The sequence below is a fragment of the Molothrus ater genome (assembly GCF_012460135.2).
Source record: "Molothrus ater isolate BHLD 08-10-18 breed brown headed cowbird chromosome Z unlocalized genomic scaffold, BPBGC_Mater_1.1 matZ_random_MA35, whole genome shotgun sequence".
Lineage (NCBI taxonomy): Eukaryota > Metazoa > Chordata > Aves > Passeriformes > Icteridae > Molothrus > Molothrus ater.
The window spans coordinates 1,425,197-1,497,285 of record NW_023416471.2 but is presented as its reverse complement, the minus strand read 5'-3'; the positions used below and the strand labels follow the sequence as shown (position 1 = coordinate 1,497,285).

Sequence of the window (72,089 nt, the reverse complement as noted above, 5' to 3'; positions counted from 1 at the left end):
TTCTGCTTCTATTGTTTCCATTTACATGACAATAAAATGGCAACAAAACAGAATAATTACTATACATCAACCCTTTGTGTTCTCTGAAAACTTTTTCTCATCACATTTTTCTGTAAGCAAAAAGTGTTGGCATGTTCTCACTTTACCTCTTTCACTGAAGACTAATAGTAATGAGTGTTTCACCTCCCTTTCTTGATGTATTGGGCGATCTCAATAACTTTCAGGTCTAACAGTTTGGTTTTTTTCTTTCTGCACAGAAATTCTTGTCTAGGATTCTTGTCTAAGATGCTTTTCTTAGATCCTATGGATATGGTGATCAGTAATACATAGATAGTCTATTTCAGTTATTCACATCAGGGATTAACAGGAATAATCAATGATTAGTAAAGATAACAGCAAAGAGCCTAAGACTATATGACAGCCAAAACCAATTCTGCCAGCAGCTGGGGAAGTTATTACAGGAAATGCTTTCATCAATACCTCCATGAGCCTGTGTGAATTCTTTTTCTGCATGCCATCCACATTTACAGTTTACAGATTCTTATGCATGCCAGTGATTTTCATACAAATAACTAATCTGTGCAAAGTGCACAGCCAAAAACCGGGACAACAAGCAATATCTTTTGTATTCAAAAAGCTCATCATAGTGACAACTGCTCATGATTCTTCAGGTTCCTATTTCATTCCATTCTCCTCACAACATTAAAACAGAAACAGTTTGTTGCCCTCTATTATCCCCATCTTCCTCTTCTGTCCTACCTTCCACCTCTCACCTAATTGATCCTTCTCATATCCCTGAGTGCACATACAGTTTCTGCATCCTAGTGATTTTTCCCATTTTCTCATGTATCTGCTCTATCACCCTATCTCACGTCCTGATCCATTCATCTCTTTCCCCTTTGTCAAGAAAGTTCTTTTATTTTCATCCAAAACCATATTGGTCAAATTGATTCAGGTCTGAAAAAACTGAAAAAGAACCAGGTAGAACCATAATAATAGTAATGATAAAATTGGTTTTCCTGTGCTTTTATAATCTTGCTCAGCAAGAAAGATAATGTTCAGCTCCAACTTCCAGCTGTAGTTTAAAAACAATAAATTAGTAGAGCACTCCCTTGTTAATACAGTCATATTGTGAACTAAATACACAAAATATCCCTATATAGCTGAAATGTTAATTACATACCTTCTACTAAGGGAAAAGCTGATTTGCATAAGTCATTTGCATTACATCATATGATCTAGCCAGCCAGATCTTAGTAGAACACTTTGGTTTACAGGGTAAAAACATAAGTCAAAAATATTTCTGGGCAGAGGGGGATCCTTAGTCTCAGAAGAAGGAGCATCATAATTTTTATTATTCACCTACATACTGGGCTGTGCTGCTGAAATTAGCACAAAGCCTTATTTACTATACTTCCGTACAATAATAATAGATAAAGTTATATGGCATATGTTTTGAGAATAAATGCTTCAATTATTTTATTCTGAGGAACAATGAGAATCACATTGATGATGCTCAGGCAATAAGAACAACATCATTATTTTACTCTTTAGATAATATTATCTGTGATTCAGAAGTCTTTATACATGTAAAATTTTCCTACTCACTTCAGGCATTTAACATCTGCCCTTAGACAGCAAACTGCTATTCACCTTCATGAAATGCAAAGCCTTAAAAACAAAGACACAACCCATCTAAATGGATAGCTGCATTTATGGGCAATTTCTGTCAATGCTACCTTAAGAAGGACCAGTGAAGATATATTGTACCAAGTCTTTATTACTCACCAAGTGAAATAAGATTTCTATTTTATATAAACATAAAGTGAAAGCTTCTAAAAAAAACAGAACACAAGAGATGTACGAGGCAGAGTTTACACAGATTTTTGTGGGCAGTGTCCCACGAAAATTGAGGACATTTTGAAACAAAAATATTCTATTGAGTACCACTGGAACTCCCCAATACCTGTGAATATCACTGTCGTTTAGCAAGAGCAAACCTACTCCAGTGCCCAGTGGAATACATTCCTACTAGGGAAATATGTGTTCAAAGGGTTAACAAGGCTCTACAATGATTACAACTTTCTCAATAAGGAGGAGGAACATGAAATCTCCATCTGTGGTTGGAAAAAAATATATTGTTATTATGAAAATATAAGTGCACTTACAGTAATGCATATGTGTACAGTCATACTGTGACTAGACCCTTGGATTGCCCTTATAAGATCTAATTTCTAGGCTGAGCTTTATTTTGCCTCAAGATCAAGAGATCTGTATTCCTGAGAATCATAGGCATTGGCCCATAAAATATCCAAGTCAATGGCAGAAGTTGAAACCATTCGATAAAGCTGAATCTTTGAAATGGAGTGCAGGTTTAAAAAGATAGCATGTGTCTAGTTTGATAGAAGGTCAGGGACAGATCCTGATCATTCTTATGAAAAAAAAAATCTCAGAAAGCTATGTTTATTACTTGACAAAGCAATAAAACATGCCAGTTACTTTGCTTATGTGGTGTTTTTTCAATTATCATTACAGGCTGCTCTACCCTTAAAACTCTCAGCTCACAGACATGTTTAATTGTCAATATGTTAGCTTAGCTACAAAAGATATACAGAAATAATAGCTTACTGTGTTTCAGAAAGAAGAATAACATTAAGATAGAAAATAGTTTGACAGATCTAAGATGGCCCTCTAATGAAAACTGTTTAAAAAAATCATTATTTCTTTTTTTTTTAAACCAGAAAAAAAAAGGACCAAATATGGATATCATTACACTAAAAACCAGAGAAATATGTCATGACAAAATTAAGATAGAACTGAGAAATAATGAATATGAGAAATATTTAAACATAGGTGACTGGATTTATTTTTGTTGCCCAAAGGCCTACCTTGAAGGCTGAACTGAGAAGATTAATGTCTGATTATCTGCTCCATCGAGAGCCTTGCAGTGCAGGACTCTGTAGCATTGTGTGTCCTGTATGGGTTTATTGTAAAGTTGCTTATTTTTTATAAGTTAAGAATTTGGTTTGACCCTCAGTTCCCCCCATGTTCTCCCTCATAATGGTTCATTCCTTCCACCAGTTACCTGTCCATCATTGTAACCAACACCCTTTCATTTCTAGAAATTTCTATGTCAATCTTCCCTTACCTGTAAATAAAAATACTTTTCTATTCGTTGTCTTCTTACTCGTACCCTGTCTCAAATTCAGCAATATATTATATTCTGCTTCTATTGTTTCCATTTACATGACAATAAAATAGCAACAAAACAGAATAATTACTATACATCAACCCTTTGTGTCTCTGAAAACTTTTTCTTATCACATTTTTCTGTAAGCAAAAAGTGTTGGCATGTTCTGATCATATGATCATCATATGATTTGTCTCCTGAGCCTTTTCCCTCCCCTAGGCCATTCCTATTGGCTCAGTTGTGTCCCTCGCTCCTCCCCTGGCCTTCGTTCATTGGTCCCTCGTGTCTCTTTCCGTTACACCTTTCCCCTTTATCAGTGCCTAGCTAACAGTTTTTCCCTGACACCGTCACTGGGCCCACCTGGGTCAATAAAGCACCTTGGCATCCAAACGCATGTCCACTCCTTCCTTCCTTCACCTCAGTGCTTCGCAGTCGTGCTCTCACCTGCATCATCACACCGCAGACGGAGCCACTACTCAGGGGTTCTTGCAAAGGACCTGGGAGTGACGGGATTTGTAGTCTCCACCAGTCACTCCAGGAGCGGCTAACCGACACTATCAGCTCCGGTGGCCGCGGGACGAGACTGCAGGACTCTGCATTCATTGCTGCAAAGCTGGCCACTGGAATACCTTATGATTAAATAGCTTTTGCCTGAGTCTGGTGTTATAAAAAGTAAGTAGAAAGAATAGCCTGCCTTTTTTATCTGTTTTTGACTGCTTATTCTGTGATAATGTAGGAACAGAAGATAATCAGTAATAGACAAATTCCTTTTTAAGAGTTTGTCTCTGACAATGCTATCAAGAGAAAGAACCATATTTTCCTGTTGAGTCAATTTCTTTAACAAGATGAATTTGTTTTAGAAGAATGCTATTTAAAGTACAAATGTTCAGTGTTTTCCAGGGTAAGAAGGTTTGTGGGTTTTTTTCCATACCTCCTAGACTAATAATGCTTGTTGTTCTATTGCTAGTTTCAAGTACAAGCAAATTTAAAAAGGTATTAATGACCTCCATTTTAGATCCTGAAAAAAAAAGCCAATATAGTTTCAATGTAGATTATACATTCAGTAAAAATTGCAAGAGATGTACACATCACAAGGATAATTTTACACCTGAAGAATCAGGAGACTGAATACGTGCCTCTGAAGTTACTGTACATCCAGCACTTTGTCTTTTACATGGTGTTTTGCAACTTCACTCATCCATATTCTATGCTTTTTGTCCTACATAGGGATAGCTCACCTCACAGAAAAACATACAAGAAATAATTAGGAAGTAGATAATCTGAAGTATCAGCAATTTTAAGTAGATTTTGTGTCGTGGTTCATGTTTATTTCATTAAATTGCTACTAAATGGTTCATTCTGTTATCCCCCCACTGTTTTTCCTAAATTGGTTTATCCCTAAATTGTACCCTCCCTTTAAGCTGTCCTTCAAGCTATCCCACTCCCTTTGTTCTTGTCCCTCCTCTGATTGTCAACGTGACCCTGCCCCTCTTTCCCTGCCTGTCAAGGCGACTCTGCCCATTTTTTCCTGAATGTTCTTTGCCACTCATTCCCTGGGCCAATACCTGATTGAAACACCAGTTGTAAATCCCCTAATCTATCACACCCCATTGGCCCATGTGACCTTTCCTCTCCTCCCCCTACTGTGATTGGTCTCACATTAATGATGTAATCCCCTTGCTCCACCCTTGAGGTTTTCCTATTGGTTGATTTTCTGTATCCACCCCTTGGGTTGTAACTGTAATTAACCCCATGTGTTGAGTTTCTTGTGGCTCCCTGTGTCTTTGTCCCTTTTGCCCGAAGTATACTTTCCCCATGGATTGTCAAGACACAAGACCCTCCTCCTTCCTCCTCTGCCTGGTCCCTGCTGTGGCTATAGTAGAGTGCACCGTAGAGGTTGCAGCTCCTCAGGTTCAGTGGTGGGCAAACTCCAGTCACCAGCTGTTCCCTACTCCTCTCATGGCTACAGGAGTGTACAGAGCTAGCCCAGATTCCAATGGGCTATGGCAATTTCATATGATTTCTAATTGAGTGTAGAAAAGTAGGTACAAGAAATTTTCAAGTACAAAAACATTCAAAACCTGAATGATATTTATTCGATAAGGTATTTTTAAACAGTCAAAAAATCCCATCTCAGTAATATGGATTTTATATAAAGTATGTGTTTATTAACCAGGCAGCATTTGGTTTTACATTTCAAAATGGCAAAATAGTTAACTTCGGAAAACAGGACACCTGAAGGACAAGGACAGATTGAACTGTTAATTTTATTTTTTTTAACATTGAGAAATACTGATAGTATTTAGTATTTATTGATTCACTCATGTGTGTCCAATAACCAGAAACGTAATGTCCATGTCTAATCATATGATGGGTTATTTCACCCACATAGGGTAAATGGACCATATGTTTGACTTCAAAATTAATTCATTATCTTATGAATTAATGCCAGGTTTAGTTTCTGGACATAATATTCAGCAAGCGAGAAAAACATTCACATTGAACACCTATTTTACTGGAAAGCTAATAGCAGTCTTTGCCCAAATGGTAGGATGTTTAGATTTAATTCCAAAAGAAATTAATGGTTTGAATTTGCTTTACTAAATTCAAGCAACTGTTCTGGAAGATGTATCAGCGTTTACCTTTTACCATGTCTCTTGCATAGCTTAACACATGACCAGTATCAGTTTTTTTAATACTATTTACATAACAAAATAGTTATAATATACTTAAATGTCACTAACAAAAATAACAAAATAGTTTTGAAATTGAGGCAAGCAGGCAAGCATTGGAACAGTTATAGTTGTCCTTATGGGAGATTTTAACAATACATATCAGCATCGAATTTCCATTCTTTTTGAGGCAAAACACTGTGCTACTTGTATACTTACAATCACTTGCATGTGTTAGTAATTAGCATTAAACCTGAAGTTATGATAACTGTCTTAAACTCTAAATTATGGAAAAACCAAATGTACTGTTGGAATACTTGTATTATATCCTGTGAGAATTCAAGTATTTCAAGCCAGCAAAGTTGTGAAAATGTCAACAGGATCACTAGTTAATTTTCCTTGAGATCAGGGCTCAGAGTGGGGTTGCCTCAGATTTTAAGGACTCTTATTTTTTTATGGGTTCGGTCTATGAAGACAGAACAGAATTTACTGGGTTTACAAAGATGACTGGGTCAAAGCTGAGGAAAAGGCTGAATAATGGTGAGTGACTGCAGCAAAAAGGTGATGAAACAGGAATTAATAGGCTTTGAATTTAATCATAATCCTGGTAAAACTCTAGTATTGATCTGGAAAAATGACACCTTTGAGCTTTCATGACACTTTTCTGTTAGTGTAAGTAAGCACACAATGAGTTTTCAGAAAGCACAAACAATCTGGAACAAATCCCCAGACATGTCTCCCTTCTTTGCTGAACCCCTATGTCTTAACACCTCAAATCATGCTCAGATGAGCCACCTCAGTGGAGTAGCTACTGAAGAAATTTAAATGATATTGTGAGATGTAAAGCTGACTTAGGAAGTAGGTACATTTTTTTTATTATTATTAATAAAAGAGAAAGAAAATCCTCAGGAGAAGAAAATAGTGCATTACTAGTAGTGAATATGCCAAGCTTGATCAGTTAGGATCCTCTGAGTCAGAATGCATTCATGTATTGCTCTATATAAATGCACTCTTGATTTGTAAGACTGGACCATATATTTTTACTTTCCCTACATATCTGACTACTGTCATTTGTAGCCTTTAAAGGGATCACACAGAGTACTCATATTCTTAGTGTTTTAAGAAACTACTGCTATTAAGCTGAGTTGCTGCTCTCTCAGCAGAGGTACTGCAATCAACAGTGTGAGCTGGTTACAGTTGGACAAATGCTTACGATTGACTCGGTCCACTGCTGCTTCCTTCTCCTCTGCTCAGAGTGACTGCTCTCTCTCTCTGATTTAAACTGACCTGTGTAATTCTGAAACAGACAGGTTGTGCTCATGTGGTCGATGCTGCGCTCTAAGATAGGTGTGGAAATCAGCCATGGTGGAGCACCTCTGGAGGTTAAACAAATGTAACAAGTGGTGGCTTCCTAAGCATTTTCAAGTATATCTCTGGAAAAACTATCTGACTAGAGGAGGAGCCTCAACTCTTACGAAATCATTGAGTTTTGCAGCTGAGAGTAGCAAAGACTTGTCTAGACGTGCTATTTTGCAGCCACTTCAGTAATTAAAATATGAAGGTCCCTTCAGAGAACTAATCCAACCATGTGTAACTTTTACTTAAAAATACTAATTGAGATGAGACAGCAAAATTATTAAGTTACAATTTAAAGCTGGAATCCAACTTTAATTATACATTAGTACCTGTAGATTAAAAATATGAAAATAATCTGATGTGTTTGGGTGGATTTGAATTTTTTTCTTTTTTTTTCACAAAGTCTGTTGGAATGAAATAAGCCTCACAAAATTAAGCATAGACAAGACTTTTTATTCCTTCTTTGTCTTTTCTTACTTCTTTCAGTCTCTAATATTTCATAGTAGTTTCAGGAGCTATAGGATAATATTACACTTTGTTATTCCTTCACACAGAAAGCACAGTGAAATATGAAGGTAAAAAGAATCATAGTTTTATGTAGAGTTTTCTTCCTTTTTTTAAAAAAATTCACAGAAGTATTTTCAAATATTTCAAATTATTTTAAGATAGCAATTTAAATTCTAAATCTCCATTTTATTCAAGAAAAGCTGTGCAGACCCCTACCTATTCATGTGTGCATGAACTGTAAGGACAATTCTTCCAGAAAGTTTGTTTCACTTGATCACTAACCTGGTGGTACATATTTGCAATGATACTGTATGCAATCTGGTATCATATTTATGAACCAGCAGTAAGCTTGGCATCTGAGCGAAAATAAAAAATTTCTGTTTTAGCTATAACTGAGAGCAGATTGGTGTCCCCAGTAAAAGTTTGTGTATCATTCATCTGAAAAGAAAGCAGCTTTTTTTTTTCTGCTGTTCCAGTAGGATCAGCTAGTCCATTGTTTTGCCTTTGACCCCTTTAACTTTCAGAATTGAAGTTTGCTCAGTCAATGCCTTTGGCATTAGCATTGAATTTTCTTGGAGCTCACACCAACAGCAACTAGGAGGCATGAGACGCCACAGGAGGTGAGGAATTTACTCATAACCCTTGAAGTAAGAAAATGTGATCAAAGTCACTTAATGGAATAGATAATTTGGGATGTTTGCAGTGCAGCTCCAATAGCACAACCAGTACTATTCAGGTGAGAAAATCAGAGAACACCATTGAATGAGCAGCTTTTGAGAAGGAGTAATTAGCAGGGAGAAAGATGAATGAGACATGTTCAGCCTCAGCTGCATTTCCCACATCACTCTACTTTGTGTTCCTCTTTCTGCCACGGTCCAAAACTCATACCAATAGCATGGTCCAAATTTCCCTCTTAGTTACACCAGTGCTCCTGTGTTAGCTCCATCTGGCTTTCCCCATGCTAACTGAAGCTGTGTGACTTAAGGGGAGAAACTGGGCCTGTAGCTGGCTAGATCAGATTCTGACTTCCCACTGCTGCCAGCTGAACAGAGGGGGAAGAATAAAGAGAAAAGGCTAAAGTTTCATTGCTATCAAGGTTGCTTTCCCATTCTAGAATGACATAAATAGAAACTGCCTTCAGTTGTCTTTTTGAAATGAGCAATGCTATTGTGGCTTTTGTGGTATTAGAGAGTGAGGATGTCTTTCTGTATCACTTTTCTTTGTTGCCACCCCTCTTACTTTTTTCCATTGTTTCTGCTTTTGACTCAGTTACTCAGAGACCCCAAAATCTCCTATCTTCTGCAAAACTAAATGTACTGAAAAAATGTTTTCTTCTCTGGTGGACAGGAAAAGCAGACAGCAAAAGAGCAACTTAGGGCCCTGGGTTAAGAGAGGGTATTAAATGCTTCTATGGTGCTGGAGACCGTGAAACAAAACTGAAATGAGCATGTGGAAAAGTGAGTTAACTGAGTGGCAAGAAATAAAAAGATGGTGAGGATCAGAAAGGCAGAAGTAGGTTTACTAAATAGGTCTGTGATTGTATTCACATCTTCACAGATGTGAATACAATCACATCTTATTTGTATACACATGGCATTGAAAACTCATGTTTTGAAAGGTAAATAAATGCTTGAATATAAATAATAATTAAAGAATGAACTAATAAATTGGTGAGAAAGCAAAATAATTTGTAATCCAATCAGTTCTTTTTTAAATAGGTGAAGGAAATTTGCTGCTTACAGCCCACAAGATCTGATTATATACACATATGGTACTGGAAATAGAGAAGAGATATGAAACTTGAAAATCAATTAATCAATTCAGTGAATACAATTAATTAGGACTGAAAGATACAGAAAATGACAGTGTAATTTATTTTCCTTTTTGGGTTTTTTTTGCTATCAACTTACCTGTAGTTTAGCAATAGTTCACTTACCCAGTTCAGATGTCCCAAAATTTTAATTAAATTTCTATTAAAAACAATACTTTAGTATCAAGGAAATGTAATAATTTAATTCCTGACAAATAATAATCCAGCTGCTCTACATAGCATTACTGAGGCTCTGTGTGTCACATTACAGTCACATTACAGTGTGGCTCTGGAGCAGTGAATTCTTTATGTCAGCAAAATATCAATGTGGGGAAAAAATAAGAGAGAGAAAGGGAGAGCACTCAGTGGTTATTTTGTTTATTTAGTTGAGGTGCTGTTTTTGCATGGCCTGGTTTTTGGTGACAGGGGGGTTGTGGGGAGGGGTGGGGGCTGCAGAGGTGGCTTTTGTGAGAAGCTGCTGGAAACTTCCACCATGTCCAGCAGGGCCAGTCCCTCATGGCTCTGAAGATGGACATCTTGCTGGCCCAGAGGTTGATAATGCCTCTGTGATGACACATTTTAGAAGAAAAACAAAACAAAGCTGACACAGTTTTTCATCTAGCCAAAAAAGAGAAGGAGGTGAGAACATGTGAGGGAAAACAGCATGGAGACACCAACGTCAATGGAGAAGGAGGGGGAGGAAGTGCTCCAGGCATTGGAGCCGAGATTCCTCTGCAGGCTGTGGTGAAGACCATGGTGAAGCAGCTGTGCCCCTGACGCCCATGGGTGCACAGGGAATGCAGAGATCCACCCGCAGCCCATGGGGGAGGTGCCCATGCTGGAGCGGATGGATGCCTGGAGGAGGCTGTGATCCAGTGAGAGACCCAGTGGAGAGAGGGCCCTTGCTTCCAGGCTGGAGCAGCCTGTCCTTGGAGGACTGCACCCCATGGAGTGATCCATGCCACAGCAGTTTTGGGAGGAGTAACTGCCCATGGGGATAGTTCATGCTGCAGTATGTGCGGTATGGCTGCTGCTCTTGAGAGTGGACCCACACTGAAGAAGTTCATGGAGAGCTGTCTCCTATGGGAGGAACCCCATGGCCTCACTGGTGAAGAACTCCTCTCCTGGAGTGGAAGAAAATTTTTGGTGATGAACTGACCAAAAACCCCTATGCCCTGTCTCCCTACACTGTCAGTGGGAAGGGAGAGAGGGGTTGGGGGGGAGAAAGGTGTTTTAAGGGTTATGCTCTTTTGTGGCATTCACATTCTGTGAAAAATCCCTTCACCCAGGATTTTTCTCCTGGGAAGCTGAGAAGCCTGAGATAAAAATGAAAACAATGATTATCTCATTTGCGTCTCCTGTGTTTTGCTCCTTTGGAATGAGCAAAATGTGTTTGGAGATGGTTTATCACAGGTGATTGTTTCATTGGATTCTGGTGAGTTGTTTTCACCATTGGCCAATCAGACCCAAACTGTGTTGAGACTCTGGAAAGAGTCACGAGTTTTTACTATTATCTTTTTAGCATTGGGTAAGTATCCTTTCTGTATTCTTTAGTGTAGTTTAGCATAGCATTCTTTAATATAATACAGTATCATAAAATAAATTAGCCTTCTGAGAACATGGAGTCAGATTCATCATTCCTTCCTTCATCTGGGGGCAACCCAAATACAATACTGTTCTGATTTTGTTGGTAATAAATTCACTTTACAACTTTAAGTTGAGCCTGTTTTTTTGCCCTTGAAGTATTTTTGCCCAGTCCTTATCTCAATTCATAAACCCTTTAATTTTTTTTTTTCTCTCTCCTCTGCCCAGCTGTGGCAGGGGAGGGTGAGCAAACAACTCATGGGTGCCTGGCCCTGGGCCAGTGGTTTTTATTTGCTTGGGATTTTTTTCCTCTGCATTCTAGGTTTATGGCTTATATATAAATACAAAGAACAATGTCTTAGTGTTATTTGCTGTGAACTGTCTTCCACTTCTCTCAACTGAGAATTTCTGGTTTTTTGAAGGTTATTGTTAAGGTCTCTGTATACACATTATTTTGTTCCTGCCCAAGTTATTCAGGTATTTCAACATCACATCACTAAATGAAATTCCGATACATTTTTGTCAAATTTCATTTTCTGCTGCCTTGTTGCCCTTGCCCAAGTGGTCTCTTCTATCTACTTCATAGATGCAAGCCATTTTAGAATTATTTTGGAATACATCTGGCAAATTAGCTGCTCCTTAGATAGCTAAGCCTTTATTATCTAACACTAAGTTTGCTTTATGTGATTTTGGGTATCTGTGTGGACTTTTAATTGCTTGTCAGAGACAGCAGTTGACTCCTTGAAACTACACTCAAACTTGATGTATTTGTTTTTAAGCCCTTACCCAATTTTCCTGATAGCTACCATAATCTGAACTGTGATTGAAAGTCATTGTCGCTTATACTTTCTCTGCACACAAATAAGCTTTAAAAAGTGTGGCCAAGGCTTGTTCTGATTTTCAGATCATTTGTTACTGTACTTGAAAATTATGTCTAGAGTATGTTTTGTGGGAAGAATAAGCTTGGAATATGAAGCACTGCCATCTGGAACCTACCATAGGAGAATACATAGTTACAGTTGTTACTTTTTGTTTACTAAGCTAACTAAAACAATCTGTTCCCTCACAAGTGATGTAAAATCCTTGAACCTTCATTTTATAGCAGTGGACTATAGACTTAAAGACTTCCACTTCGTTTATTTTTCTTTTGTGTCCAGATTGTTCTTAGTTTCTTGAGCAAGAATAATGTCATCAAAGATGAAAAGCTATTTATGTGCACAATTTTACAAAAATTGTAAACTAAATGGAGGTAGTAGATGCTGATTTTGTCAGGACTGTAGTTCTCAAAACTCTTTCCAACCTTACAAAATATTAATATTTTTATTCTTATTATTAAACCAAATAAAAACTTTTGGCTCTAAATCTCAAAACCCTGCCTAAACTTAATCTAAACTTAATCATGACCCAAGTGTCTTTCTTGCCTTCTGTTGAGTTGTGAATGTGCTGCTTAATCCTGCAAATTTGGGGGGGGGGGGGGTTTAAGAACAGATGTAAGCTGACATCTGTAAATTGGTTTTCTCAAATAATAACTCAATTACTCAAGGTTAATGCTGTTGATGGACTATGCTTAATAGCAAGTAGTACTAAAGCAATTATAATTGCAACAGGTGATTCCAGGGATAACTATTATAGGTTATACCAAATACCTTTTGGTATTTCGAATGTATGATTTTTTTTTTAATCCAAATAAAGATTCTATCTGCCAATATATTTGTAAATAATGTTTATATTTTTTCCACGTATGTTTCTAAATATACTAAAGTGTTTCAATGAAAATCCCTAGGATTTTGTGGCACATTTCTTTGTTGTGTGAGGCAGCTGACACCACAGAACTCTATGAGAATTATACATTCAAGCACTTACAGAGCGTACAAAGTAGCATAGTTTTTGTCCATAATTTTAATTGGAGGACTGTGATTTACAATTTCCTTTTTCAAGGTCCTTCATAAGTTAATATATTGTGCAGCATTTCTTAGGCAATCAAGGATTTAATGCATGTCCTAGTACCTCAGCAGCTTTATAATGTTTGCTGATACATTGCATCCTCTGTTTAGTAAAATATAAAAAGCTACCCAGTCTAATAAATGGGCCGAAGTTTTTGGTTGGTTGATTAACTTTGATTTGGATGTTTCTTTCGCCGTTAAAGATGAAATTGAGTGAATTGGAACTAATATTTTAATTATATACAGCCTAATAAAATGACAGCTAAAAACCTGAAAAAACCTGTTGATATAGAAAATATCTTCAGGGAACTATTTCCATCTTTGATTTATGTGTCTTGGGAAATTCAAAGGAAAAAAAAGTAAAACTAAAAAGCGTTTATATAATACTTTCATTTTGTGGAAAGAAAGTGTTATGTAAACCCCTTAAAGCATTATTGTGAACTGCATTGGCAATAACAGTCTAAATTAATTTATCTATATGAGTAAGGTATTTGTAATTTTTAGTTTGCTTTCCATCCACATTATATCCAATCCTATTATATGCCTCTTTCTTTCTGGCACACCATTTATAATATTCTTGACCTCCTATAATATGCATATATAAGTGTTGCCATCCATTCTCTAAGCAGTTTATGATATTTTTACCATAAGAATCTATTTGTAACTTTCTTCCCCTAGTAGTCAAAATGTGTAGAAAGGTTAACTTCTTAGAGAGTAAACAGATGCAGTTAAGAGCTTATAAAAATACCTTACATCAGCCAATTAGCTTATTTTGAAGTTTTTTCTTACCAGAAGTTTAAAGAAATTATATCCTGGATATAGCATGACTAGGCTTTAATTCTTTTTGAAGTAAATGTGGAGTTTTACAATCACTTATATCATTATTGTGAATTCTATCTCATGTAAAAGGAGTGCTTATATATATGTTATGCATCTGTGCTGCATTTTATTTATTTTAAAATTACACCAAAGAATTTAATGACAGACTTAAATTTTATAGTTACTGGGAAAATTATTTAAAAAAAATAAACCAAGTAAACTAAAAATATATGTTTTTAAATAATTGCAAAATCAAACATATGTGAGAAATCCAAGCAAAATAGTTGTTCTGGTTTAGGGCAAATTTGGGAGGGAACCTCCAAAGGGGTTCCTCTAGAAAACAAATTCAAGTGGCCCCTCCCTCAGCTGGTTCTAGAAAAGATTTCCTTGGAGAAAAGTGGAAAAAAATGTTTATTTAACAGGCAAAGCATTCACCAGCACAAAAAAAAAAAAAAGAACACTATTAAACAATAAAACCTCTCACCGCTCTGAAGGGATGACAAACTCAGAAAGTTCCCTTGGTGGGCTGTAGCTCAGCTCACTCAGTTTCTTATCAGCCCCTCCAGTGCTGGAAATGCCACGGCCCAGGCCCATCCTGTTGGCCACAGGTGGGAGTTCCTGGTGCTCTTCTGGGTTTTCAGTCCAGAGCAGGTTTAAACAGGTCCAAAAAAGAAAAACCACAGTTCAGGGAACTTTCTCCTAAGCTTCTTTTAGCTAGCTAAAGACTAAAAACAAAGGTCAGCTGTCTCCCACTGTCTGTCTGTCCACAGACAACACAGTCCAGGAGCAGGAATGTGGAGGAGTGAGTGCCTGAAAACAAACTGCACACTTCTACTCTCCCCCACTTCACTCTTAGAACCAATCTTAAAGGTGCAAAAACTATTTCTGGGCTAAGCAGACAAATGGGGATTACGAGCATCATAAAGTCACCCCAGACTTTTTCTTAAGTATGTGCTTGTCAATCTGTTTGCAAATTTAGAGAGGCACTAGACCAATTCAATTAAAATGAGAGATCTTGTCCACAGTATGATGTAAATGTTGAGACTGATAAAGACATATTAGTGAGGAGTGAGTTATTCAACATGAATTTTTTAAAGGAGAAAGTAAAACCGAATCCAGTTACTGATTAATATAACAAAGGTACACTGTCCCTGTAGAGAAAGACATAGAAGACAACTATTTCAAATAAAAGTAATATAGCTTCTCTTCCAATAACTGGCAACTGATACTTTGCAAAGTTTATATAAGATGGGGAAAACAAAGTCAAGGCTGATGGCTCATGCAAAATCCTTCTTTCAAACCTATGTAGAATTGCAAAAGCAATTCATAGCAAATCAAGGTCGGTGCGTCCTATGCTATATATGAAAACAGTTTTTGAAATTGAAAGTAATTGTCACACTGTGAATGTTGTCCTGTTATATAAATATTTAATAAAAACTTTTATGAATGCTAAAATATATAGCTGCATTCATTAAAGTAGCAGTGGAAGAACACATATGTAACACCTAATTCCCTATCATATACAGAAAATTGTTAGGTGAAAAATGTAAGTTTCAGGGTTAATACTTTATGCCTGTATCAACACATATAAGTACCGCGTACACAGAGTTTTGGGCATTTCTTATTCCATTAGAGAAGATAGATATTTCTTTTTATGGCTGCATTTTTCTTCTAATCAAAGTGCATAATCATGATGGTAATTTCATTTTTATCCATATCTTCAGAGCAACATCAACTTTTCTGTTTGTTTGTCTAGAATGCTTTATTATAAAGTAATAATATTACTCTATCAGAACTCAGTAGGCAGACATATTTCTCAACATTCCTGTTTTAATTAACTTGCCTTATAAACAAAGGCTACTATATGAACACAGTTTAACCATAGTATGTATTTTCAGCTAGGAGGGAGATAATTATTGCTCAGTGCAGAAATAATGTTACTCTACTTGCTCATGTAAAACAAACTTTAAATGTAATTTTCCAGAGATAATAATTACACACCAGAGTGCCACAGCAATTAGACAGAGGAACTTTTTATTAACACAAAGGTCAGAGGTGAGACACGATCACAAGTTCTTGCTAGTACAAACTTAAATTGGTTTAAGCTAAATGTAATGATCTATAATCATGAAAATCGGAACTATAAAAGCTATTGTGGTACACTTCCAAACAGAATCACGCAATCCATAAACAAAGAACAGTGTTACTTTCAGCTCCCATTCTCTCTTGCTATTGGGTATTTCATCTTGTATATTGCAGGAAGAAACAGCACGAAGCAGCTTTTATCCCTGTTACAGGATCAAATTACCTTTTTAAATAAACTAGTGGCAGCTTTGGAACATTAAAATTTATTGTTTCAATTAAAAGAAATAACCTCAAAATAATCTTGAAACATTAAGAGAAAATTACATTTTCAGTGCAAGTGTTGTAATAGTTCTAAACATATTTACTTCTGAACATTTAGCAATGTACAGAATGCAGCAGAAAAAGAAGACAACAGTGGGTAATTCTAAATTAGACACTAAAAAAAAAGCTGTTCCTAAAGTTTCAAATATCCTTTTCAGTGCAATTCAATTAAGATCTCTTAAATCACTCACTGAATTCTCTATTTTTCATTCTTTCCCCCCTACTTTTTCTTCCATAAATTTGTAGATTTCATGTATTTTCTGCTTATTCAAATCAAGCAGTTGACTGATGGACCTATGTTCATTGACAAACAGCTTAGATTTGAATGGACATACTGGAAAACAAATATAGACCAAAGGCAAAGGCAAAAATAATTATACTTTCTAGGAGAAAGCTCTGTAGAAGTTTTCTTTCAATATATCAGACATGAAAGAATCAGACAAAATCTTTAGGAACTTTGTATATGCTGTGTTATTACTCAAAAGGCAAATTCAGGGAAGCAAGTTTTTAAGATTAATTTCTTTAAAAAACTTAGCTAAAGAGAAAGTAGTCATGGAAAACAGCATTTATTTTCTCCATAATTTAGGCAGTACTGTAACAGAACTACTACGCTTAAGTTGCACCTTTTCAATAAATAATTTTCTGGCACAATTTATTTCAGCAATAAATTAGGCAATAAATTAAGGAGGCACAATGCACCTAAGAAATACTTCCAACAGATACACATCACTGTTCCTCTCTGCAATTTGCCATCCATGTCACACCAGATTTTACAGGGAGGAAGAAGAGCAAAGGCTATCTTTGAATTTATCTGGCTGTTTTCTAGCTTCATCTGCCATGACAAAATATGTCCTTATTTAATAGAAAACTTTTTCACTATGGGTAGCTGGGATCAACCCCAAGGGACTGTGCCACCGAGCGTGCAATGGCTTGCAGGAATATCAACAAACTGCTTCTGCCACATCAGGTGGCAGCTCACACAGCAGGGCACTGCTGTGTTTTCTGGTGCACAGACTTTATATGTTTTGTCTCACCTGCATACCCAATGAGGATGATAAATTACTTCATTACATGGATCATAATCATAAAAACATAAGCATGTGTTTTCAAAGTTTCCTGTTCTGTATTCTCAGTTAAAATACAATACAATGTAATTTGATTATCTAATTCCAAGTAAGTGAATTACTCTCATTTGAATTCAATCTTAAGATGAAATGATATTTTTGTTGAAGAGAAGTTTTAATTCTGATGCCGTATATGAAGCATTTTAAAACTCATAAAGAAGTTTGAATAGGGGAATCTGACTGTCTGTTTGCTTAGCTTTGGCAAAACATTTTTCTAGGAGCTGAAGTCCACCTTAATCTTCTATCTTTTAATGCCAGCACTTCTGAGGGAGCCTATTTTCTCATAGAACTCACTTATTTATTTGAGAATAACCCCTAAGGTTCAATAAAATAGTTCTCTATAATGAACACAGCAGAAAATATATTCAAACTCTCAGAAGCTATTCTCTTGATATGTGGAGATTATCTGTGGTTTGAAAGTGTTTTTTTGTGGGGGAGGGAGTGGTCTGCCCTTCCTCTGTAGGTGTCAGTTGTTCCAAGCTGCATGTACGAAAAAATTTAATAAGATGAATCAGCAAATCCAGATCCTCAGTATTACATCAAGTTGTCAGGTTTATGAGCTGCAGGGGAAGATGACTAATGTACTGACGAAGACTATATAGATACATACGGCTGATAGTTCTCATAAGATTTTACATCAGGACATAGGCTCTGCACAGACCTTTGTTTCCCATTACCTTCTAGGGAAAGAGTTCCTTTTTGACAACAGTCAGTAAACAATCTCCTTTCCCGTGCTTCTTCTAGTCCTGTGTACTTTGCCATAATTTATGAAAACATGTTATAGACATAACTAATTTTCTTACTCTTATTACAGTTTTCCACTGGACATGTGAAACTCTCTTGCTTTGAAATCAAGTCACTCATGTCACAAATGAGTCATTATTATAGCATGGGATCTCCTATCTCATTTTTAATATGCTTTGAAATGAGCATCCAAAGTATGATTACTTCCTTGAAGATAGAAGAAATGAGTGCAAATACTACAAATTAGGCCATTGGGAATGAGAAGTGTAAGCATTTAGAGAACATCTTAAGACCTGGAAAGGTTTTTTTTTTTTAATGAGTATAATGCAGATACATATCTTCTCAAGGCGGTAGAAAACCATGTTCTACTTAGTAGCTGCTTGCATTCATTGTTCACAGTTTCATTTACCCTGAAGCCGCACACTTTTCTTTTAGTAGTAGGCTTTGATGTCTAAAGCAGCAAGAGAATGTGTAAACATCTGCTATTTCATAAGCCCTGTAATTCAGTGGATGTCCAAAATACTCAGGAAAAAAAAAATGTGCTATGATCAAAGATGTCTGAATTAAACCTCAGAAATTCTAGCAAACATGGAAGTTACTACCCTGAAAGGAGAGGAAGAATAGTATCAAAATAGAACAAAAAACAATGGCTGTGCAGGCACAACTGCAGGAGAATCTTTTATATTGAAAATTTATCACTAGTTTGAAGACCAGAATTTCTTCTCCAAAGCAAGTAAAATGGACAATTTTCCAACCTAAATAGACAGGTGAAACACATTTAGCAATATTGAAACTTCTGAGCAGCTTATATATTTTAATAATTTAAGAAAAAATACAATTTGAGAATATTTATTATAATTAATAAATAATCAGTATGTTAATAAAAATTGTTTGGGAAAAAACCCACAATTATGAACCCTTCAAAATTCAGTGAGGACAATAAAGAAAAAATTTAAGGCTCTTAACCTTGTGACAATTAACAAACTTTTCCCAGAGGTGTGACATCCAGAAGTCCAGAACTTATCTGGGAAAACAACTGAGACTCTGAATCTACTACAGTGAAAAATATTTCTGTTAATTCTGATATGTCAGATTCTAAATATCTGGGTTAAAGGCTTTAATATAACAAACCATGAGTGTCCTCTTGTATTTTTTTTCTTGTGTGCTTCTAGTTTTCTATTTAAAACTAATCATTCAGAAATACAAATCTTATGTTATTTTGTAGCTCAGTTAACTTCCCCTCAAAAATAGTTGGAAATCTTCCTTTAAGATTTTATTTTGGTGTTTTTTGTTTGTTTGAAAAGGAAAAGAAAGAAATCTTTTGTGTTGTAACAAACAGAAGATGATATATATATAACTTAATGTACTGCCCCAGCATCTACCACAAATTAGTATATTTATATGTTAAAAAATAATACTTCCAGAACATGTGGTTTAATTGAATGCAGGATTCTTCCCTAAATTAAGAACTCAATAGGAACTGATCATTTGTTAAAATGTAGCTCTGTGGATTACGAATGGGAACAATTCCTGGATAGCAGTTACTGTTTTACATTAGGTTAATTTGATTTCTTTGCAATGTACAGTGTTTTCTCACTGATGATCTACCTCAATAACATCAACTGATACCAAATGAAATGTTGCATAAATAAAGAAATGCAAATAGGAAATGGATTCAGAATCAAAACTGCAACAAAGCTTTAATAAATTATTAGATGGCACAATTTCTGCCCCTAATTTCATATACCTACCTTTCTCTTAGGTGATTGTAGTGGCTTTGGTTCACCAATTTAAGATTTCCCCAATTTTGAGATTTTCCTGGCCAACGCAACAATAATGTGGCGGGTTTGGTGCTGGCCAACCACCAAGACACTCACTTCCTGCTTTGAGATAGGATCAGGAGAAAGGCAAAGCAAGCTCAAAATTTTAAAAGAGTATAAAGAAGATTTTATTAAAAGTAACTAGAAGGAAACAAAAGTAGTAAGAATCAAAACAAAGCCTCCAGAACACTTTTCTTCCCCCCACAATCCTTTCTTTCCCACTGACAACGTAAAGAAACCACACCCAAGATTATCAGTCAGTTTACCACCTCTAAAATAGGCTTTCTTCAGTTCACTGGGGGAGAGAAGTCCCTCTTGTTAAAGTTATGGAGACTCCTTTCCACCAGAGGAAAAAACAGTTCTCTCATGGTTCTCAATTTCATCATGACTAGCAGCTGCCTGGGTGAACCCTGCTGTGGGATTCACATTCTTTGAACAGAGAGAGACAATTCTCTCCCTCAGTTTTTTTTCCTAAGAAGCACAGAGGGAAAACAATTCTTATCTCATTTGCTGCTCCTGTTGTTTTGTGAACATGTGGAATGTATTGGAAGATTATTTACCTGAAGCAATTTGGTAATTGGATTCTGGTGCGAGTGTTTTGTTTTCTTGACCAACCTCTGCAACCTGTGTCCTGATGGTCAGTCAGGAGACAGTCACGAGATTTTATTCATTTGAGTTCTTGTTCAGTTTCAGTTTAGGTAAGTGTAATATAGTACAGAATTATATAGTATAATAAAGTAATTAATAAGCCTTCTGATATCATGGAGTCCTCCTCATCATTCCTCCCACCAATCAAAACCAAAAGGCAAAATTTCACTGATACCCTGACATTTTGAAATCCTTCCCATTTCCACAAGCCTTCCCACAGCTTGTCAATGGGCCATGTCGACTTACGGGGTATTGTTTTAAAGATGAGCTGTTCAAAGGCAAAAGTTCTCATTGTCTATTTCTAAAATCATCTTTATCCTGGGAAACAGAGATCTTCTTCTCCTGGAAGCCCAGGACTATTCTTCGCTCTTCCTCTGCTCAGACTTCTCATGGGATCACAGCTATTTCAACATCTGCTTATCTTAACATGGAAGCTTTTGCTCGATATCAGTTTGAACACTTCAGCTCCAAAAACAAGGCATCTTCTCCCCCTCCTATCTGGGACTTAACTTCTTCCTCACTAACCTTAATGTCTTCATATTGTTCCTTTACATACTTGCATCTTGTTGCTTTCTCTCACTCGAGGGAGCGTTGAAGCACTGAAAAGGTTGACACCACGCCTGAGGCCTGCCTGGCCTGCCGGTAGCTTGTGGCAGGGAGCTGCAGCTGGGCTGTGTTAGGATCTGCTTCATTGGTGTTTGCTTTTGTGCACGGGCTGCAAGAGTCTCTGGTCTCCCAGCTGCACTGGAGGAAGAGGATTTGATGATAAGGTCTTCACAGCCGAGGCCAGCCGTGCTCTAGCCAGGGCTCGGCAGCCCCTCCCACCTTCCTGCCGGGCAGCTGCTGGAGCCCAGCCCGGCCAGACCAGTGCCGATGGGGGCGAGGGGAGAGTTCCCAGAGTTTTTTGGTCTTTAACATGTGTGTTTCACAGAGGCATGTCCAGCTTCTCAGTGGTTCAACAGACTGTCAGTTACACAAAGCTTTTGTCACTTCCCTGAATTTCCTCCCATTCCAGACAAGGACAGTGATTTATTTTCTAATGGAGAAAAGCAATCATACACTTTCAGTATATATGGGTTTTCTTCCAGATAGAAGAAAACAGCAAATAAAAAGCATCAGGTAGTAGAAAAAATAGAAAGTGTGGTGTTGCTTCCTGTTGGCTCTAAGAAATAACACAAAAGATGGGTAGACAATGTAGCATTAAAATCTTGTAATTCTGCTGTACTTATCATGCGTGGGGGTCAAGTGCCTTATTATCACCACACTTACGTAAATAGTTACCTAGAAGTACAACTGTTATTAATTGGTTTGATGTTCAATACCTGGTGTGTTGTGAACATGGAGCTAAGTCTGTCGCTGGAGAGTTATTGTTGGACAAAGGTTGTTGGACAGAGGATGTCAATTATCCAGCTCACCTACTTCTGCAATGCTATGTACTGCATGTCATCAACAGTCACAAGAGGTTCCTACAAGAATGCTTGGCTTTATCCCATGCGATGAATGACAGGGGGTTGTGTTTGTTCTAAAATGTTGTGTATCTATCTAACTTGCTTAAAGAACTAATAGAATAAGAATGGTGTTTGTCAGAAAATTGGTTTATTCAGTACCTATTCACATTGTTAAACCTAAATAACTTCTACCATTTCTGATTATTTGTAAAGTGATTAAGCAATTATAAAAATTAATTGGACCACAGTTTTGTAGTTCTGCTGCACTTATGAAAACTGGAAGAGATAAAAGAGATGAAACCATATTTGCTCAATATATGAACAGGTAAAACTGAATTTGTACAAAACAAGCATAAAACACAACAGGGTAACACCATCCAGTGGTTAGCCTCTGCTGGTCATATACATAACATTCTTAAATGCCTTGTTTTGGTGATAGCCTTTCCTTTCTACAGTGAAAAATGTGGGGGGATAGAATGTAAGAAATAGTGCAGAAAGCAATCTCACCCCTGAGGAGTTGCAGCTGCACTAATCACCAAAGATTAGGAACAGGCCTGCCCTTAACAGGCCACAGCTGTGTCCAATAAGAAGACGAGTGCTACAAAAGAGTGGGTTAGCTGGTAGAGGAGAGCATTGGAGTTTGTTGGCTATGCTGTGAAGAAAAAGAAGTTAGTGCTGCAAGGAGATGCCCATGAGAAATCACCAAGAAGGTATAGGAGCTTTTGCAATATGATGACAGCAAAAAATATGTGAAAAAGGACTAAAAGGTATATTTTCCCTCATTTTTATAAAACAGGCACGTTTCTAGCTACAGGACAGCCTGATGTCATTGCAGAAAAACATGACCTAAAATAGGAAGACAGACAGATTAGATAGATGCTTGTAATTGCTACAATGTATTAATAGTATGATATGTTATGTCTTAGTATATAATTCTCTCTTTCTTGAAATGGATTCTGTTCATTTTGCTCAAGAGCAACAGCATCCCACAGTAAATTCCAATTTCATTTTAAACCTAACAGCCTGATTAGTCTTTCATATGAAATAGTTATTTGAAGTAGAGATGTTATCCTAATTTCTTTTCCATATATTTAAATAATGGAACTGATCAAAGACCAGACACTTAGAAGAGAGGTAAGGGCTCTTTTCTTATTTCTCTTGACAAAAACAATTAATAGCATCTGTCCTGAGAAACCGCATTCATGAAAGTCCAGTATATTTTAGATGGACAATGTTAGAAATGTGCCCCTAGTATTGCCAAAGATCCTAAAGGTACCAAATGTTAATTCTCTGTTCTCACAAACTTGAGCAAATTTTTCTTTCTCATTTATCATTTAGTTTAGTCACAACCGTCAACTGTGAATTGAACTGACAACAGAAATGTTGGTGCAGTCTAAGATTTTGTAAGTGATTTTCTTTGATGACATAAAAATTATCTAGAATTTATTTAAAAGACATTATTTGCTGTTTAGGCCTTCTAAGCTTTAGTCTAAATATTTTCCCAAATTCTCTCCATGTACTACTAGAGTATGCCTGGTATTGCCCTTATCTTGCAGGATCATAAGGAGGTGTCTTCATAATAAAGTGTATTGAAGTTCAGATTGTCTGGGCACAAGTGAAAATGGATTTCATTTCATTTTACTACATGACAGGCTACCAACACAATTGTCTCTATTTAATTTGCAACACATTTTCTTTTTCTATATTTCAATGACATCACAATTCTTTAATCCAATGGCATGGACTACTAGCCTGAAAAAACACAAAATATAAATCCAAACCAAAGGGGATCAAATAAAATAAGAAACATTAAAACGAGAAAAGACAATAACAATAGCCATAGCAGATGCTAACTATATAGCTTATAAGCTCTCTGAATTCATGTAGACAAGCTTCAATATTTTTAGCAACTTCCTGCTCATAGTACAGATTTGTCCTACTTATTTTTCCATCTGCATTGTTGAGAGAGAAGGGAAGGGAAATAGTATCTGGAGGGGCCACATGTTTTGTGGTTCGGTGGTTGGAGACAGGGACAACACACACAGCGCATAGTACAGATTTGTCCTACTTGTTTTTCCATCTGCATTGTAGAAAGGGAAGGGAAATATTATTTGGGGGGAGCCACATGTTTTGTGGTTCGGTGGTTGGAGACAGGGACAACACACACATTTCAGAGCTTCATGTGATAGCAGCAAGATTTATTGTTCAAGTTTAGTTTATGTAGGGGGTTTGACACGCCCCAGTCTAAACTGCTGATTGGTCTGATTCCCACACAGCCCAGCTTCCTGAGCAGTGTGATGTCTACTGCTTAGGATGGAATGTGATTGGTGAAGTCCTTGTGTAGATTTGAATCCAACCTATCCCTGCCTCATCTGAGGAGCTGTTTTACCTCTAGGCTGGCCAAGGCTGAAGGTCTGGTATGACCAGATTTATTTGGTGGCTACAAGCTAGCTGCACCCGCAACAGAAGAGAAGAAAGCAAAAAAGCAAACAAGCAAGAAAAAATTTCATAGCGATGCTTCTTTCAGTAAATAGGACCTCTTTCATGCAAGTACATTGTATTCCGTGCTGCCATTAGGCTTTCATCTGTGATTTGTCAACCACTACTGTAGTATTATCCATGTGAATCTTGTGACTTCTTGTGACTGTTTCTAAAACTGCTTTGAAATACAAGTTGAAGCAATAATGAATATTTTTCAGTTCTAGTGGAAATTACTTTAAATTTACCCAAACATATATTTTAGACTGTTTTTATTGTTTGTGAAAGAGTTGCAATGAGAGAGAATGTTTGAGGATTGCAGGGTGGTTATCATTCTCCTTACAGACACATTTTTACCTGCTCATATGGTATGCATCTATGCCTTAATGGAAGTACAACTGGCATTTTGCTGCATATCAAATTATTCTTTGAACAGATGAAGTATGTTTTTGTCAGTTTGCCTTTTAGATGACGCTGGGTGTTTCCCAGCATTCTTTCAAATTTTACACTTCAAAATTGCTCTGGCTTTCACTGTCATAATTTAGCTTGACTGGTTTGAGTCCACGTGTCATGGATATTGCAGACATAATCCTATTTGTTGCATCTAACTAGAAGATTTGTGGTGAATGGAAGTGCGACTGAATTCAAACTAATTAGCTTACTCTGCTTACAGTTACTCTGCACTAGACAAGCAGTTTGCAAAAACAAGAGGTGAGTCTGCATCACTTCCAATCTACATTGCACATATTCCAAGGGAGGTGCTACTCGATGATGCATAGCAGTATCTCATAATAGATGAGGTCTTGGTTTTTATTTTTACTTCTGCTTTGCTACTAAGCTTGAAGTATTCATTATAAATAGATATTCTGTACAGTTGTTCAAAGCTCTGATTTAATAGCAGCAATCAGTTAATTTAATTTCACCTTTTTGTGTATTTATTGTCTGTTTTCTACTTCTGTAGATTCTTTTCTGTTAGCTAGAGTGAAGCCTGAAGTTTGTTCTCCATTCAGGCTCTGAATATGTCTTCTGTCTGATGTATCCTAATTTTTGAGCTGCAGTATTATGTAACTTACAAATTAGTAATTGGACCTAAGTGCAGAAGTTTGAGATTTACAGTTGAAAAACACTGAAAGCAAACTAATGAATTGGTGCATATAGTTATTTAAACTAACTGAAAAATAAAGACATAAAGTGACTACTTAAATGGGTAAATATATTCATGTAAGTACAAAATAATTTTTATGCTCTTGAGGCAGATAATTTCCAGTTGCAGTTAACTATCTATTTACATATTTGTATGTGCCACAAAGCTACAAATTTTCCAGTAACAAAGAGAAGACAGCAGAAAATTATAAACACCTATAGCTAGGTCTTAAAATAACACCTTACTGCTTTTGGCTTTTCATTTCATTGGAGGATATCCCCCATCTAGCCAAGGGAAATTCTCCTTTGAGGTGGCAAATGTGGGATTAAACATTTTGGTCTGTAGAATGTATGTAACTGTCAAAATCCAACTCCTCAAACATTAGGCTTATAACCAGGCATGTGTTTTAAAAGCTAGCCAGAAGAATAAATAGTTGTGTTGGTGCCTCCTTGTGTATAGCCTCTGTAATTTGATTATCATATAAAAGCTTTCTCTCTTCTCATGAGAAACTCTGGTATTTAAAGTTCCCAGAAGTGTCACAACCACTAAAATATTGGAAAGTATGTCAGTTTCTACAGGATTTTTAGATTTTGTTGAATAACAGAGATAGGCACCTTCTTTTAAAACAGCTCACTTGTAGTGGAAGAAGACATGCTGAAATTAGAAAATTTGAGATCTAGGAACCTTGGCCTCCACATTTTCTTATGTGATAGTTATGTAGATGCATTATTTTCAATGTATTATCATGATTGTTTTGGCACCCTAGAAAAAGTGTTTGCAATTTTGAATTTAATTTTGGAACACTTGATGTCCTGCGCACTATAGAGGGTACTGATAATACAATGTCATGGATTTTACTTTAAGCTAGAGGACTTGAAATTTAGGTGTTATGGAACCTATGCTAAAGGTATGTAGGTCCTACCCTAACATAACCCGAAGTACTTTAAATTGCATTGAAATTACTGCTGTGACAACAACTGATCTGTAGAAGTATCTTGCAAAGCACAGTAGTACAAAGATTCAGCACTGAACAAAAGAATTCCACTAAAATCTTGTAAACATGCTGATAGGGAGGTTACACTGAGAATACATGATGTGAGTTTTTTCAGAAGTACCATTTATCCATGTTCGTTTGTTTGTAAAATAGCTCTAAGCTGAAAGTACTTCTGCTACTTCCTATACCGATTTCTGAGATGCCTCTCCAACTATTATTTTTCTGAAGGCACTTAACACAGCATTTCTCAGGTTTCAGTCAGAGTGAAACACTGAAGCAGGGTCCATAAATCAAATCTGTGATTGGCCCCTTCATTTCTTGTTCTGGTTGATAGTCTAGGTGACACACTGTTTCTGAGTTTTGCTGCTGTCTATAAAGCTTCCTTTCTCCATTTCTTCCTTCCACCACTGCATGTTGGTGAATTTCTGTTGTCTGGGGATGGGGAGATGCTGCACAGCTTGTTGTTTTAACCAAAGAGAGTTTCTAGGGCCCACTGGCATCCTCATTGATCCTGGAAAGGATGTTTTTTCTCATATTTTAGAATTAGAGTGGCTGTTTCCTTATTTAACACAGATTTTGAGAAGCTTAGATCAGATACTATGTATTACAGAGATAATCTCTTGACGCATCTCTCCATGTAAACATTACACAGCAGCATTCATTGTACCCTGTTAGCATAGTGATTACTAAATTATGGTACTTTTCTCAGTGTTCATAAACTGTTTAGTTGATGACATTAGGTTTCACTTTCTTCTTTCCCTCTGAGTCCCACTATGCTGGATGAGATTTTTTTTACTTACATATGTGGGTTTTTATTGCAAAATATATATGTGTAGAAACAAAAACATTTAAATGCTAATCACCAGTTTTGATGCCTCTTCTATCTCAAAATAATAATAACCATAACAACAGCAGCAGCAACAACAGCAACTCCTACACCGCCAGTTTTGATATAGACAGAATCTACTTTTAACATGCTGAATAATAATCAGAACTAAACCAACTTGGTTAATCCAATATAAATGCTCCTTCCACCCTTGTGTTTCAATTTAACGTCAATGGATATTCTCACTCTTTCATTACGTTTTTTCTTGGCACTTGGGAGAAACTTGTTTTAGAGAAGAACAACATTCGCGTCTCTTCTTTACAGTGACATTCAATCCTCTCAAAGAGAACAATGGCAGAGAACATCTGCAGTTATCAAAAATCACGTGCTTATACTTTAAACTTCTGGGATGGCATGTTTTGCTTACTAGTCAGCATTCTTACAGGTACTTTGAGGCTAGTCTTCAAAAATTAGCATAATCTAGGACACATTGCAACATGTTTGCACATAGTCCCTCTGCACTGAAAGCTTGGAGGGTTTTGATGCTATGCACTTTAGCTATTACATGCCAGTTGTCCTAAAGTCAGAGGACACTTGCAGACAACTTTAGTGTAATTGTATTTTAATAGGTCAATTTTATTGCACAAATATTTTTGTTAGCACACAGAAGTTTGTGTGCCTTATTTCAAGGTTTGGTGTTCAACAATTTTATGAGCAGGGGCTCCTGAAAGCCAAACAATTTCTGGCTCAAAATGGTTTAAAATATAATGTAAAGAAGAATATAAATAGGTTGATTTTGACAAAACAAAAGATGAAGTGAGTCATGGCATCATAACATGATGCCACTGCTACTCCCCATTTTCTGGCAAGCTTTTGACTTTCCCATCAAAGACATTTAGAGTCCTTTTAACTGATTATGAGGTAATAAAACTTTTGGGGATTCAGTAGTTATTTTTCAAGGGACATATTCAGATGTCTCTGTGGTAGTCAGTGTTCTGCTGGCAGAAATCTACTAGAAAAAAAGAGCATAGGAACCAACTGTTTATGAATGCTACTAAATCTAACATCCTTTCTGAATGGTATTCTGTGTTTTAAAGCAGAACTAAAAGAAATGTCATAGTAATTAAATTGAATCTAGTCTAAAAAATATTCCTTTAAACTTTTGTATGCATTTCTTTAAGTCTTTAAGGTCAATTTTTTATATCACTTACTTTCTGTGGCAAGTAATTTTTTTAGTCTAGTTATTTACTTCTGTCGTGATAACTCTTTGAGAAGTGTTCGTTCCTAAATTAAAAATTGTGCCATTAACTTATGAAAAGTAATTACATCATGGTTGGCAGAATACACTTAGGAGCCACTTGAATTTTTCCAGCCCAGGAAAGGAAAGTGCTGACACCTCTGCTTACATATACTTTAATATGGAAAGTTACTGCTTGAAGACAGACTGCATGTATGGTGCATTAGTACTGGAAAGCACTAGATTTTGTGTATTTCCTCTGAAGCAGTGAATGTGTTCATATTCACAGGAAAAAGTACCAATCTTGTTTTCCCAGAGCTCAGATAAAGCTGACATGGAGTTAGTACAAGAAAGATCTTGTGCACTTTGCTCTCAGAGTCACTGTCTTGGTGCAGAGTAACTATGATTAGAAGAATAGATCAGTGGATTTCAGTCCACATCTCTAGTGGCAGGGTAGATATTTTTTCTAAGATCCTTTCTTTTGCATGGAATTTGGATGTATCTTTTTGTTAGCAAGTGTTCTAGATATGATGCGTGAGAGAGTTTTTGGAGCTCATTTCCAGTAGTATCATGTAAGATTTTTAGAAAATGAGGATTGATTGATACATCCTAATAGATAGGATGTATCCTATCTTAAAAGATACGTGCATTTGCTAAATGCAGTTCTCTTGTGTGGAAAATATCTTTAATTGTTCCTGTAATTTACTAGAAAGAATAGCGTCACATTTGGAATCTTCAGAGACTTAATTTAGGGTATGTATGAGATAAGGCAGTGATATGTGAGGCAATTAACTTTTGGTCAGGATTTGTTGTCACCATAGCAGTCAAAGTATTGAAGAAATTAAGAAAAATTAAAAGATTGTATGTAAAATTAAGTGACTGTATACAATATTAGTCATAGTTAAAAATATATAAATACCTCAGTTTTGCTAGTACTGACCAAGAAAGGGAGGTTCAGCTGCTGAATCTGTTGTTTTTGTCAGACAGTTTGGGTAAAACCCAAGCTCACTGGTTGTTGCCACCGCTTGGGGCGTGGCGTCCCGGGTCGAGGACGGTTCAGTGGTGGCGCCTCTGCCACATGGGCCAAGCACATGCATACACCAATGTGGTAAACAGTAACTGGCATTTATTAACGGTTAGACAGGGTCTTTTATAACAGGGGGTAACAGTCAGTTAACAGTAAAAGGGGAGGGGTTCTGCATGATCTCGCAATATCTCAAGACCTCGCGATATTTCCCCACATTTCCCCCCCCTTTTATGACCAGTTAAAAACATAAAGCAAAACTGACAAGTAGGAAACGTGTAACTGGCAAAATGCAATTAACTTGAACACCATAACACAACTGCAATAAACTTGTAACTGCAAATGTTTAACAAACGAAAAGCTAACTATCTCTAACTGTTTTTTTCTAAAAAAAACAACACAAACTTGTTTAAAATGTAAGGCGATCATTCATGGAGCTGACTGAACCCTGTCTTTGAATATCTTTGTAGGACCTCCTCAGTTTTTGGGTTTTTTTTTAGTTGACCTCCTAGGACCGAATTATTTTCCCAGGGTCTGCGACCTGTTTGATCTTAAACTAGAGAGGATTTGGAGAGTCCATGTCCAGACTTATGTTCCCTCCAAATCGCCCTTTGATCCTTTGACACAGGGAAGAACTCTGGGTTACTTGGCATTCCATTCAAGTAGAGCCAGAACCTGGCCAGAGCTTGAACTCTACTTGATGGATACCTCTTAACATTTTTGCTGAGCTGTTTCTCTCCCCCCCCCCCCCCCCCCCGTCCTTCTCAGTGCCAGCCGCTCCTTTAGTTTGGTCACTGAGTTCTTTCACGACCCTGGGATGGTCTGCCATCAGGCTGCTTGATGATTCGTCACAGCCTTTAGGAAGCCAGGTATACAGGCCGCGGGGGTGTCTGAGGATTCAGTCCTGCAAAACAAGCTTTACAAATTTCATTAGTTTTTGCCCTGAAGGTCCGGTTTTATTGACTTAAGTGGGCACCATTTGATTTTACTATTTTTCTTGACGGCTGCGTACCCTCGCCCTGTGAGTACCAGTCTCCAACCCTGTTCCCATTCCCCTAGTTCATTTTTAATTATGACCTGTGGGCCTTCCTCAAGTGCTCGGGTGGCCCAGTGTCACAATGTTAAGGTGTTCTTCTGGCCAGAAAGATCTGTTCACTGTATAGTTAGCCAAACAGTAGGCTGCTGCAGCAATTTGTGAAGGAAGGTACTCAAGAAGAGGATCAACTTGAAGGAGACTCAGCTCTGCAAGATACCTTGCAAAGTTCTCTGTCCTCATACAGATTCCACATCTCTGAATATACTGAAGGAGGAACTGATGGGCGGTTGGGGCTGTTAGGTCAAAACCCAGCACTTTGAGAAGCAAGTGTTCTGTCCTTAGCAGCTGCTTCTTTGTGTAGGTATCATCTGTTATATAGACAAATTCATCCACATCTGGTGGGTAGATCTCTTCATACTTAGCAGCCAGAAGAATTGCTGCTGTTGCCACAAGCTGTAACTTCCCTCTGAGAGCAGACATGCAGGAAAGAAATTTCTCCAGGAAGTTCACTGCCAAGTACAAAGTCTCTGTCCAAAGTTTATACTCTTCCCCTACTTCCTCCAGCCAGTCTACCAGGATAGCACACATTCCTGTTGTGATATCTGGCTGCTTCTTCATGTAGTAGGGCTTGGGCTTAAATCTTACTTCTGCCTCTCGGAGGTACTGATGAATGTCTTCTGCATACTCTCCAGCCAGAGTTACATCTTCCACTACCATAGGAGAGCCTGAACTCAGATCCAGCCGCCAATGAATACTGGATATCATTGCACTGGTATCCAGTTCACAGTGGCTTAATTCCAGCTCCTCAGACACTTGGCAGCTGTAGTTTTCTTTATCTTCTGAATCATCTATGTAGATAGCAAAACCTTGCTTTGATGCAGCACTGATGATGCAGTTGGGCACTTCATCTTTTCTACATGAAGTGATGGTGTTTTCAAAGCCAGAAAAGCGCTTGATAACAGCAGCACCCTGACCGCCGGGCCGCTGCTGCTGCTGCCCGCTCTCTGTCAGCACCCCCAGCACGGCCCAGCCGCCGCTGCTGTGGAGGGCGGGGGGGCAGGACTCCCTCTGCCCCACACGGCCCTTCTCCCCGGTGCGATGCATCGCCCCAATGTCGGTACCGCGCTGCCCGGCTCCGCTCGCCACCAGCACACGGAAGGGTCCGACCGCCCCGCACCGCCCAGGCTGCCCGCCGGCCCTGTGTAAGCGCGGCCGCTGAAGGCGGCAGCTCTTGGCCGCGGCCAGTTGGGAGCCCGGCAGCTCAACCCCCGGCGTACTGCCTCAACAGCCCCGCCGGCCACGGGTTGCCATGGTGACCCCCTCCTTCTGGGGCTCGTCACCCTGCGGCACATGAGGCGAAGGCCCCGTCCAGGCTCCCTCGGAGTCCGAACCAATGGCGGCGCTCCCCGCCTCCCAGCTAACGGCGGGGCCTTGCGGCCCTGAGATAACAGCGGGGCTCCACGCCTCTGAACCAACAGCCGCACCCCGCGCCTCTGAACCAACAGCCGCATTCCGCGCTTCCTTTAGCAGCCCGTCCCAAAATGACAGCTTTTTCCCCGTAGATGGGGTGCCTGGGCTCGGGAGCTGCGAAGAGCGCTCCCACGGCTGCGAATCCCCACACTCAGCGGACCCACGATCATCCGCACCCTGCCGGGGTCCCTCCCACAAGCAGTCCTGGGTGGCCTTCCACTTTCCCTGCTCCCGCTGGACTGGCCGAGCTTTTTTCAGTGCCCGCATGACCCTGCCCCATGATTTTAGACTCCGCCCCAAGCCTGAGGACATAGCCTCCTCCGCTAGGGCCCCAGTACAATTATCCCATACTTCCGGGGGGATGATATCCTCCAGATGCCTGATTACCCCAGCGTGCAGGAGCCTCGACACTGCGAGGACAAAATTTCCCGGCTCACAATCTATGCCCCAATCTCTGTGAATTTTAAAAATGACCTTAGCAAGGGGCTCCAGCCTCTCCACCGCTGGCTATCGACGCGAGACTTCCTCCTTCACCAGGTCCTGGCGCAAGACTTCCTCCTTCGCCGAATCGCGACGCGAGACCTCCTCTTCTGCCGGCTGTGACGCGAGCCTTCCTCCTTTGCCAATTTTCCGGCGCGAGACTTCCTCCTTCGCTGCCCCGGCGTGAGCCTTCCTCCTTCGTCGGTCCTAGGCGCGAGCCTTCCTCCTTTGCCACTCCTGGCGTGAGCCCTCCTCCTTCGCTGAATGCCAGTGGGAGACCCTCCCGTCTTGCTGGTCCTCTGGGAGCGTCCTCCCCGCCGGAGACAGTCCCGCTTCTCCGGCCACTGTCCACTCACCCAGGCGATTCCCGCTTCCTGGATTGTTCCCGGGTTTCAGCACCACTTGTTGCCGCCGCTTGGGGCGTGGCGTCCCGGGTCGAGGACGGTTCAGTGGCGGCGCCTCTGCCACATGGGCCAAGCACATGCATACACCAATGTGGTGGACAGTAACTGGCCTTTATTAACAGTTAGGCAGGGTCTTTTATAACAGGGGGTAACGGTTAGTTAATGGTAAAAGGGGAGGGGTTCTGCATGACCTCGCGATATCTCGAGACCTTGCGATATTTCCCCACAACTGATGTTCTCTGAACAATGGTAGCTGAATTTTCTCAAAGTAACAAATTCTTACTGCACAATTTAAAAGTGATACCCAACAAAGGCCAGGAAAGCTCTTCAACAACCCTTTGTACTTTGCCACCAGAAAACCCACTCCTCTGTTCACTCTTTCTATGGGCCACTGCTCCTCACAAGAACATGCTGCTGGTAGGCTCTCCACAGACTAGAGGTTCCTTCATGGCATCTTCACCTGCTCTGGCATGGCATCCTGCACAGGTCCAGTGTGGATATCAGCTCCATTGCAGTTCTCCATGAGCACAGAGACAGTCTGCTTCACCCTGGTCTTCACCACAGGCCTGTGAGGGAATCTGCTCTGATGCCTGGACCACCTGCTCCCCCACCTTCTTCACCACTATTGGTGTCTGTGAGGCTGCTTCTTACATATTGTTTTCTTTATTCCTCTCTCATCTTCTGCTGACATTTTTATGCTTTATATAAAATACTGTCTTGGACCTGCAATCACCTTGAGCATGTGTGTTGGAGTCTAGAACTGTTTCTGGTACAAAGCTTCTTCTCACAAAAGCAATCCCTGCAGTCCCACACTGCCAGGACCTGAGCACTTGTACACAGTAAAGCTAAATGAAGTGATCTTCCAGTGGGGAAGTGTAGTAGTTTGATGAAAGTCTCATTTTTAGTTGGCGGGGGGAGGATGGTTCCCTGTGGGTACCTGCTGGAGCCAGTGAACTGTCTGGTTTTGAAGGGGCAATCAGCTAGCTAAGCTTGGGGATTGGCACCTGGTTGGACCACTTGAAGGAGTTGAGCATGCCCCTGTGGAAAAGCACATTTAAAAATGAAGAAAGCCCAGGAAAATACTCTCTTGGCTTCTGGCTTTTCAACAGTCTGGACTGGGCCAGGCCCATATGCAGTGGGGCCCAGCTGTGCTGGCCCCATGTGGCCCACTCAGCCAGGTCAGTGTGCAGCTCGGCTGGGATTTCTACTCTTGCTGGGCCATACCACCAGCACTATCCCAGCACCACAGGCAACTGCACAGCTGGGACCCATGCAGAGTGGCCTGCGGCCAGGATCCATGCATGGCCAGGGCAGCAGTGTGCAGCTGAGCAGCACAACATGGCCACAGCTGTTTCAGCATGACTCGCAATGGACTTTGTTTGCTTGACCGCTTTTAACCAGCAGTGCTGCAGGCAGAAGACAAAAGCAGAGGCAGCAGGTTTTTTTCCTTCTTCCAGCATCCTGCATGAAGGAGAAGTGCGGGGTGACACTGGCAGCCAGTGCGGCTTGTGCAGTGATGGTGGGGGCCACATGATAAGCAGCAAAAGACACAGCTATTCCTCAGTTGCAGAGCCTAGACATGAGCAACCTTTCAACAATGCAAGACTCTATAAAAACTGTTTAAATTGAGAACATATAAACCTACAAACACCAGTTCTCTCCTGAATCAGGAAAAGGAGAGATGAGGACACTTAGAGACAACAACATGAATCTTGAGGTCAGTAAAGGAGGAGTCAAATTCTAAATAGGCAGGGAGAGGATTGAGGAGATGCCTCAGTCTTAGGCTGAAATTGTCTTGTAAGCCATAGTGATAGACTATGATACATAAGACTCTTGTTTCTCTGTAACTTATGAAAATGCACTGGGGGGATATAATGTTTTAACCACAGCCATGAACAGATGCACCAGTGCTAAAGTAAGCAGATGTTGAAGTAATTTTGGTTCAGTGACAAATTTGAACAGAGGGAGTTGAGAAACCTTGCCCCAATGATAGTAATAGAAAACACTCTGATCCCAGAGATAGATGAAGATGACTTTTGTTTTATGCTAGAACAGCTCATCCTTAAAATAGCACCCCAATAGGTTGACATAGCCCATGAAAGCAGTTGTGAGATAGCTGCAAGGTATGGAAGGGACTTTTCACACTCTGAGTTTTCCTTTCCCAGATAGCTGATTTGCTGCGACATTAAAGCCATAAGAGAACTGTTTCTTGTGGAAAAGTCTTCATAGCATGGCAAGAGAGAATCCTCTCCCTAAGTGAATTTGAGAAAGACTATTCTAGAGGTGATAAACTGACTGAAAGGTGCCAGTTTTGTCTTCTAACATTGTCAGTGGGAAAGAAAAAAAGGCGTAGGGGGAAGAAAAGTGTTCTGAAGGTTTTATTTTGATTTTTCTTACCATTTTTCTCTTAATTCTGTTAATGAAGTTTTCTTTATAGCCTTTAAAGTTTGTGCTTGTTTTGCAGTCCCCCTCCTAATGCTTATCTCCCAACTGGAAAATGAGTAAATACATTCTAGTAAGTGCACTGGCACTTGCCCAGCACTAGACCTACTACATAATTGATGCATTGGCCAGGAAACAAAAAAAATTGGCAAATCCAAACCACCACAAGATATTGTCAAGAGACATCACCTCTGGAAATTACATTAGTGAGCCTTTTTACAGCTGGTTTCAGTGCAGAAGGCAAAGACTGAATGGGAATATTTTTTTACTTATCTATCTTTGAACAGAATCCTAAAGGTACTTTTTGTATATCAGTGGAAATTTTGTTGGTAAAGCTGAGTACATGCAAAGGCAGTATCTGAGTGTTGTGTCACCTCACTCTCTAGGGAAGAATGGTCATACAAGATATTAGGGTTCTTCACATGAAAAGTCACATAAAACAGTAACATCTGTTAGATAATTTTGTTACCTCAAAGTCTCAAAGCAGACTTGGATCTTGTTCCTTCTGAGGGTGAAATAAGCTGACTGCAAGTTGGGCCTTTTATCTTAAGCCAGTCATCTTGCTGTATGAAAAAGAGACTCCTTCAAGGGTCTTTCATTCTGTCACAGGGTAGAAATCTTACAGAGAGGTGATATGGCAGCTAGATGATTACTTTAGATTATATCCACTAAGCTTTTGAGATTTAAAATCAGATGAGGGAAAACTTGTACTGAACAGCCATTTGGAATACGCCAGATGCACAGAATCCGTCAGTTATCATGGTATTTAAGAACTCTGAGAGAAAGACTTTTTCTGAAGACTGTGAAAATGTTGAAGACATGGATATAGTCCTTCAGGATCTCAGGTAGTGTCCCAGAGACTGTAAAAAATGCTGTAACTTCAAATTTTGGTGTTTTTTAATGTGTGCAAACCAGTACAGCATCTGGCTTCTTTTAGTTTTTCCAGACATATAATGAAGTCTGGGTAAACTTTCTAATTTTGTCTACCACTTCAGCAAACAGAGAGTAATCAAAGTTATGCCTTTCCTGGGACAGATTACTGTCAATATAAACAACAATAGCACCACACCACCCCCCCCCCCTGTCTTCCTTTCCCTACTTCTTTTGAGCTTCTTTGTGCTTTGATTGATTTTAAAAAACATGACCTCACACTTGGTGTGTAGAGCATTTGTGGTCTGCATTGATGCAATGCAGACATCAGTATACAGTTTTATGGCTTTTCAGGGGCATTATGGCTGGCATTCATGCAAATTTCACCACTGTTTGATGCTGTCGCTTTGTCTCTCTAAAGATGTCTTATGGCTGTCACCTTTCCCTATCTATTCCCTAATTAATTTCTGTAATAAAATGTTGAAGGGTATTCTATTGAACTTTTCTGTCCACACAGACTTACTATAAATACTTATGGTTAATAATGGAAAAAATATAGTTTCATCATTAAATTACACTTTTAAGAGAATTTATAATTGTGCACAGTATTTAGTATGCTTTTGTGTGAAGTAGTGAGCACAAATAAGCTAGATAAGCATTATATAATCTGTTTAACATATGATACCAAAGTAATTTTGAGCAATTTTTCATGTTCTAAAGAGACCAAGATTCTTATAATGTAATTGAGATGTTTACAGGGCTAAATTTGTGTGATTCTTTCAATCACTTTGTATCACATACCACACACACAAGTGCGTGTATATGTGTGAAAGTGCATGTGTGAAAATAAGCTGTGGCAAATTCTCAACTCTCTTATAGGACGAACAATTTAAATTGGTTTCCAGAGCAGAAACTGTCGTAGAAGAGGCAAGTAATAAATTAGATGGATAGCTTTTGCTCTGTAGACAAAACTATTGCAAAAAGTTAATTTGGAATGTCTACTGTTAAAAAGTATGAGTTTCAGAGCCTGAAAAAGAAATTGCAAAGTCCTATTTCTTTCTTATTTCAATAGTTACAAAGTGTGCCTAATTAAACATTTAAATCAAATCCTGGTTTTGTGGTTTCTCAGTTTTTAAACTGTTCTTATCTTAACACATGTTTTTTTACTTTTTTTATTTACACTTGGGGTCTGGGGGAGGTGGGTGAGTGTCTGCATGGTACTTAGTTGTTGGCTTGGGACAAGGATAAAATTAGTATTTACTGAATGGGCAAAGTAAAATACAATAGGAAAAAATGGAAATATGCTTTAAAAAAAATTAAACTATAATCATGCTTTACACACAGACTCCACATTTTGTACCTTACTTTGTAAACACAAATACACTTGTAACCCAAATCCCCCTCTTTTCTGTCACAGTTTTCTTAACACTGCAATACTTTTATCATGGAATTTAAACATTTCCATTCCTCATAAGACTATCTGAGCATTCTTAATATTGCATAAATATGAAAGCAATGCCTTTCCAGGTATTCCCAGATTATCTTCTGCAATAGTTTTTCCTATTTTTGGTTTTTCAGATCCTCCACAAAATTTTTGGTGCTAAGCAAAAAATACTTGGTTTTGTTTCCACATGGCTGCATGAGCTTGTTAGGATGCATTCGCCTCTCTGCAATGCAAATATATGTATACAGGAGAGATGTTAGAAAGTGTAGGTGTTGAAATCATGGTGAAGTTGTGATCTTCTAAGTCACACTGTTTTACAATTTTTTAATTGCATTTTAAGTAAAAGGGGAAAATACTGTTCAGATTTGAACTTCAATGAAAGTGAATAGCCTGATACTGAAAGCATTAAATCCAATCTCAAATAATTTTGAGCTCAATGGAACAGCTGTTTCTTTCAGTGAAAGCCAACACTGAATTTAATTTTCTAATGCAAAAGAACCCTTCTTATTTAACTAAAGGGAACACTGCTTGTCTTTGGGGAAACTGGGTGGTCTGTCTTAAATTATAATATAGATACATTACCTGGAGTACTGTGACATCCACAGGAATATGAATCCAATACACCCTGTCTTCTTACACCTTTTTCAGTCTGTGCAGTATTTATAGCCCCTGCTGTGAGAAACATAACTGCATTCAAAAAAGAATTTTGAAAACAGTGCATTCATTGTCAGATAAGACCTTAACACAGAAAGTTGTGAGGGAAAGATGGGAACCATGAAAGAATGAGCTGTTCTAGAATGTCCTACAAAGTGAAGAAAATAGATAAAAGGGAAAACAATTAGCATTGGTCAGAATGGCAGGGGAGGTGTCTTTTTTCATAACTTCTAATTTAATTTTGTTCTTTACTCTTTAGGAACACATTCAATGCAAATAGCTTGGGGTACAGCTACAGTGGAACTGCAGATGGAGCTCTGGGTGGCAGGACCTGAGACAAGGGGCTGTGAACAGGCACTGACCCTTTGCACAACAAAGGGGACAGGGACATGTGGCACAGGTCACAGCCAGGTGAGAGATACTCAGATACACAGCAGGAGCTGAGGACTCAAGCAGTAAGAGCCAAAACTTCCATGTGTTTGGCCTGCAAGGGTATAAATGCCTAGGATGTCCTTCCTGCAGAGGCATCAACTCCAGATATTGCAGCACCATGATTAAATTAATTTGACAGTGCAGAGGTTTGATACTTTAAAATGGGAAACAGAGTCAAATCAGGGAGGAAAGCTGATCTGACTGTGTGAGTGGTGTGAATAGGGAGTCAAATGGGGTGCCCATCTGGCTTACTGGAGTGACCCATTGTGAAGAGTCTTCCATTCCAGTGACAGTCTTGGGTGGCAGGAATGTGACTGGCAGAGTGGCTCCCAAATGGTCAGACCAGGAAGTTTCCTTAACACATACATCTCTTTAAGGCAACTGGGTGGATTATTTATCCTGAATAAACTGAACATATTCTGAGATGGTCACATGGTCAGCTTTGTATCAATCATTAGACCATCTTAGATTCTCTTCGCTCAATGGAAGAGGAGTAAAAGAAGAAAGATTATATCCAAGGCCTAAACAGTTCTGGCGCTCCCGTGATTAGATCAGCTTCAGTGAACTTAGTTAAACTGTGCCTATGTGATGCAGTTTAGGATCTTGTCCTCAATATCAGTTAAGAAATGAGACTGAAATCACTGATATTATCAAACCATAATTTGACCTGTTAAACGACCCTGCAGTCTGGAACCCAAAAATGTATCAAGAGGAAGGCTGAGGGGGAGCAAATGATGAACCAGATTGAGCCAAGGATTTAATTATGTCACCAAACATTCAGCAAAATTGAACTCAGTCTTTTAAAAGTAGATATAACATTAATTCAAATAACATTTGCTGCTCCAAATAGCATGACAGATTTAGGGATGATTTTTAATAAAATTTTCTTGGTTTCTGTGGGGGCTGGAGGGCTGGCAAAGGGAAAGCTTGCTGCACTCCTCTGGAAGGCCAACCCCTGAGCTACAACCCTGCAGTCAGGGAGAGCAAGAAAATTGCCTCAGAGTCCTTTGCGACCATAGGTTGATTTCTTTTACCCCATTGGCCCTTCCCCTTTGCTCTGTCTTTGCACCTCATCCCATTCACTCCCATGTTTTCCCCTGCCCCATGCCTTTCCCATACAAACACCTGATTTCCCCTGCCTCCTTTGATGTTACTGGCCTCCTTTGCAGAGTGCCCTGCTCTTAATAAAGGCTTACTCTCTGTGGAATGCCATACAAGGCTCTGGTCTCGTCCCTCTCTGTTGCCTGGAAATATTGAACAGCTAGCCGGTGTGAGGGAAGGATGTGCCTGTGCCCCTGAGCCATCCTTCTCAGGATGCTTTTTCAGGAAGATCGTGGCACTCTTACCACTGCTCCATCTGTCGTGGCAGTTTCAAATTAATTTCTTCACCTCTTTTTTCTAAGCAGTAGAAGTGCTGAACTAGTAGGGCTATAAAGCTCTTTTGAAATTATTATTGTTAATTTCCCAAGGTATCAGATGGCTGATGTCCATATAGTGTGAGGTGGCATTGAATATGATTCTGCTTTTGTGCTCAGTTAATTGAAAATTGACAATTTAAGCATTTGAGGATAACTTCCAAGTAACTTAAATTCTGCAACAAATTCTTTCCTTTTCCTTTACTCTGGTGGTTTTTTCCCACAGCTTATTCCAACAAGAATAATAAAGCATGAAAAAAAATTAGGAAAATGAAATTGGGTGGCAAGATCACTAAGAGATGTCATGTAATCTCTTGGTCTTTTACACCTTCATGATAAGAGATTTGAAATTGAATTTTCAATTTCATTGAAATTTCAGTTTAATAGAAATCTGTATGCATGTCACAAATACCAACTCAAAAAGATGTCTAGGAAGATAGATACCTAGTATTTAATATCTTGCTATCTCTTGCAGCAATTACTGCATTTGCAATGTTGTAGTAAAATACAGCTGGAACAAAGGAGAGGTCTGGTTTTAACTATATAAGTTGGTTTTGGAATTCTGGAAACTGATATGATAGTGGCTTTAGCCCAATATTTGATTTATGCTTCAATATGTTTCTTCATTATTTGATTGCTGCTGGTTCATGGCAAACCTTACAGGCTGAATTTTCCTGATAGAGAGCAAATCTTGAGAAACAACACAAAAACTGAAGCAAATATTACTAGCATTATGCAGATAACTGCTTTACCTTTACCTTGCATTGGATAGCAAGTCATACCTGAGTAAAAGACTTCTGTATAGCTATCAGAAGACTTTATTGGAAAGATTATGTAAAACAAAAATTATATCGACTGCTAACTTTCTTTTCATTGCATTTTCAGGAAAACATTTTATAATAATATTGCTACAATGAGAGAAAAAGGCCATGTTTTTAGATGAATGCTACTTACTTGTAGAAATGCATACTAGGAAATAAAAAGATACCCAAAGTAGGGATTGGTGGTATGCGTTTTTTATGAACAGAGAATGCATTAGCTAAATATCTGGGTCTGTACTAAATGACAGATAATTTACACTGTTAAGTGTAAGGCAGCCTACAATCTTTTTTAATCCTACAAGTTTAATGTTTTTCAGGCATATGTATTCTTGTAGCAAAAGCAAAATCTACATGTAATATTTCTTCCAGATTAAGAAATAGCTTCACTATTTATCCTGCTATAACATTTAGATACACCTTCCCCATACATGCTTTTATTGTATTTTACAGGAGATAAGGAGTCCATATGCCATAAAGATTTTCTTTAGCCCAAATGGTGTTTTGATAGAGCATCTCTATGAATTCTTTATTAAACATAATTAATATCATTTCCATACAGTATTTAAGGTATCAGAATGACATTTGTTGCATATAGATGTAAGTCCAAACTGAGTGATGATGATGTTCCACATAGTAAAGAAGTTATGCTAGCAAGCAAAAGCCTTAAAAGTTAATCAGGCTCTAGCCAAGAATTGTTATATGGAAGAGGAAAAAAGAGGAGAGGACTAAAAGTGGGGCTGTGCATTGTGAAGAATTTTGAGATTTCCATAGTTGGTTTAATTTTAGCTGGGACCTGAGGCATAATAGACTGAAAATCTATCTGCAATCTGAGAGATCACATCACTTAAGGAGACAAAAATATTTTGTAAGGGCATGCTGCTTTCCAGTATTTGAGACTCCTGAACAGGCACGTTACTTGGTCTCCTTTTTGATATAAAGACAAAATCCCTGCTGAATCCCTACCTTTACGGTAATCCTGGAGGTATTCTGAGAAGCTCTGTGTCTAAAGCTCAAGAAGATCCTGGGCTTCTAGACCATGTCACCAGCATCTGGAAGTTGGATTGCTTCAGGAGTCAGCTACCTCTAAAGATAGGAAGCTCATATGGCAGTTAGGGGGCTGTGTAATCCCTGTGTTTGAGGCAGCTGCCAGGTTTCTGGGGATCAAACAGTAGATTGCTTTGGAAAATTGCTCCAGATGAAGGAATTTGGATGCTATGTAGGTATGAAGATTACTGTGGGCGTCCTGACTATTACCATACCACCCAACCACTTTCTAGGCTCCAGTACAGTAAATAGCCAAAGGCCTTGCCAGTGATGAATAAATATGAAGACAAGTAGAGAGTTTGCCTTGGCAAATCTACTTATATTCTGTCTGATGCAAAATGTAAGCATCTTTATCAAGGAAGATTTTATGGGGGAAGAGGTATCTCAGTGGATGGGTAAATGCCAATATGTTTTTAGGATTTTTCTTAATCAACTTTAGAAAAAAACAACCAGGGCCAGTGTAGAAAAAGTTCAAAACCCCCCAAGAATTACAAAAATGGTCTGATTAAGGATGCAGACCTGTTAAAATTACATTGTGTCTATTTAGGGCTCTGAGTAACCTCAATTCATCACTCCCTTGCAGAGGTTTTGAAATAGATTAGCTTTCAACCCAAACTATCCTATTATTTTATTATAGGATGGAAAGTAAAATCCTAAGCTTCAGGGTTTTACAAAGTATTTTTGATGTGAGTTAATACTTTTACAAAGTATTAACTCACATCCTGTTAAAATATTTTCCTGTACTTCCTTTATGTAACTAGCATCTAGCTCCTGTTGACCTTAGGGTACTAAGTGAGATGAGATGAAGACATTACCTTTTGTAGTACTGCCATGAAGTCAGGAAAAAATTAAATGTAGAAGTTAGTTGGAAGCCAATGAAACCCTTGTCTGTCTTTTCCCTCAGGCTCTGATTCATTAAGAACAAAATGCCATTCAGGCATATATCAGTAGTTATTGATTTGGCTGAAATTAGTAGGACTCATGTTTAAAGTTAAACACATAGTTGGTTCTAGTATTGTCTTATTATTATTTTAATCATGCTAATATGATTCAAAAAAGCATTCTGTGTATCAAAATTCTGGTGTGTGCATCTTTTGCATCTACAGATGCATGTGCAAAATGGTCTTTAATGTGATGAAATTCCAAGTTATTTCTGCTTCCACTCTACTGTCATTGTTTGGCAAGATTCAATGCCTTAATGATTTCTTGAAGTAATGCTCCTTTTCAACAAGGTGACTTGTCTTGTGAAAAAAATCATATTGCATTTACAAACAGTATGAATAAGAAAGTTTAAATAGTGCATAAAAATATTTGTAGATAGGCTCACAGGGTCTAATGGATGCTTACTGAGAAATGAATGATCTGCAAAGGGAACCCCGCTACTTCTGCTTAATGTCATGTGGAATTTCAAGGTGTTCCAATTTACTTTAGAATATACTCCTCACTGATCTCAACACCAGTAAAAAAATCTTAAATACATTCTACATTCAGTAACACAATATGGTGTTCCAAGGGAGACCAGTCTGCTGAGTCTAGTTGTGTTTCTTTCCACAGCAAATATTGGTGTCACGTTATCATTTGTCTGGTCTTGGTTATGATTGTGCATATATTCACTTCAGAGAATTCTGATAATGCTGGTCTCCTGCTCCAAGACCTGAGTCAAACTATAATTTAAAAAAAGCACCATAAAGGATGAAAAAACTTCCTACCTGATATATTGGTTAGGTTCACTTTTCTATTTCTATTAACAGGAGTTAAGAGTTTTCAGGCTGACCTGCTTAAGAGAAATGTAATCAGGAAAAATATTCTAGGGACAAATGCGATTCCACTGTACGTAGGTAGAAAGCCCTAGTGCTTAAAAACAAACAGAACCAAACAATTGTTCTGGAAAGTAAGGAAGGCAATGAAATATCAGGTAAATTTTTTCTGCCAAAGATAAATAATTTCTTGATAGGGCAGTTGTTAAATACTTAAGAACACTTGAACCTTTAAAGAACACACATTATCAATTCAGTATTCAGCTCTTAGAACTTGAACCAACTTATATTGAAAGATCATTGTTTCTTATATGTGTTATGTGCACAAAATAACTTGTAGATACTGTGCTCTTCTGACTTTATTAATCAAGGCTTATTGCAAATTCTCTTAGTGCTAATTTTCATGACTTGAAATTCAAATTGTTTTATCATCTACCTTTTGACATAATTCCATTACTTCAGTGATAGAAGGGCTTGTCAAACATAATATTGATCTATTGATTTGATCTATTGATTTGTAATTTTACTTCTGTGTTTTTCTGGCTGACCACTGAAGTGATGTCCTTCAGGTAATAAATTCAAAACTATTAATGAAGTTATGAGATTTATATAAATACATTAGGGAGGAAAAGGGGACAATATTTGAAAATGCATTAAAATTATTTCCACATATCAGGATCTTCTCCGTATTTCCTAAATTAGTGGAAAATGTAAAACCCATAGCATAACCACAGTCTTGCAGAGCTTGCATTTTAAAGAAAGCTTTTTGGAAAATGTTTTTGGGAAAATAATTGTCAGAAAGAAGGTTTTTTTTATTGAAAAGAAAAACTTACCCCAAAGTCTATATTAACAGCTTTAACTGAACTAATACATTATTTCTAAATGCTTGAAATGGAAAAGTTACTTCTGAGGTGACATATCAAGATCTTTGAAATTGCTTTACCTGCTAACTGAACTGTAAGCTTCTGCAACCATGTCTGCATAGTGGCCTCTACTAAAAATTTTAATCAATGGCATAGGACAGCAATAAGGATTTAAAGGTATTCCTGACAACAGGAGAGATGTGCAGATGAGACACTAAATATAAGATAATCTGTCTTTTTCTGGACTGCTTCTATCTTTAATTCTAAGCAGAATTGATGAATATTCAATATATTACCTAATCGTGACATCTACACAAAAATTAAACAGTAATAAAACAACAGATGTGAGATTTGTATGTGAATTTCTTCAGCAACATCTCCTATGTAACCTGGCTACTTTTACAGTTGTCAAGTGGGATTCAAAATGTGGCAAGTAGTTCTTTTTAAGACACAGGAAACTGGCTTAAGATTTCTTAATGACAGCATAAATGACTAATAAATGACTGGCATCTTTACCTGTATCAACAAAAGATAAATAAATGCATTTGCAACAGGAGACTTGTAAGTGCTATAGTTTTTCCAGTCGTCTAAAAAAGCAAGACAAATGCATCTATCATGATTGATATAATTTGTTGCTCTTCCTGTGTATTGTAAGCATGTCTACAGAAGCAGAAGATTTCAAGAAAAAAAAATGATAATTACTTAAAAGAAGCAATTTTTATTGCATAGATTGGTTTGATTTTTTAAAATGTGTGTTACCTTTTTTTTTTATTATTTTTAATAATCGCTATGAGGATGAAATTTTTTCTGGATACACTGTGCTTTTGAAACTATATTAGCATGAAAAGGATAAAGTTTCACTGAAGAGTTAATGGAAGTAGAGGTATGAGATCCATGGGACCAGTGGGATATGGTTCACATATTAAGACATCATCTTTTCCATTGGCTGCACTTGATCCGCATTTTGAAAACTGTGGACTGTTTTCCATGCTGAATGTCTTTTTCAGTAGTGGTGGTCAGTGCATTAGAAGGAAGTTTGTTTTGCTCTGCACAAACCTAGGAACCACACATTCACAGGAGAGACGGTTCCATTTTCTTCTGCATGCCTACTCTTTTGTGGATAGGAACAGACATTGGGAATAAGATTTCCTATTTATTGACTGGGTTCAGAAGAGTAAGACAGACTAACTTCTCCTATTAGCTCCACTGCTGTACCTGCCAAAGGACTGAGATTCTTAGAACTGCTGCTGACTTGATGAAATTGGGGGTCCGGGATGGGGAAAAGGAAATAATGGGGCTTCATGCATTCCTGTTCATTTTATCAAATGGCAGCATGTAACTTTTGTGGTTCAAGCAGATTTGGCAAGTAGGAAATTTACCTCAGATGCTGCCTAGTAGCAGTATATGAAGCATGGGTCTGAAAAAGCTGAGCCGCTCTCAGTATGAATGATTGAGCAATGCCTGTGTGAGGCAATGAGTACAGCAGGGAACTGAACACAGACTAATCTAAACAGGTTACCTGTGGTGTGAGGTACATTAGCCAGAAAGAGTGCAGGAGGATGTGAGGGTGTAAAGACTAGGGAATGTGTACATAAGGCCTTCAAATGTAGACTTTTAGTAATATTTGGAGCCTGAGAATATGCTTAGATGAGTTTATTAGCTAGCTAGATAGTACATGCTGGACACTCAGTAGAAGTCTGACAGCTGATAAGATTAAATTATAATATCATTTGGGAAATAATAAGTGCATATAAGGAAAAATTGCACGGAAGTGTGATACAGTTTAAAGAGTGTAACTGCATTAGTACTGCACATGTATATGGTACTTGATTTTCAGTGTGAGTATTGCTGTGTGTCATTGTGTCCTTAAGAAGTTCAAACATTTGAGCAGAAAGTCTGACTGCGAATTGAGCTTTGAGGCTAGGCATATCTAGCTGAATCAAGTCAAACTGGGATCAAAAGCATATTCTGGAGTAACTGAAAGTAGCTGATTAATGAGCATTTACATGTGGCATACTAGCAGCTCGGGAAGCAGCAGCTAATGTGCTTTTGCTTTAGGCATTACACTTCTGAGCTACTCTTTGGATGAAGTGTGGGAATCCCTTTAACCTGTGTGGAGGTGACCCTTGCTAACATAACAGTCTCCACTGAGAGTAATGACACCCACTTGAAACTGTGACATTCACAAATACTTTGTGATAAAAAAGGACTGAATTAAATGACAGGGAATATTATTAATTAAATGCAAGGGAAATATTATTTTGTGTGTACCTGATTTAGAGAAGCAAACTGTAAAGAATCCAGCATATACGACATCCAGGCATCTTTTTATCCATCAAAACAAGCCTATGAAGAGAACAGAAGGATGGTTTCCTACTAAATGTTAATCATATACAAAATTAAAGAATCTATTGAAAAAGACTTTTTAAAAACATTAATAGATAGGAAAGAAAAAAACAATTTTGAAAAAGCTCATGAAAAATATAACTTTTCCACATTCAAGCAAGCTGCATTACAGTGAGAACCAAAAATATAAGAATCTGTACATATTCCTTGTAAACATGTGTTTTTCATTATGACTATATTCATGGGGAGAGCAAGATTCATCTATACTTACACTAGATGATTTGATCTATCGATACTGATGTGGTGAGAAAAAGGTCAGGAAGCAAGTCTTCAGGGTACAAGTCTGACTGTGAAACAAGAAAAAGATTTTTCCAATTTGTTAACTGCACCTATTAGATATAAAGTTAGACTTATATGGTTCAGTGTCAGAAAATTTATGGGTGTCAAAAAAGACTGTAGATTCTGCGTAAAGATGAAAAACCTGAAATTGATAACAATATTGTTACAACCACCTCACGATATGAAAGGGGAAGATTTGTAATATGAACAAGAGACATTACTAGCCTACGTTGGAGGGAAATTCTGTTGAGACAGTTATCTAAAAGTATACCCTGTGCATTTATGTGTGCTGTGTGCTACATGCGCAGAGAAGACTCATGTAAGAAAATCAGTCAATTACCTACAGACCATAAAATGAAACTTTTATGAATTGCCTTAATAATGTACTGAAATGCTTTCTGTAATCTACGTCAGGTGTTTGTGACCTGGGGCTGAATCTGAATGATCCTTCTGATAGCTGATGAGGAAATTGGTAGAGGCAAACCCTATGCAGAGAAGCTTGAAATTATCTTTTCAGGCTTTAATAACAGAAAGCCTCTCGCAAGTGTCATCTCACATGTTATAATGGATTCTGTTGTTTTACTTCGTGGTGAAAAAAAAAGGAAAAATTACTACATTGAATAAGTGACTAGCTGCTAGTAACCAATAAAAATAATATTTTTTACCTCCTAAACTGAAAGAATTAATTGAGCCTAAGGGAAACTGAGTGTTATTGATCGTAACAGGAGTTATGTCAGCCGGAGAAATGGGCTTGGATATTTTTGAAGAGTTTCTTTCCAGTGACTTGCAATTCCTGTCATATAACATATAACTGGTTTGCCCTCACAGTAATATATATAATATTAGAAGAATCTAAAGTTGGTTGTTTGTTTAGGGTTTTTTTTTTATGTATAAGTGCTTCTTATTTTACAAAGGAAATAAGAGAATTGAGAGAGAACCTAGTTAGGAAAATTGATTGCATTTCATTTTATCCAGTAAGATGTTCTCATTTAGTAACTTCTGAAAAACTGATTTATCAGTCTACATTATTTCTACCAGTGGAATAATTCAAAAAACAACATATTCTTTAGCTTGGAAGCTCAAGAACTTTCCCATGACATACCTCAAAAAATTTTAGTGAATTTTCATGTTTTTAATGGAGGAAGAGTGGAGTCACAAACGAGAAATTATAAGGGTATGAATCAGAGAGCATTTATTTTCTTATAAATTTAGTGCAGAAATAAGTATATAAATCTGTTAAGTAGGATGTCAAATAACCGAACTAAATCTCAATTTATCCAAAAAAGAAATGGAATTTTCACTTCTTTGCTTGGCAGAAGTACTCCTAGCCACCAGTATAATTAGATACATGCAAATATACAGCAAGTATTATTAATTTGAATTAGAATCTGTGAGATTTATAATCCAAAGCAGAGTAAAGCATGGTGGAAGAGCCACTTGACAGAAATTTTGGGAAAGACTGTTTTAAAGAGGGCAAAAGTAAAAAGATCACAGAAGGTTTAAGGTTGGGAGAGACATAGGTCAATGACACAGTGGGTTGTCTTGTCCAACCTCCCTGCTTGGGTAGGGTCTCCCTAGAGCTCATGACGCAGAATTGCCTCCAGACTGTTCCTGAATATCTGAAAATGATACATAGAAGTAATAGGACTAGTGAAATTCCCCCTAGTTTCATGTAAAATTGAAACATTGTTCAGCAGAACTGCAATTTCAAAATTACTCTGGAAAGTGGAAATAGTTCAGAAGATACATCCAAGTTAGAAGATTAAAATACTGAAAGAACTGTTTTCTCTGTTACCATAAATATGATTCAGAACGCCTCTATTTGAACCTAGGGATTTAGCTAATAAATTCTGTCCTTATAGAATAAAAAACTAAATTGTTTCTCTGGGCAATAAAAAACCCATGTTATTTTATTTGATTTACAAAACTCTTTGCTGCTTATGGCACTAAATCCCACTCTGTTTTTTGAGGTAAAACTCTTACTGGATTCTATAGCAAACATATTTTTATTTGAAGTTAGAACCTCTGGCAGAGAAACTCCTTTCCTTAATTTTTTTCCAGGACAATTAAAGACACAATACTATCATAGTTTCATAAGAAAATTTCTTTCCTTTCTCTCCTAGTGAGAGTTGTAGTAAAAAAAAATAAAAAGATGGCAAAATAAGATCTACAGTTAATTAAAAAACAAAACAAACAATCCCCCCCCAAAATCAAGTTCAGTTTTCTTTAGATTTTGCTTGGTACATTAAGCTCTTTAAATGATTTCATTCTGGTGGCCTCTGTATTGTGATGGGTCCTCTGGAACTATAAGAGATGCATCCAGAGGAAAAACACAAACCTCAAACAGGAAAAAAACCCATAAATTATAATAAATAAAGCGTACATCTCCAAGCTGCATGGTGATCAACTGTCTCATGATAATATACAATCAAAAGATAAATAAACCATCTTCAGGAGCTTCCACATAGCAAAATAAGTGATGAGTATTTCTTTCAGAGGATTTCTGTAGAAATGTGGAGAAGGTGCAGAGCACATAACAGTCATGTCCACCAAGTCATGAAAATAGCTGACATATGTGACCCCATCAAAACAAGGTACAGAGATACTTTCTGGAGAAACAGAGAGGCTGTCAAGTTTGTCATCATTCCCTATTCCTTGCCTTTCAGTAAAGTAAGATAAAATAGTTTAAAGCAGAAGGAGACATAGGTTGCATTGTAAAGAAGAGAAACAAAGTTAAACTGGAAGCATGACAGAAAAGCCAGTGCAGGGGGCTTTTAATAACTTTAACTCACAGGAAAATAATATTTTTTGTGCTTTTTTGACTGCCTAACATGTAACTTGGCTGGTTTTGAGAACAGAGGTTTTAGAATTTAGGATTTTAAAATTTAAAATATTTGCAAATATTTTTTTGAGATATATCATCCTGTAGAATATTTTATACTATGTACATCATCATTATCAAATCCTAGATGGACCATTATCATTTCTGTAAAGGGTAAAGAAAGAAAAACTCTCCCTTGGTCAAAGAGGATTGAGTTAGAGAACACCTGGGAAAACTTGACATCCACAAGTCAATGAGCTCTGATTCTCAGCATGACTACTGAGAATGGTGGCTAAAACAATAAGTAGTCAGCTCATAATATCTTTGAAAGGTTGTGGCCATCAGTAAAGGTGCCTGAGGACTGGGCAGAAGCAAATGCCACCCCTGTCTTTAACAAGGGCAAGAAGAAAAAAGACCCAGGGAACAACTGGCCAGTCAGCTCACCTCAATCCGTGAAAAGGTGATGGAGTGCCTCATTCTGGAAGGTATCTCATCCATGCAGATGACAAGATGGTGATCAGAAATGGTCAGCATGGATTCACTGAAGGTAAATCATGCTCAACCAACCTGATTGCCTTCTACAATGAGACAACCACCTGGATGGATGAAGGGAGAGTAGTGTGGATATTGTCTACCTCCTCTTTAGCAAGGTTATAGACATTGTGTCTCACAACTTCCTCATAGACAAACTCAGGAAATGATGCCGATTTTTGCCCCAAAAGGCGAGAAATTACTGCTTAAGAGACTCAGTCAAATAAGCAGGAGGTATTTTATTACAACGTCGGAGAAATCCTAAAATGGGATTTCTAAATCTTTACAGCAAAAGCGTACCTTTTATACAGTTTTAGGTTTGGGATTACATCATATTCATGCATATACATATGGGGAGTGGTATAGGCGGAGCGTGGGTGGGGACTTCTCTTTTGAGGATCTTCTCAGGGGTCGTTCCGGTCGGCCTTCATCAGCTTCGAGGAGTCTTCCTCTTTAAACTTTTGAACCTCTCCCCAAATTTGGTCAATTCCCGGTGTAGTTGGCTTAGTCTCCAGGCCTTGGCAAGGGTCTCAGGGTCAATTTGACATGTTGGCCCTAAACGTGCTTTACCCAGCAGTTCTTCTTGACTCTGAAATGCACTGAACTTATCACTGTCTGTCTTTATCTCTTCCCTGTCATTGTGTTCCATACCTTACCCAATTTATTGCTCTATGTGGTTTCCTAACATTGAATATTTCCCATAACTGCTTTATATTCTATGCTTTAACCCATCATCTCTTGAAAGTAACTGTTTTAGGGGCTTCATTTCCCTCCTTTTCTTATAACTTACGAATTCTTTCGTCAAGTTCTAATCCTTCGGGGTGTTGATACGCCCGCACCATCGCCCAAATCATTTGGATCTTACTCATCAAGGATTTCAGCCTCCACCACAAGCATAGGTTCATAAAAGTCAGTATAAGCATTGCTATAGTTAAAATTAGTATCGGGTGTACCAGGTAATGAAAGACCTGTGTTGCTGTTGGGGAAAGTCCTGTGAAGACGTCCCACCAGTGATGTTGGCCTACTTGTTCTACTTCAGTCAGGATGTTTTTTATTCTTTCTGAGTTGTGCTCCACCTGTAGGACCATGCGCTTAACTGTTTGGTTCACTTTTTGCACCAGTCTTCTTACTTCTGGATGCACGAGCATCGCCTTAAGAACCTCAACATCCATACCTATCTGTAATTTTGGCAACTCATGATACAGGTCGTAGTCTGCATTAATTAGCTGCTGGGTGGTTACAGGAGCGGTATAGTTAAAATCACAACCTATAATCTTGGTAAAATTACATACACAAAAGTTAGTATTGTTAGTTTCCTCTTGGCAACTATCTACAGTTACGTTACTACAAGCTGTTCTGACGCAGGCGCATCCATTCCCTACATAATAAACCTGCGACCGTGCTCTATTGTGTGGAAGCATTTCAAAAGTGCATACACTATTTTCAGCATCTAAGCATAAATCTTCTATTTCTACTATAGCATTTTCACATATGTATCCTAGTTGCCCCCTAGGAATACATGCTTCTGTACTAACAGACTGCCACTTATTTTTGGCGTCATCATAACTCGCCCAAACATTATGATCTACTGGCCTAACAAGGACATTCTGATGTATGGTCTCTAAGGTAAGGATAGGGAAAATCGCCCTTTCCTCTGCAGCACTGATGGTAAGAACATAGGTTTCAATGTGCTCATGCTGTGGTACATAAGTAAAGTTTACTAATTGCCACCAGGCTTGATGGTCCCTTTCAAATTGTGTAGTATGACTATCCTTCAGTATCGTTTCTCTTATTTCAGCAGCACTTGGAAAGGTCTTTCTCACTTTTCTTGTAGGGGTTTTCCTAAAAGATTCTTAACATACACCCAACTACCGGGATTAAAAGGATGCAACTTACAGTTAGGTTGTTTAGGTTGGTGGTCAATCACCACCTCAGCATTCTTGTCAAATTGCTTCCCCACCATAATCACATAGTCATAAATATACTGATTACCTATTTGATCTACAGCGTCCCCATTTACAGTTTGCATAGCATAAGGTCTGCCGTACAGAATTTCAAATGGGCTTAGCCTTTCTTTCGATCTTGGCTTGACTCTCAGTCTAAGCAGAGCAATAGGCAAAGCTTGATACCAATGCAAATTAGTCTCCTGGCATATTTTGGCAATCTGCTGCTTAATAAGATGGTTCATCTTTTCCACCTGGCCGCTGGCCTGTGGGCGATAGGGCGTGTGTAATTGCCATTTGATTTGTAGTGCTTTGCTTATTGCCCTTACCACTTTTGCACAGAAATGTGTACCCCTATCTGAAGAAATGCTCTTCGGTACCTCAAACCGTGGAATGATTTCATTCAACAGTACTTTGGTCACTTCTCTTTCTTTATTTGTTCTGCAAGGGAATGCTTCAGGCCACCCAGAAAATGTATCAGTTAATACCAGCAAATATCGAAACCCTCCTTTTCTTGGGAGCTCAGAAAAATCAATTTGCCACACTTCACCTGGGAATTTACCTCGATTTATGGCCCCTGGATGTATCTTAGTTCTTGTATTCGGGTTGTTCTTCAGGCACCTCTCACACTGGGATGTGACATGTTTTACAGTGGTGAACAATTTTGGTCCTGCTATCCGAGCCTGCAAATACTGGTATAGCGGGTCCAAACTCCAATGGGCTTTCTCGTGTTCTGCTTTCACAAACTGCCACATCGTATTCTCTGGTATTATTAACTGTCCCGTTTCCAATTGACCCCAACCATTCTCTAACATTTTACTTTTATTTCTCTGAATCTACCTGTGATCTGACTCCTGATATTCTGGCCGAAAATTTGTGTCTAACTCACCTGGTACTAGAGCTGCTACTTTTATTTCTTCAGTTCTTGCAGCAGCTAATTTAGCTTCTGCGTCTGCTTTTCTATTCCCTATCTCTGGGATAGTGTCCTCCTTTAAATGTCCCTTACAATGCATTATGGCCACTTGTGCTGGGAGCTGGACTGCTTCCAGCAGTCGCAGGACCTCTTTTGCGTGTTTGACTGTTTTTCTTTGAGCAGTTAACAGTCCCCTTTCTTTCCAGATGGCCCCATGAGCATGTACGACGGAAAAGGCATACTTAGAGTCTGTCCATATGTTGATCCGCATGTTCTCCGCCAATTCCAGGGCTCGAATCAGAGCTATCAGTTCTGCCTTCTGGGCTGAAGTCTCTGCGGGTAAAGGGTTCGACTCAATTACCTCTTCTGCGGTGGTAATTGCATAGCCGGCCATTCTCACTCCCTGCCTCACGAAGCTGCTTCCATCCGTGAACTAGTCGTCCGCATCTTCGAATGGTTCTTCTTTGAGGTCCGGGCGGCTGGAGTAGACGGCTTCAATTGTTTCCAGGCAGTCGTGCTCGATCGGCTCTGCTGGGGCTCTCCCTTCTAGGAATAAAGCTGGGTTCACAATGTTAGTGACCTGAATAGTCACGTCATCTGACTCAGCCAAAATGGCCTGGTATTTTAAAAATCTGGAAGGTGACAGCCAGTGGTTACCTTTCTGCTCCAACACAGCTGAGACGGTGTGAGACACCAGCACCGTTACCTTTTGGCCCAGCGTGAGTTTCCTGGCCTCTTCTATATTAACGATTACTGCGGCCACTGCTCTCAGGCAGCTAGGCCATCCCTTGCTTACTTTATCCAACTGTTTGGAGAAGTAGGCCACAGCTCTCTTACGTGGTCCTAACTGCTGTGCCAGGACTCCTAGGGCCATCTCCTGTCGCTCGTGGGAGAACAGCCAGAATGGTTTTGATACATCTGGGAGACTTAAAGCTGGTGCTCTCATTAGCTTCTGTTTCAGCTTTTTGAAGGCCCCCTCTGCTTCGGGAGTCCAAACTAGGACACTCTTGGTCTCCTTCAACAAATCATACAGCGGTTTAGCGAGCATCCCGTACTGGTAGATCGATAGCCGACACCAACTTGTCATCCCCAGAAAGGCACGCAGTTCTCTCACCATCTCTGGTTTAGGCATCTGGCAGATGGCCTCTTTTCTGGCTGCTCCCAGGGATCGCTGTCTTCTGGAGACTTCGTATCTCAGGTACACCACTTCTTTTTGCACCAGCTGCGCTTTCTGTTGGGAGACTCGATATCCACTTAAACTCAGAAAGTTTAACAGGGAAATAGTCCATGCAATGCACTCTTCTTCTGTCACTGTTGCTATTAGGAGGTCGTCTACGTACTGTAGGAGAGTGCCATCTCCCAGCGGCCTTTCCCACTGCTCTAACTCTTTGGCTAACTGATTCCCGAAAATCGTGGGGGAGTTACACCATCCTTGGGGCAATACTGTCCACGTAAGTTGGGTCTTTCTTCCTCTATCCACAAATTCCCACTCAAAGGCAAAAATCTTTTGACTCTCAGGAGCTAAAGGAAGGCAGAAGAATGCGTCTTTCAAATCCAATACGGTGAACCATGTCAAACTATCTTTCAGTTTAGTTAAAAGCGTGTATGGGTTAGCAACTACCGGATGTAATGTCTTGGTTATCTCATTTATTGCTTTCAAGTCTTGGACTAATCTATAAGTTCCATTAGGTTTCTTTACTGGCAGAATTGGGGTGTTAAAATCTGATTCACATTCTATCAATAATCTTAATTCTAAGAACCTTTTAATTATGGGCTCGATTCCCTTTCTATCCTCTAACCTCAGTGGGTATTGTTTCCTAACCACCGGCCTTGCTCCAGGTATAAGTTCAATAATGATAGGTGTTGCTTGTTTTGATTTCCCAGGTGTATCAGTAGCCCATACTAGTGGGTATACTTCACTTAGGATTCGCCTGATGTTATGATTCTCAGGCTTTGGTTCCACACAGCTGATTGTCAGGCTTAGAGCTGTGATCAGCTGTTCCTCATTTACTTGGAATTCCAATTTGTCTTTGTTGAACTTTATTATGGCTCTCAAATTCTCCAATAGGTCTCTCCCCAATAAGGGCTTTGGCGAATTTGGTAAATACAGGAACTGATGAATTCCCATTTGTTTCCCAATTTTGTATTTGATGGGTTTCAAAAAGTAAGCTTTTTCTGGTTGGCCTGTTGCTCCCACAACTTGCACAAATTCATCACTTTTAGGTACCAATTCCTGATTTAGAACCGAAAAGGTTGCTCCCGTATCAATCAAAAAGTCCAATTCCTTTTCACCTTCCCCTAGCTCCATTTTAACCAGTGGGTCTGCTAGGGAACGGCCCACCGGTCCCCCTCAGTCGTTATCTTGTTGCGTGGCCGTAGTAGTGCCCAATAGTCTCTCCCTTAACTGGGGGCATTCCTGCTTACAGTGTCCCATTTTCAGGCAGTACGCACACTGGTTTGGCCCCACTCTAGTTGGGTGGGGTTGGAGTCTCCCCTCGGCTCTCTGCTCCCGGCGGACTACCTTCTTCTCTCTCAATCTCTAATCTAGGTGGGCTTCCAGCATCTCTGTAGCTTCCCGACCCCTGCGGACTATCCAATCCCTGTGGGCTGCCTTCTCCCCTGTTATCTTCCGACCTTAACGGGCTAGCCTTCCCCCAACTCTTGTCTAACTTATCAGGGCTGCACTCAAACTTAGATTTCCACCATCGTTCCAGTTCTTTTAATGGGGTCGGATCCTCTCGTTCCTCTCCTGGTTTGGGGAGGGGCCCTGGATGGTATTCTCACAGGCTTATTTCACTCTCTTTTCCACTGTCTCTCTTTGTTAGCTTAAGACATCGCTGCCCAATGCTACATGCATCGCAGCAACGTTCTTTAGGTTTTGAGCCTTTCTTATCCTTTTCCAGGGCTAGTACCAGAGGGTCTTGAGGGGCTGCATTAATTCCACACTCTTTTTGCCACTCAGGTTTATTCTTCAGGGTGAAGAACATGTCTGCATACATCACTTCATCTCATTTATTGAGCCGGCGGAGGAAGAGCATTAGTTGTAAAATGGTATTATAATTAATTGTCTCCTTTGGTGGCCATTTCTCACCATCATCCAATTTATACAACGGCCACCACTGCGTGCAGTATTTAAGGAGTGTCTTTTTACTTATATTTCTTCCTGGAATCCCCCCTAAGTCCTTCCAATGCTTCAGAATACATCCTAAGGGGGTTTTCATATTTATATCTTTGTTCGGTTGACTCCCCATTGCTATTTTCTGGGTCGGTGTTTCTTATCCCACCAAGTAAATCTCCTTCCCACAAGCACTATATACCAGTTTATCTTAGCACCTCATTCATACAATATCCAAGCGCTTCGTCCTTTTCTGACCTGGCCTCTCGCGAGGGACAGGAACTGCAGAGCCGGACTCCCACTCGCTTCGCAGCCGGGCTGCGTCTCAGACACACTCTCTCATACACGGTGCCAATTCATTCAAACTGTCCTACCTTTCCGTTCTATCAGAATACACTGCTTTACCGTAAGATGTCGCCGGCAGACCGTAAGATACCGATATTGGTCGGCTCCAGGCCGTCACACACTCGCAAAACTGTAAATCAATAGTACGGTTTTGCTGATAATATCACAACAAATTTCAGACAACATAAAAACCACTAAACTCGTCCCTTTGCAAAAATCTTACAGTCAATACATCAAAGCATACAACAGGGTTAAACAAAGGTATAAAACGTATACACTCCTTCCAAGTTCCTCCAAGGGAGTGGAGAAAATTGGACCGAGTCCCGGGATTTAGTTCAGTTCAGATAAAAACAAAGACTGACCACTCTTTTTAACCCTTAAATCACAGTTTCAAACAAACCAACAAGATCAATACAAGAAGAACAAGTGCATCAGAGTCTTGCCTCTTTTTTCTTACTCTTCTTATTATTTTTTTTTTCCTCTTTTTTTTTTTTTTTTTTTTCCTCTTTTTTTTCTCTTTTTTTCTTCCAATTACCAAAAGGTACCCACCAAAGGCATCAATTACTGGTTAGCAAAGACACCAATTACCAAAAGGTACCCACCAAAGGCATCAATTACTGGTTAGCAAAGACACCAATTACCAAAAGGTACCCACCAAAGGCATCAATTACTGGTTAGCAAAGACACCAATTACCAAAAGGTACCCACCAAAGGCATCAATTACTGGTTAGCAAAGACACCAATTACCAAAAGGTACCCACCAAAGGCATCAATTACTAGTTAGCAAAGACACCAATTACCAAAAGGTACCCAAAAATACCAATTAGGGATTCTTTACCAGAGCGTCCTCTGGTTTACCCTCCGGTGGTCACGTCTGACCCCGTGTTCCCATAAAGCGCTTTACCCTAAAACCAATGAACAATGATAAAAAATACCTCTTTAATTTGGAGCAGGAGAAGCAGGAGATGCAGGGAACTCTTCGTCCACCAAAGAGCGCTTGGTCCGAGGGGGAGTCTCTTCTGACAAAAAGTCGTCAGGGGCGCCCAGAGGGTCCCAGCCCCGGACCCAGCGAGGGGACTCCTCAGATCCTGGATCCCCTGCTTCGTCCCATCTGGGTCGCCAGAAATGATGCCGATTTTTGCCCCAAAAGGCGAGAAATTACTGCTTAAGAGACTCAGTCAAATAAGCAGGAGGTATTTTATTACGACGTCGGAGAAATCCTAAAATGGGATTTCTAAATCTTTACAGCAAAAGCGTACCTTTTATACAGTTTTAGGTTTGGGATTACATCATATTCATGCATATACATATGGGGAGTGGTATAGGCGGAGCGTGGGCGGGGACTTCTCTTTTGAGGATCTTCTCAGGGGTCGTTCCGGTCGGCCTTCATCAGCTTCGAGGAGTCTTCCTCTTTAAACTTTTGAACCTCTCCCCAAATTTGGTCAATTCCCGGTGTAGTTGGCTTAGTCTCCAGGCCTTGGCAAGGGTCTCAGGGTCAATTTGACATGTTGGCCCTAAACGTGCTTTACCCAGCAGTTCTTCTTGACTCTGAAATGCACTGAACTTATCACTGTCTGTCTTTATCTCTTCCCTGTCATTGTGTTCCATACCTTACCCAATTTATTGCTCTATGTGGTTTCCTAACATTGAATATTTCCCATAACTGCTTTATATTCTATGCTTTAACCCATCATCTCTTGAAAGTAACTGTTTTAGGGGCTTCAGAAGTATGGGCTGGATGAGTGAACAGTGAGGTAGATTGAGAACTGGCTGAATGGCAGATTCCAGAAGATTCTATTATATGGCACAGGGTCTAGTTGGAGGCCTGTCAATAGTGGTGGTCCCCAAGGGTCAACACTGGCCCCAGTATTGTTTAACTTATTCATCAATAACTTGGATGAAAGGGCAGGTGCCTTCTCAGCCTGTTCACTGATGACACAAAGCTGGGAGGAGTGGCTGATACTCCAGAGAGCTGTGCAGCCCTTCAGGAGGACCTCAACAGGTTGGAGAGATGGGCACAGAAGAACTAGCTAAATTTTAACAAAGGCAAGTGCAGGGTCCTGTACCTGGAGAAGGACAATCCCAGGCACCAGGACAGGCTGGGGGCTAACCTACTGGAAAGCAGCTCTGCAGAGAAGGGCTTGGAAGTCCTGGTGGACAACAAGCTGTCCATGAGTCAACAGTGCCCTTGGGGCCAAGAAAGACAATAGTATCCTAGGGTGCTGTAGGAAGAGCTTTGACAGCAGGTCGAGGGAGGTGATCCTGCCCCTCTGCTCAGTCCTGGTGAGGCAGATCTGGAATGCTGTGTTCAGTTCTTGGCTTCTTAGTACAAAAGACATGGAACTTCAGAGACTGTCCAGCAAAGGTCTATGAATTTATATTAGGGACTGGAGCATCTCTTTTGGAAAGAAACACCGAGACAGTTGGGCCTATTAAGTTAAAATGGCTCGGTTTTCTGATACTTGTAAATCTTTCCAGAGATGCCAGGACCTCTCCAGCTATTGTATGAAGATCTATGTACTTAAATTGGAATTGTGCTGGGGCTGTATGCTATTCTTGATAAAATTTTACGAGGCTCTGGATGTGAGTTGGACTATACTAAAAGCCTGGGCATAGTGGAAGATGCTGAGATGTTCAGAAGATCTTGGTTATGTAAATTCTTTAGTCTAAAAATTTCAATGTAGTCAGTCAGCCAGCCAGCATAAATTGCCCTAAAGTTATTAATAAACCCATATTTTTTTATAATCTCAGTATTTTTCCCACCTCTTTGCTACAGCACATTCTCAAGATAAAGTAGACTAAAGAGGTGGCCAACACAATTTTTATATAAAGCACTAATATCTGTTTGAGGTTGCTGTGGGTAGACCTCATGTGCACAACAGATTATATGTAGAAAGTGCTAGGTAAATGTGAAAAATTTATTTTGCAAACAATTTTTTCCCATATCAATTTCAGTTTTCTTTTGTAGGAGTTCTCTTGATAGCATCTTTCAAATTACAAAGGACTTAAAAATGTTTGAATTTTGAAAGTTCTTTTTTCCTCTTTTTTTATGTATTCTTGAAGCATCAAGTGCACTACAAAGCTATTGTGGTGAATAATGCTTGTTTAACTATGACGAATAACACCAAAGACAATGTTTTATTCACCTTTTATTTAAAATCTGAAAAAAAAAGTAGAGGCAACAGAGGAGCTTTTCAAATTATTTTTAAAATCCATTAAAAACCCTTGCTTTTACAAAAAATCTCTTTTCACTGCCATGGGAGTGGCATTTACTTTTTTCATTCCACACTTTCCATAGCTTACTCTTAATGGTGTTCCATTTCCCCACCTACAGCTTTAGTAATCATATTTGTTCTATAGTTTTCACTTCTCTGCAAAGCTATTTAATGATCAGGATAAAACACAGTTATCCTTGAGATTTTCTTGAACTTTGCATCATTGCTTGATCCCAAATTCAGCCAGCAAATGATTACTTGAGAAATGCTAATATTGACAGTCCAGCTTTCCCCAAAAATATGCTAAGGAAACATGAAAAATTAGAAGTTAACTGCAGTTCAAATGATCAGCATTTATCATGCCTAAGTGCATAAAAAGTCATGTCCTCAAGCCCAGAAGACCAGTCACATCACAACCATAAAACATTTTTAAAATAAAATTTTTGTCATGCACAGTGTGCAATATTTCAATACTTGTGTTTCTACACTGTGTCCTGCATTGATGGGTAAATACAGAGACATTTTATTTATAACATAATTACAAAGGGATATTTTGATTTTAAAAAAAAGTGAAGGTGAAGTGACCTAATTCCATAGGAATTTCTGCTTATTATAGTCCAGAATGAGTCACAGAATCTAAATGATTCTAAACAGCATAGTGTGTTTATTTCTCTTAAGAATCAGAATAAAAGGGGATTCATGTTCTTTTCCCAGAAAACTCCTAAATATTTTGAGTTTCTTTTGTTCTTATTTGCTGAATATGACAATATGGAAGACTGTGCATCTGTAAAAGATAATAAAACAGAGACAAATAAAAATGCCTTGTTTGACTTCCTTTTTCTTCCACCTTAATTTACAAAATTAAATTAAATTTTCTCAATTGAAGAAGGAAACCAATGATGGTTGAATAAAGAGCAATAAAAAGTAGTTCTGCAAAGTAGAGTAGTAGTTGAGTACTCTGCACAGTTCTGGGCTCCTCAGTGCAACAGAGAAATTAAACTCCTGGAGTGGGTCCAGAGCAGAGAAGGGCAAAGAAGATGACTGAAGCATCTCTCTTGCGAGGAAAGGCTGAGGGAGCTACGGGTGTGCAAGCTGGAGAACAGTTGAGTGAGAGGAGACCTCATCAATGTATATGATTATCTGAAGGGATAATCACAGAGTGTGATGGTGTCAGAGGATGGACAAGGCTCTGCGTGGTGGTAGCCAAGAATAGAACAAAAGGCAATGGGCAAAAACTGATGCACTGGAAGTTCCCCATTTTACTGCGAAGTGACTGAGCACTGGAACAGATTGTCCAGAGAGGCTTTGGAGTCTCCCTTACTGAAGACATTCCAGAACTGTCTGGATACAATTCACATGTGCGATGTGCTCTGGGATGATCCTGCTGGAGCAGGGAGGTTGTACCAGATAACCCACTCTAGACTCTTCCAAAATTCCATAGTCTGTGATTCTGCAAATCACATTCTAGCATCCGTATAACTATGAAAAATGATGAAGTTACCCATCCCTTACCATGAAAATTTCTGACAGCTGTGATTCTGGTTGTAGCTATATAATAAAATTTCAGAAGCTAGAGGCAACTGTCTACACAGGGACTATGTGCAGGGACAGCTCCACATAATGTTTTCTGATTGAGGAAAGGAGGAAGTAGACATTCTGATTTCCTGTGCTGTGTTTATATTATTTTCCTCCATTCTTTGTCAGAGAGGATCAATTAAACAATGTTTAATTAGGATAGTCAGGAATCCTTTTTATGGTATTTCCTCTATTCTTGTTTTGGTTTAAAAGCAAAACCAGTGAGAGACTGCAAGTCAGAAATATAATTGACTAGGAAAAGAGAAAGAAACCCAAAATACATGCAATAGTACAAAAGAAAAACCACTGACAGAGTCAGAATGCAACCTGACACCCTGCTAGTTAGGGTGGTGGTTGCAGTCCAGATTAAATGCTCTTGTTGACGTGGCGATCCCATAGAAAAGATCTGGTAGCTCTTGTCCTCTGGAAGCCAGTGGGTAAGGGGAGCTTGTTTGTCCCAAACCCCAGATTACATCCAGGTGGAGATGCTTAGCTCCTCACCCCTGGGCAGAGCATCTCACAATGGGCTGATACCATTCTGAGTCGTGCAGTGGGTTCTTGATTACCCATTAAATAGACATGGGTCCTGGAGGGAGTTATCTCTGAGTCATGCAGCAAGGCATTGATGGGCCCATTAACAGGAGATAAGGAAAAACAATGCCCCTCCTGGTTTCAGCAGCTCTTGAGGATGGGAATAGAATACATCTTTATATTGTAACCTAGGACATAATCCACCCCTTATTCTATTACCATCTATACCCAAGCTAATATCCTCTTACAGGTAATTATATAAAAAACACACAATGAAATATTACACACAGTTCTCACTTAAAATTACCCGCTTGTGGTACACACTGGGTTTCCCAGTCCTTCTGCATTACCCACCAAGTGTAACCAGGTCATTGAGCTAAAACAATCCCATGGATGGTTTGCCCCTGCCTGCAGTGGGATTAATCCAAACAGTCTTTCCTAAAATACCTTTCATGTGTATCACAGAACTTTGTCTCCATCCCCTGTGAGCAGGGGTTCAGACTGGGCAGGACCAGCTCAATTGATGGACCCTCGGGTGTTGACCATCCAGGTGGCTTTTGCTAAGTTAATTTCCCAATTGCTGAGGGTTCCCCCGCCAAGTGCCTTCAGGGTAGTCCTAAGTAGTCTGTTGCATCGTTCAACTTTCCTGGCAGCTGGTGCATGATAGGGGACATCATATATCCCATTCAATACCACGTTCTCTTGCCCAGGTATTTTTAAGGCCGTTCGTGAAATGGCTTTCATTATCCGACTCAGTTCTCTCAGAGGTGCCATGTCTCCACAAGACTTGCTTTTCTAGGCCCAAGATGGTGTCCTGGGCAGTAGCATGAGGCACAGGGTAGGTTTCCAACCATCCTGTGGTTGCTTCCACATTCATTCGCTTGGCCTGTTGGATTGCAGTGCAGGTCTCACAGTTGTGGATGACCTGTGAGATGTTGTCCACAGTAAGGTTCACCCCTCGGTCACGGGTCCATCAGTATGTTGCATCTCTCCCCTGATGACCAGAGGCATCATGGGCCCAGCGAGCTAGGAATAATTCTCCGTTGTGCTGCCAGTCTAGATCCACCTGTGATACTTTCACCCTGGCAGCTTGGTCCACCTGCTTGTTGTGATGCTGTTCATTAGCCTGACTCTCAGGTATGTGCACATCCACGTGTTGAATCTTCATGGTCAGCCTCTATACTTGAGAGGCAATGTCCTCTCTACTTGGGTGCCAAATATGGTGGCCCAGATGGATTTTCCTCTGCGCTGCCAGTTGGCCTTTTTCCAGTGATCCAGCCATCCCCACAGAGCATTAGCTACCATCCCTTAGTTGGTGCAGAGACGGAGCCTCAGCCACTTCTCTCGTTCAGCAACATCCAAAGCCAGCTGGACAACTTTACACTCTGCAACCTGACTCAATCCACCTTGTCCCTTGATAGCTTATGCAACTCATCGTGTGGGGCTCCATACTGCAGCTTTCCATTTCCAGTTAGGGCCTACAATTTGGTAGGAACCATCAGTGAAGAGGGCATATTGCCTTTCAGTCTCCAGTAGCTCGTTATATGGTGGGGCTTCCTCGGCACGTGCCACTTCCTCCTCTTCTTCTTCAGAAGATAATCCAAAAGTCTCCCCTTCAGGACAGTTTGTTATAATTTCCAGAATCCCAGGGTGATTCAGATTTCCAATACTGGCACGCGGGGTGATGAGGGCAATCCATTTGCTCCATGTGGTGTCGGTGGCGTGATGTGTGGAAGAAGACTTTCCTTTAAACATCCAGCCCAGCACTGATAGCTGGGGTGCCAGAAGCAGCTGTGTTTTGGTGCCAATTACTTCTGAGGCAGCTTGAACACCTTCATAGGTGGCCAAGATTTCCTTCTTTGTGGGAGCTTAGTTCGCTTCAGAGCCTTTGTAGCTCCGGCTCCAGAATCCCAGTGGTTGACCCCGAGTCTCCACAGGCACCTTCTGCCAAAGGCTCCAGGACAAGCCATGGCTCCCGGCTGCAGAGTAGAGCACATTCTTCACCTCTCATCCTGTCCTTACTGGGCCAATGGCTACTGCATGAGCAATCTCCTGCTTGATCTGGACAAAGGCCTGTTGCTGCTCAGGGCCCCAGTGGAAAGTGTTCTTCTTGCGGGTGACCAGGTAAAGAGGGCTCACGATCTGACTATACTCAGGAATGTGCATCCTCCAAAAACCTATGGCGCCTAGGAAAGCTTGTGTCTCCTTCTTGTTGGTAGATGGAGACATAGCAGTAATCTTGTTGATTACCTCTGTCAGGATCTGACAGCGTCCATCTTGCCACTTGACTCCTAGAAGCTGAATTTCTTGAGCTGGTCCCTTAACATTACTTCGCTTAATGGCAAAACCAGCTTTCAGCAGAATCTGGATAATCTCTCCTCTTTTGAAGACTTCCACTGCTGTGCTTCCCCATACAATGATGTCATCTATATACTGTAGATGTTTGGGAGCCTCACCCTTTTCCAGTGCAGCCGGGATCAGTCCCTGGCAGATGGTGGGACTGTGCTTCCACCCCTTGGGGAGTCAGTTCCAGGTGTACTGCACTCCCCTGCAGGTGAAGGCAAACTGAAGTCTGCATTCTGCTGCCAAAGGAATGGAGAAGAAGGCATTGGCAATATCCATGGTCACACACCACTTTACTGCCTTGGACTCCAGCTCATAGTGAAGCTCCAACATGTCTGGCACGGCAGTGCTCAGTGATGGTGCAACCTCATTCAGGCCACGGTAATTAATCAGTAGTCTCCATTCTCCACTGGACTTACATACTGCCCATATAGGGCTGTTGAAAGGTGAACAAGCCTTGCTGACCATTCCTTGGCTCTCCAGTTATGAATCATCTCATGGATGGGAATCACAGAGTCTCTGTTGGTACAATATTGTCAACTGTGTACTGTTGCTGTGGCAATTGGTACCTATTGTTCTTCAACTCTCATCAGTCCCACAGCAGATGGGTCATCTGAGAGACCAGGCAAGGTATTCAGTTTTCTAATGTCTTCTCTCTCTACAGCAGCTATCCCAAAAGCCCAACGATGTCCTTTTGGGTCTTTGAAATATCCATTTCTGAGACAGTCTGCGCCAAGGATGCATGGGGCCGCTGGGCCAGTCACGATGGGTTGTTTCTGCCATCTGTTCCCAGTTAAACTCACTTCGGCCTCCAACACAGTCAGCTGTTAACACAGAAATAGAAATGGATTCTGCTCCTACATACCTTGATGGCATCAGGGTACATTGGGCACCGGTGTCAACCAAAGCCATATATTTTTGTGGATCAGATGTGCCAGGCCATCGGATCCACACAGTCCAATAGATCTGTTTGTCCCTGTCCTCTGCCTGGCTAGAGGCAGGGCCCCTCTATTCCCGGTCATGCCACACATTGCTCTCTTTCTGTAAATAGGTTCCTGAGGTTCCTTCAAGAGAATTAGTCATATCATCAGTCCTATATGGTCTGGAATTCTGTGTACAAGAGTAGCATTGACTCTAGATGTGAGCTTCTTGTGTTAGGTGTTTCTCTTTTCAGTTCACGTGCCCCAGCTGCTAAGGAGGAGGTAGGTTTTCCATCCCACTTCCTCATGTCTTCTCCATGCTCCTGAAGGAAAAACCAGAGGCTACCTCATGGAATTTATGCTCTCTCCTTGGCTGGGGGACACCGGCTCCTAATGGCAGAGACTCTTGGTTCTGGCGAGATGTGGTAGACTCCTTCCTTAAGTTCCTTTTTTAGTTTCTGATGGCCCTCTTCAATCAAGCTCCAGACTCGCTCAGCCAGCCTTGTTTCCACAGACGAGACATGGGTACGATATAGGGCGGTGACAGTGTCCTCATAAATTCTTTGTTTATTGACCAAGGCACCCACCCTGTCCTCTCCTTCCCTCCATTGTAGTGGTGCCAGGTAATGGGAGTACGTCTCTGGTCCAAGCCATCAAATCTCAGCCACATGTGCGATATGCACTGGATGCAATCTGGGCTTTTATGAAAGCTCTCGTCTTCTGAGAAAATTATCTCTAGCACAGCCAATTCCCTCAGGCATCAGATACCTTGTTCCATTGTGCTCCATTTTCCTTGGTGCACCTGGAGGTCTTCTTTACAAGGGTGTCTGTCCCTCACACCCATCAGCAGTTGCTGCCAGAGGCTGAGAGTTTCTTGGGTTCTCCTGATCCCCTGGTCAATGACCACATCCTGCAACAGCGATCCCAGTCACCTGGCCTCACTTCCATCCAGAATGGTGTCATTGGCTGCAGGATCCCAGATGCAGAGAAGCCATGTTAGGACGGACTTGTTCATCTGGCAGGTGAATTCCCTCCATAGGTCACAGAGCTCACCCAGAGATAGAGAACAAGTGATGATTTCTGGCTCTGTCTCTTCTGCTGGGTGCGAAGGTCCTGCCACATCCTCATCAGTCACTGATTTGCTCTTTGATTTCTTCTTCTGAACAGGGGCAACTGCTACTGGTTCAGGCTGTTCTGGTTCAGTGACAGTTCGTGTGGTGATGCTGATGGTGCTTTTGGTTTCTCCCTCCTCTGTGACAGTCTGCATAGACATGGATACTGTTGTTTTCCATTTGGTTCTTTTCTTCTCTGTGGCATTCTCCGTGGACACAGACATTGTTGCTTTGCTTCTCTTTTCCTCTTCCTCAAGGAAGACACTGCACCACACCATGCTTTGTTTTAGCACAGTATGGTGCAGGCTGTGCAGAGAAGACAAAGCAGAACTAAGAACAACACTATGCTGTCCTTGGCATCCAGAGAGAACTCAGCACTTCAAAACCTGCTGTGTCAAGCCTGAAAGGCTGGAAAAAGTAATTCTTTACCCCTCACTCCAGGGGCTGGATGCGATTGTTAAGGCCCCAAATGTAGCAGCCTAGGACAAGCAAACAAAATTGAGTACATATTCCAAATTACACTAATTGCCTCAAAGGTTATTATGCAATAGACATAATAGACCAATAAAGCAATTTTTATATCATACTCTAGTTTACACAGGAGCATTATAATCAGCAGATCATTCCCCATGTGTGGAAAAATATAGAGAGCTAGGTATAAGACCCATATAAGCATGTTGAATATCATAGCAAATAAGTGGCTTCTACAATACAAAATTGTAATTCTGACTTTTTTCAGTACCTCCCACCCCAAAATTTATGTTCTGGTTTGAAAGCAAAACCAGTGAGAGACTGCAAGTCAGAAATATAATTGACTAGGAAAAGAGAAAGGAACCCAAAATACATGCAATAGTACAAAAGAAAAACCACTGACAGAGTCAGAATGCAACCTGACACCCTGCTAGTTAGGGTGGTGGTTGCAGTCCAGATTAAATGCTCTTGTTGACGTGGCGATCCCATAGAAAAGATCTGGTAGCTCTTGTCCTCTGGAAGCCAGTGGGTAAGGGGAGCTTGTTTGTCCCAAACCCCAGATTACATCCAGGTGGGGATGCTTAGCTCCTCACCCCTGGGCAGAGCATCTCACAATGGGCTGATATCATTCTGAGTCATGCAGTGGGTTCTTGATTACCCATTAAATAGACATGGGTCCTGGAGGGAGATATCTCTGAGTCATGCAGCAAGGCATTGATGGGCCCATTAACAGGAGATAAGGAAAAACAATGCCCCTCCTGGTTTCAGCAGCTCTTGAGGATGGGAATAGAATACATATTTATATTGTAACCTAATAGAATTCTAAATGTCCAAAATGGGATAACTAGACTTTTTTAGTGGAAAACTTCTTAGTATTATTTTTCTCGATCTCTCAATACTTATTGTCTATTTAGATCATATGCCATTCTTTTTTCTCATTCCAGTGCTAAAATTCACTACCTTATAAGAATAATAAATTGTAGAGTGGTAGTTGGCTAAGTGATTTTTACATTATTTATTGACAATTATTGTTTTAAAAGGAATTTTTTATTCCCAAATATGTCAAAGGTATGCCAGTAAAAAATACTGATTTAAATTACTCTATGGAAACATTAGTCTATAGTCTGTTCACTACTGATTGAAAATGTGGATCTAAATCTCTGTGAGAGAATCATAATAGTTCTCTTGGGAGATTACACTCGTGAAATATGTGAAACATGGTGGAGGTATGCAATTTTTATACACATATAATGTACAGAGATGTCCACTATGCTACATTAATGTGAAGAATAAAAATATTAAAAAGTACAATTCATGGGTAAGTACTTGTTAAAGTGGGCTAAATTATCTACAAGTAACTGGCTATCACCATTGCAATTTGATTTAATGTGGTCCCTTTAGAACTGTTTTCCATGTGACAGAAGTTTGCAGGGAAGTTCAATGATGTCTCTAAGAGATTATGCATCTGAATCACAGATTCAAACAGTGCTACCTTTTATATGACCATAGAAAATGAAATGGTTTTTGATTTATAGATATTTTATTCCAATGTATATTCCTCCATTATTGTTCACCTAAAACTAGGCAATATATATACATATTTTCCACATTTTCCTTTGAATCCTCCAGCAAACTATAATTAAAATTAAATGGCACTACTGCTTAAATGAAATATGAGATAAAGCTATTATTACTGAACTAGCAAAATGAGTCATAATAGTAACTACTAAGAAACAGAGCCTGGACAACAATACAAGGTTTGACTGTCAGGGACTGAAATGGTTTATCCGTTAAATATGGTTATGAAGGAGTTTTTCCCATTCTAGCAAAAACTGTACAAAGAAGCTGTAGCAGAGATACCCACCCCTCCTTGAAGACACCCAACTGGAACTTTGGACTACAAGTTAAGCCACCTAGATTAGTTAAAGTGGGCACTAATGTTCAATCATCTCAAGCTGAGGGAAAAGAATGCATCCATAAGACAACCAAACCTAGTATCTGCACTGAGAATAATCACTGACTGTGTTTGGAGTGGGGAACACCACAGCCCACAGAGTCCGGGTATACACAGACTCTCCCCCAAAACGAGGTGGGGGGCAGGAGGTTTCAGGCGTGACCATAACTTCTGCTCAGAGTCACTGAAGACCCATCCTCTCTTACACAAAGCAGCTCAGCTGTGAAACCCCAACCCCTGGAATACCACATCCATGGGACATTCATGTGGGTGGCAGCTGAGGGGGTGTGATAATCCATCAAAGACACCTGAATTGCTCCTCAAAGTCATTCCTGAGGCCTTGCACCACAGGACTGTATGTGATGCAAAATGATGCACAGGTCCAGAGTGTGCTGCAAGAGACTGTCAGACTGCACCAACTTCCCTGGGAGAGGTACCTGGGCATTCCCACCTGGCCTGAACATGTACTAATCCATCAGGTTCTGTGCTTTTGGGGGGACCCTCTCCACCAAGAAGACCAGCTGGAGAGGATCATTGGGACACCAGTGGGATCCACAGAATGGTGATACTGTCTTTGTCTCTCTCTTTCTGTTCCCCCACCTCTTTTCCAGTTCTTTCTCTTCCTTTATCTCTCTCTCTCTCATATTTACTATTAAATAAAACCCATACTATTGACTTTGGCATATGGTCTTGTTCCCACCTTAATTCAAATTAAGATAGAAATGCACAGCAATGCAGAGACATTTCTAATAACTTTCCAAACCAGACCATAACATTGGCATGGAAAATGCTGACTTTTCAGTTGTTTATTGGAATGCTTTTCTTGAATTCAAGGCCTTTTTTTGGTGGCATTTAATTTAGAATAGATATAGCTGGCTCTGCACACATTATTTGTTGCAGTTATGAAAGCTGAATCTGTAAAGACTTTTATTGCTTTTCATTTTGGCTGCTGTAGAAGATACCACAGATTTTTTGTTTTTCATTTTACTAGTCAGATCAGGTTATAAAACTCATTCAAGTTTCTTCCTATATTTCGCTATTATACAGAGATGAGTAGTTGTGATTCTGCTGTACTTTCTCTGTGGTGACAACAAGATTACATCTGCTGTTTTACCATGTATTTCTCTAAGAGTGTTAGACATTGTCAGCTAAAAAAATACAGCAAGCCAAACTTTCTATTATATCATTGCCCCTGCTCTGAGATTCACCTGATAGAAACTGCTAATTGGGCACTGTAGCATCATAAAGTAGGCATGGTCTACCTGTGGAAAGCAGATAGCAAAAATACATAGCTGCTTCTCCAAAGAGGTTTTATCTCTTCCTAAATGAGTCAGCAGAAAGAAGATGGAGATAGACTGGGCCATTCCCACTGGAACTTTACAAAGCTCTCTAAAATATTATATTTTTTTCTGTCTTCATGGTTACATTCAGCACCAGCAGAGTGCAACCATGGTGGCTTTGTACCCTCTACAAATTTGTCACAACAGGTGGAATTTGTTTATTTTTAAAGTATTTTAAAATTAATTTTAGCTCATTTTTTGTAACAAACATTAAGGGCGTTGCAGTGTTCAGTCTTTGTTAGTTTGTGCAGAAGCTAGCAGGGGAAATTGTTTTGCCTTTTCCAAAACTCGCATGGACAGGCCACTCAAGTAGAAAAGGGACACAGAGGAGGCAGTTGTACATTTGGACAGCAGTTGTCATTTCATGTCTTTGCCTTTACTTAAGAAATAAAGATTCTTGTCTGTTAGAATTATCCTGATAATGAAAAGCTTTTGATTTATCTTAAAAAAAAATTCTTAATCTTTCATGACATTGTGTGCATCTTTTTGTGCCTTTGCATAGTTGCAGATTTTCTTTTCATTTGGGATCCTTAACAGCCAACAGACTTTAGAGGAGCCACAGGGAGAGGGAGAATTTTCTCTCCAGCTCTCCCCAAAGTACTGCTCTGTACAATATTTTTCTCAATCATAAGTGTGAGTTTGGTTTTTTTTTTACTCTAGACTAGCTTATTTTTTGAGAACCTCGTATTTTTTAGCCTTTCATATCTTCATGAAGTAGGTTGGATGTCTTGGTGATAATGCTGAGCCTGAGATTTTTATACTTACACAAGGAATACATATGTGTAGTGGGCGCTTCTAAGTGGAGTACGTCCTCTTTAGTCAAGTCAATATTAAGTGTTCCTAAGTGGAAGTTTGTTGTATATTCAAGCATCAGTGGTCCACCCCAGGACTCTTGTTGCTCTGCAGTGTTCTGTACAGTGCCATGCTGTATTGCACACATTACTTGGCTTTCAGGACTGCACATACCTCTTGATGTGGGATAAGTGTGGCTGGAAAACAATTAAGGATGGCTCTTCAGGTGGCACCCATTTGACATTAATGGTGGTGACAGTAGCCTGTGCTTGTCATAAAGTGAAATGAAGTGTTTCCATATAAACATCATTTTGATCAAAATGAAAAATTTGAGTAAAGTTCCTTCTTGCTAAGTCTATAAAAACTCAACCATGGTGCCCTCACTGTGAATACTAGAGCTGTTCAGTGTGTTGTGCCCTTACCAGAGGTCCATCCAATACCCTGTCACCTCAGTTTTACCAACATCAGAGCAGATATAAAATTTTATAATGTGCTATCAGTTGCTCTTGGAAAGTTATAAAACCTTTCTTCACAGTGCTTTTCTCATTGGTATTCAGAATGTGAGTTCCATTGTGTA

General features: G+C 39.5%; 1 protein-coding gene across 1 annotated transcript; it reads right to left on the bottom strand.

The window, feature by feature from the left end:
• Window positions 1-30,782: 30,782 nt before the first annotated feature.
• Window positions 30,783-31,914, bottom strand: LOC118699498 (cyclin-A1-like). The gene has a single exon (XM_036403538.1). It carries the CDS (start codon window positions 31,912-31,914, stop codon window positions 30,865-30,867), a length of 1,050 nt encoding a protein of 349 aa, XP_036259431.1. The 3' UTR covers window positions 30,783-30,864.
• Between the last annotated feature and the right edge of the window lie 40,175 nt (window positions 31,915-72,089).

Excerpts from the sequence above, each read along its gene's own strand:
- LOC118699498 (XM_036403538.1), bottom strand. The coding sequence starts at position 31,914 with ATGCATCGCACCGGGGAGAAGGGCCGTGTGGGGCAGAGGGAGTCCTGC.